This window comes from Helianthus annuus, chromosome 4 (assembly GCF_002127325.2).
Source record: "Helianthus annuus cultivar XRQ/B chromosome 4, HanXRQr2.0-SUNRISE, whole genome shotgun sequence".
Lineage (NCBI taxonomy): Eukaryota > Viridiplantae > Streptophyta > Magnoliopsida > Asterales > Asteraceae > Helianthus > Helianthus annuus.
Genome location: NC_035436.2, coordinates 185497077 through 185562597, shown reverse-complemented (window position 1 = coordinate 185562597; position 65521 = coordinate 185497077). Strand labels below are relative to the sequence as shown.

At 39.8% G+C, this 65521-nt stretch overlaps 2 protein-coding genes across 3 annotated transcripts; one reads left to right on the top strand and one right to left on the bottom strand.

Annotated features, from left to right (window-relative positions):
• Positions 1-13309: 13309 nt before the first annotated feature.
• Positions 13310-25045, bottom strand: LOC110937502 (vacuolar protein sorting-associated protein 54, chloroplastic). 2 transcript variants are annotated; one of them, XM_022179931.2, is made up of 19 exons: positions 24040-25045; positions 22383-22445; positions 21087-21166; positions 19939-20056; positions 19776-19853; positions 19390-19546; positions 18508-18596; positions 17932-18164; positions 17665-17836; positions 16595-16678; positions 16226-16503; positions 15983-16136; positions 15402-15483; positions 15214-15286; positions 14980-15141; positions 14756-14823; positions 14578-14658; positions 13838-14059; positions 13310-13515 (listed from the first exon to the last, which is right to left on the bottom strand). In XM_022179931.2, the coding sequence occupies exons 1-14, from the start codon at positions 24829-24831 to the stop codon at positions 15270-15272; spliced, it is 2397 nt and encodes a 798-aa protein (XP_022035623.1). In that variant the 5' UTR covers positions 24832-25045; the 3' UTR covers positions 13310-13515; positions 13838-14059; positions 14578-14658; positions 14756-14823; positions 14980-15141; positions 15214-15269. The 2 variants fall into 2 exon arrangements, with proteins under 2 accessions (XP_022035623.1, XP_022035622.1); XM_022179930.2 differs by having other exon boundaries at positions 15214-15293; positions 24040-25042.
• Positions 24900-37491, top strand: LOC110934019 (protein FAR1-RELATED SEQUENCE 5-like). Its single transcript, XM_022177215.1, has 7 exons — positions 24900-25011; positions 25864-25929; positions 26032-26245; positions 26340-26837; positions 26930-27188; positions 27409-27693; positions 36868-37491. Exons 1-7 carry the CDS (start codon positions 24900-24902, stop codon positions 37489-37491), a joined length of 2058 nt encoding a protein of 685 aa, XP_022032907.1.
• The last annotated feature ends 28030 nt before the right edge of the window (positions 37492-65521 follow it).

Here is a 65521-nt window from a genome sequence, read left to right as displayed (position 1 = left end):
TAAAGATGGATTCAAGGTAAACCCGGAGAAAGTCCAGGCGATCGAGCGCATGCCATCGCCTTCATCGATGAAGGATATGCAACGGCTAGCCGGCAGGCTAGCGGCACTCAACAGATTCTTAGCCAACCACGCAGCTAAGTCTTATCCGTTCATCAGGACCCTGCGGAGCTGTTCAAAGAAAGAACAATTCCAGTGGACCGCAGAGGCTGAACAGGCCTTCCGGGAAATGAAGGAGTGTTTGATACAACTCCCAACTTTAACCGCACCACGCAAGGATGAGCCACTCATACTATACCTATCCGTCGCGGACAATGCGGTGGGTGCGGTATTAATAGTGGAACGAAAGGGGGTTCAAACACCCATCTACTACATCAGCAAGATGCTCAACGACCCAGAGACGAGGTACTCAATAATGGAGAAATTGGTGCTAGCATTAGTGCACGCTTCAAGACGGTTGCGACGCTACTTCGTAAACCACGTCATCACAGTGCTAACCAATTACAGGATCGGCCCGATCCTCTCCAAACCCGACATCTCTGGGAGATTAGCGAAATGGGCAATCGAGCTGTGCGCGCACACGATACATTATAAGCCGCGCCCCGCGATTAAAGGCAAGATCTTAGCTGATTTCGCCGCCGAAGTACCGGTGAATCGCATCCAAGAATGCGAAGAAGCACAAACTCCTGCACCAACGCCACCCTCCTCAGAGACATGGGCACTCTTCACAGATGGTGCCTCCAACGACGAAGGGGCGGGTGCAGGTCTGCGACTCGTCAGCCCTGACGGCCAAGAACTTACATATGCAATCCGCCTCGAATTCAAAAGCACAAACAACGAGGCAGAATATGAGGCTCTGTTAGCGGGGCTACGTTTAGCAGTCAAAATCGGCGTGCAACATCTGGAAGCCCACGTCGACTCTTTGTTAGTTGCAGGCCAAGTACGCGGCGACTATGCCGCAAAGGGGGATATCATGATCCTCTACCTCGAGCAAGTCCTGCAACTAAAATCCAAATTCGCTTCGTTCAATATTCGCCATATTAATCGAAGCGAAAACAAGTCCGCAGATGCACTATCAAAACTTGCATCTACCAGCTTCCAACACTTGGCAAAGGAGATACGCATCGAAATCCTGCAAAATCCTTCGGTACCCCTGCGCCAAGTCAACGTCATTCAATACGGTTCAACATCATGGATGACACCTATTATCGAAATCTACAATCAGGTGTGACTCCCGAAAGCAAATCAGAAGCACGCAAACTACAATACAAAGCGTGCCATTATCAAATGGGAGACGGTATCTTATACCGCAAATCATACCTCGGGCCACTACTACGATGCGTCAACCCCCAGGATGCCACATACCTCATTCGAGAGATACACGAGGGCATATGTGGCATACACGCTGGACCACGCATGGTAGTGGCCAAAATCATGAATGCCGGGTATTACTGGCCCGGCATGCACCTGGACGCCGTCAAAGAGTTGCGCAAGTGCATCGACTGTCAACGTCATGCTCCAAAAACCTTGCGGCCAAAAAACAACTTAGTCCCCGTCACAACCGCATGGCCCTTTCAGAAATGGGCAATTGACGTTGTGGGACCTTTCCCTGACGCTCCAGGTGCGGTTAAATTTATCATAGTGGCGGTTGATTACTTCACCAAATGGGTAGAAGCAAAACCACTCGCCTCAACCACTGCTATGATAACAAGAAAGTTCATTTGGGAACACATCATCTGCCGTTTCGGATTACCAATGTGCATTGTCACCGATAACGGCACCAACTTCGCTGCCGACGAATTTCAAAAATGGCTAGAGGAACTACATATTGAGCACATATTCTCATCAGTCGCACACCCGCAAGGGAACGGCCAAGTCGAGAGTATCAATAAAAGCCTAGTCGAAGGGATCAAGGCACGGTTGGGAACGGCCAGGCGTGGCTGGGTCGATGAACTCCCAAGTATCTTATGGGCTCACCGTACAAGCCCAAAAACAAGCAATGGGGAAACACCCTTCAGCCTAGTCTACGGTTCAGAAGCGGTGATCCCCGCAGAAGTAGGTCTCCCCTCTCCTAGAATGTTGGCTATTGAAAAACTAGACAACAACATGGAACGCAGGATCGATTTGGACCTCTTGGAAGAAAGGCGCGAAAACGCTGCCATCAATGAGGCCAAATATAAATCTAAACTTGAAAAGTACTACAACGCGCGCGTCCGCGTTTGTACTTTCAACCCAGGAGACTACGTCCTACGCGACAATGAGGCATCTAATGCCGAGCGCCCAGGCAAACTCGCCCTCAAGTGGGAAGGACCCTACCTCATCAAAGAGGTCTTAGGGAAAGGCGCGTACAGATTGCAAACACTAGAAGGCGAACCTATCGCACGCACATGGAATGCACAACAGCTTCGACGCTGTTATATGTAAGCCATGTTCTTACATTTCTCTATGTAACCTATCGGGCCGCAGGCCATTTGCAAATAAATAAATACGCAATTCTATACATTATTGTTTGTTATTACTATTACAAATGCGTGTTCCACTTTGCGGTATCCCAAAAACAGATTGGCAAAATCTTCATTCGAGATACCCATACAAAGTGGTAACCACACACAAATATTGTAATAGGCCAACAAAAGGCAAAAAGACTTGCATGTTCATCCGGCCGGATAAACAAGTTTTGTCACACACTTGACACAATTCCTGAGCCCAAAAAGGCAAACAATGGAATTGACGCGGACTCATACGACAAAGGTATGGAGTACACTTGACCCCATTCACAAATGGGTAGAGTTCCGGTAATATAAGCTTTTACAAAGCTTAAGCAATTCTAAAACTCTCACACGGTAAATAACAGAATTGATGCATACCCATACAACAAAAGTATGGAGTATACTTGACCTCGTTCATAAATGGGTAAAGTTACGCATACATACGTTCAGACATGCAAGAATTAAAAACACTTGTACAAAATGAACAAAGAAACTTTATATTCAAAAAATTCAAGTATCCACATGATGCTTAGTGAATTTACATAAAGTTCCTATTCTATACAAGAGGAATACAAAAAGGAGGCACACTCGCCAACCTAAACCCTATTTTGTACCGCTGGTCCCCGCATCTCCTCCGGCACCACCAGCGGGTTCTTCCTCTTCCACATCCGGATAAAGCATCCGCAAGCGGTCAACATAGTCCGCAACCTCCAAACAATCGTCCAGCTCCCCTACACAGGCAAGGGGCGTGTCATAAAAGGAGGCTACGGCCGCTTTCAGACGACCTTCGGTATCCACATCACGGAACCCGGATGCCTGATCAGTATAACCGCCTGCGGATAATACATTGATATGCCCAATGCAGCGGTTGTAACCAGCCTTGAAGCCAGCATCGCGCGCACGTTCCTTAACCAGATCCAAACCAGATGCGGTCTCAGGGGCATTCATTATAGCCTCAACAATCTGCAATAAAGGGATCATAAGTCTTGGATACTAACCCAAGCAAATGCAAAGACAACGGATACTTACACGCGCGATGCCGTGAGTCCGCAACCACTCACGGTCAGCTTCCAGCTGGTTAAAAGAGGACACCAAGGGATCCTTGGCCTCAGCAGCAGCGTCAGCCCGTTTCTCCGCAACAGACACGCGGGCAGTAAGGTCTGCAACCGCGACCTCCCGAGTCTGAACCTCAGCCTGTTACAAAAACAGCAAACAGTTCACTCGATAAATATTTTCAAAACAATAAAGGAAATATACAACAGAGGTAAAGAAATATACCTGCAGGCTGGCAACAACTTTGTCCAAACGAATGCGCTCCGCATTCGCCTCTTCAAGAGCCTTAGAAGCACGGCTCTCCTTCTCTGCGGCCTCTTCAAGGGCCTTTAAGGAACGAGCCCCGGCTTCTTTGGCCTCTCCAAGCGCCTTCAGGGCGTCGGCCTTCGCCTGCAGCGCTTTAACAGAAATGGCCTCAGCCGCAGCCTTCTCCTGGCTCAAGGTAGCGTTCGCTGCCTTGGCATTTGTCAGCTCCTGCCGAGCATGAAACAGAATGTCATTCTGCTTAGCCCACGATGCATTCCACTTCTTGCGCTCATTGGACATTTTTTCATTCCAACTCTTGCGCTCATCAGCAAGAAGTTTAGCAAGGGTACGCACCTGTTTCAGCTGGGCAGCGGCAGCCCATTCAGAAGTCTGTTTCTGCTGCTCAAAAGCAGCCTTGTCTTTCTCGAGCTGCTCCGCACCCGCACGAGCAGCCTCAACCAACTTCTCCGCCTCGGCCCGCATGCGAGCAGTTTCTTCCTCGCGGCGGCCCAGCACCTTATAATCTTCCAAAATGGCATTTGCCACAATGGAAGTCCCTACCAGCATTGATGAAAGCCGGTTAATACGCAGCTCTCGGGGCGCGGCACGGGCACGCTCGACTTCAAAAGGGGTGCCTAGACCACCCAGAATCTCCTTGCATGCCGACGGGTCATTGGAAATATCATCCCCCTGCATAACAGTCCAGGGGGGTCGGTGATACACAGTACTACGACCCTGGGTATAGGTGCGGTAGTAGTACTCCAACTCAGACTCCCCAGGCTGAATTGGAGGCCCATCGTACCCCGCACCACCGGCAGACGAGCTGGTACCCTTATCAACAGGAGACTTCTGCGGCTCAGCATCCTGCTGCCGCACCTCAGCATCAGACTTCTGCTTACCGGCATCTGAAAACCTCAAGTTCAATCCATCACCCTCATCAGGAGAGATCAGATTGTCCGAGGAATCCACAGTGTCAAAAATCCGGTCAGCAGTCGTCTCCACCGTCTTCTCCAAGGGGGGCTCGCGAACCGGCCCAACAAAAGGGGCCGTAGGCTACTTGGGCGCGACCGTCTCCTTCGATACACCCGCACCCGCAGCAGCGGTATGCGGAGGAGACGCAGGGAAGTCGAAGAAAGAATACCCCGCATCTCGGGATTCTGCAATACAAAGAGCATTTAATGAGTTTCCAACCCATTGTACATACAAAACAAGGAAAAGGGATATACTTACCAGCAGCAACTGCAGGTTTCTTCTGCACCGGAGCAACTCTCTCTTGTTCTGCAGTCTCCGCCTTTTCGGTTCACCACCACCAGCAGCTTTCTGCTCTGGCCCCCTTTTCTCTCCAACAACGGGGGGAACCACAGCAGTTCCACCCGCAGCCGCACCACTACCTATAACACCCAAACCCTCAAAGGTGTCAGATACTACGACGTAATCGGTATATCCCCGAGAACAAGATTGATAGGTACCTGCGGCTTCAAAAACTGAAGAAGGGGCAGCTGAGCCTTCAACACTCCCCTTGCCACGACCCCGCACGGTCTTCTTTACCGTTTTCTTCTCCACAGTCTTTTTGGGGACGCGTTTCTCAAACTTCCCCAAATCCGCAAGGACACCTGGATTCACACAGTCAACAGAACCAGTCAAAAAGATAAACTGAAAAAACTAATGCCACGTAAGACGTACCTCTTGCGTCTCCCGGAACCGGGGCATCCAGCACCGCTTTCGACGGCACGCGGAAGTTCTTCAGAATTTCAAGGTTGAAACCTTTCTTCAGCTCAACCGCAATCAGTTCAACCTGGCCCTTGAAATCGGGCTCAAACATCCTCCACAAGCCAACCGCATCCGCTGAGACATGCATGCAGGTTATTACAAAGGCTTAGGAAATAAGGAAAATAACAAAGGGTAACGAGCTTACCACCACCCTGTTCCCGCAACACGGGCCTTTCCTTCCTATCCGGTCTGGAGAGCATCATCCGCAATATCCACAGCTGATCATTATCCAACTTCTTGAGTTCAATAGGCCGCAGCCTAGAGAACCAGTCCACGGTCTTTGCGGAAGCAACAGGAATATCTTCATCAGAAACTCCAACGTTGACATTCCTGAAAGACATGCTAGCATAGACCGCACAGGCTTTCACGTAGAAGAACCTCTTCTTCCAGCCTGTCACACCCTTAGGGGGTGTCATCAACTTCAGACTCCCATGCCTTTGAGTAAACGAGAAAAAACCGGTGTTCACCGTCAACTGGTAGAACCGCCGGAAATTCTCCACTGTAATGGGCAGGCCATGGGCACGGAATGTGTACTCAAAATTCCGAATTCGGAACATTCCGAAAGGACTAAGTTGGGAGATATGGAGGTGATAATACTCCAATACCTCCGCCACAAACACCGTCACCGGCAACCTAAGGTTGCCGTCGTTGAAAAAATCCGCCCATAAGTTTATATAACCGGCCGGAGCATCGGCACCGGTGTCCCCCACTTGTGGGTAAGTAGCATTCCAGTCTTTGGCCATCTGCACAGTGGCCATCAGGGTTTTAAAACCACCCTTGGACCATTTCAACACCGGTAACCCACCACCGGGAACGTCAACGTCATCATCTTCGTCTTCATCAGCCGATACTACCGGCTGTTCAGGGTTTTCACCCTCCACATTGTGTGGACTAGATGGTTCAGCTATCAAGAATATCAAAGAAACAGAAGATGGTGAACAGAAAAACCAAAACCCTCACTGGAACTTCAAGGAATTTCGTCGAAGAAGACAAAGAACAAGTTTCTCTCACCGGCAAATTTTTGAAAATTTCAAACAAGTGAGGGGAAACCACGAACGGTTTCCCCTTATATACCCATCGCAATTAATGCGGAGGGAGAAAACAAATGATCACGTTCAAAAGGGCGAATCGTATGACACCACGTGTCGAGCGCCGTTTCCGCTGACGGTTATCACGCGCGCGTGGCCACCCACGCGCCTGACACAAGAGACGTTTACACTCTTCGCTACAGTGCATTTAATGCCTCGGGCAGTGCAAACGTCCTTTCATTTCAGCACATGCCAGGAAGATCTCACCAACTTCCACCAACTCACACGTGCGTCCAGCCACGTATGCAACAAAAAGCGACTACATTATCCAATTATAAGCGGCATGCGGTTTCTCTGGTATACCGCACCATAACCCATACCGCATGTCGTTTTTTAACATACCCCTAAAAATAGGTAAAAATATATATCTCTACACTATAAGGGGGTATAATACCTATCCGCACTACCCACGAGCACACGTGGAATATGCAGACATGTCACACACGAGCCCGTTCAGGTGTGTCAGATGCTCAGAACCAGCGCTGGCCGTTGGACTGAACCGCATCTCAGACACAGGGGAACCGCATTGCCTTCATTCTCTTCAAGCTTCAAATCCCTCCTGTCCGGTTCACAACCGCAGAGGGTACATGAACACCTTCTTTAACAAAAGGAAGGAAGGGAATGCACGCGAACGCACATCAGCAACCCTGTCTCCTGAACCTTCAAGAGCTACATCCGAGCCACACCCGCTTTGAGCAAATGTGGTAATGCAAAACCACAGACACTCACGAGGAGCTACGGACATAACCATAGCTTCCGCAGAGTGGTTGCTACGGAAGAGCCAAGCTCACTCCACATCACCGAACAATGCTACTGCAAAGCAAACTCGGTATTGGAGCGGGAAGGTAAGTGGCTCCAAAACGAACGCAGAACAGCGCTCTAAATAAACCCTCGTCGAACAACAAGCGTCCGAACAGCGGTAACAAGTCTGCTTATGACTTTGTTAGCCCGACTAGGGGCCGCATAGAATAAACAATGGTGGGCATACCCTTGCCTATGACCATGTTTATTTACCCATAGTACGAATATACATTGTTCGACCAAACATGGCCAACAATGACGCAACGAGGTAACCGCAAAGAACGTGCGGTTACTAGAGAGCTATGACGATAAACACGAAAACCCAACAAAAAAGGGATCGTCGTCTCATAACTCGATGCTGAACGTAGAGCTTGAGCAAAGCACTTGCAAGCATCAACAACTCTTGATCCCAGTATCAAAGATTGGTCCAAAAATTTCTTTTCTTCTTCATGCACCAATTCAACAATTGGTATGAAGAAAAGACCACCTTTAAAGGATGGGAAACCTCCACATACCTTCGAACCACCATCTCAGAGGTTGGTTCGAAGTTTGTGCAGCATTACTAACAAGGTCTCCAAGAGACCTTCGGCACAACAACAGGTGGCAGGCCACCTGGTGACATAAATCGGCTGAGAATCTCGCATCAGACGAAGATTCCTTCACCGATACGGAAGAGGCGTCAGATGACCCTTCCAGACCTCCAGCTTGATTTACATACAGAAAAGACCACACATGGTCTAGGATCTTCTCCAGACTCCAAACTACCTTCCAAACACCATAGTCCAGTACTCCTCCCACACACACCTTGTATGTGGCAGCAACACTAGACTGGGGGGACTTGAAGGGGTATGGTCCCAGATCTCGCGTCAGCATCGACCGCGAGTGACCATTACCCTTATCAAAACCCCCACTAGCTAAACAACCTACTTGTGCCCATGCGGGAATGCGTCGACACAAGAGTTGAATCCAATCTATCTAGTAACAAAGGAGGACTCACATGGGACATGAGAACGGTAGAGTGATGCGACATAGCATCACATCTGGTGTATGAAAACGAAAGTATTCACAGCGATGCGGCATCGCACCGCATCCAGTGAACACTTCTATCAATACAGGAAAGCCTTACCTTAGGCATAGAAGAAGATGAACGTAGCGGTACGGCTGACACCGCACCATACGGACATTTTCGTCACGACAAGGGATGCAGACAAGACGACGATGCGGCTAGCACCGCATCTCGCGTATTCCTTGATCACAAGTAGGAGACGCGGTAACTTCAGATGTTACCGCACGTAGCGATGCGGCTTGCACCGCATCCTATGCACTCAAGCAAGTGGTACTGACACCACAGTGCAAGTGGCACCAATGGCAGTTACCTGTCAGAGCTACGTAAGCAATGGACTGACGTGGCGTAACCTCCATAACCGACGAGCCTGACACACCTGAAAAGGTGCAGCACGTCGTCAGTCCATCCATCATCATCCTCCTTCACTCCTCGGCTATAAATACCAACCCCAAACCAGGTTTGAGGTATCTTCTCACAACTCTCTCACTACTACTACTATCTTACTTTGCTTCCCAAGCAAACTACTGATTCTCACGCCGGAGAGTGGTAACAAGGAGCACCCCCCAACCACATCCTCCTTGTTACGAGTCACGGCTTGTTTCCTTGTGCAGGAGATCAACCACCGGTGATCCAGCCAGCGATCCTCGAGAGGAAGGGATTAACCCTTCTTGACGAGACCAGTGTGTTAACCCTGCCCGGTTAACCATTGTTTCATCAGGCCCCGTTCCAACGACACATGAGTTGCCTATTTTGGTAAGTCCACTTTATTCTTGACCATTTTCGTAAATTCCTCTTTGTTTTTTTTGGGCTGGAATATGTTTTTCTTTCACATTTTCATGACAAGCAAAGGCATCACTTTTTTTTGTTAGAATATGTTTTTTTTCACGCTTTCTTGACTGAACCTTAAGAAAATAATCCCTTTTTTTGCTAGAATATGTTTTTTTTTTCACAATGTCATGACAGAACCCTTAGAAATTATAAAATTATTTGTGTACATTTTGATTTTGAATATTTTTTGAAATTGCTTATTTTGGTAAAAAGTTTGTGAATGATATTTATTTCTAAAAGTAGTGAGTAAAATATTTATCCTAATATTTTTAAATTAGAGTCTAACAAAAAATTTAGTGTGAAAAACAAGTTTCACAGGAATGGAGATGGTATCTTCATGTCAAATTGGAATTGGAGAAACGGTCTTAATACCTTCCTAGAGATCTCGGAATTAAATTGGATTAGCAGGGATATGGACTCATTAAGCTTAAAGATCAGGACGATAGATGGGCGTGGATGGGTTCGGAAGAATATTCGGTTGGATGGTTAGATGAATTTTAAAAAGAGGGACGGATCACAGTGGCAATTTTGTGATGAAGTGATGCAAATGGATTCCTATAAAATGTAATATTCACGCATCGAGAGCTGAAATGGAGAGAATTCCCATAGGAATGGCACTTAGAGGAAGGAATATCGAGAGTGAAGACGTAACTTGTCCTTTATGAAGATCCAATGATGAAACGAGTAATCATCTTTTCACCACTTGTGTTGTGGCAAGCTGGATTCTACATCATATTTCTTGTTGGTGCAAAGTTGCGCCGTTTGTTGTCTATTCAGTCAAAGAGTTATTGGATCTTCACAACCATATCGGATTGCGTGGTTTGACGAAAGAGATATTTCACGGGATTGATATGGTAAGTTGTTGGAGCATCTGGTGCACCAGAAATGGAATTAAACTTTCTAACAGTCAAGTTCGGGTGGAAGATATCATTAGTGAAATTAAATCGGTTGGGTTTTTGTGGATTAGTAGTAGATTAAAAGCTAGATCCATTTCTTAGACCGAGTGGTGTAATTTTGTGATTATGTAGCTTGTTTGTTTGTCTGCCCCGTTTTGTAGGTTAGTGTTTTTCTATTGAAGTTTTCTTTAAAAATATATATTTATTACGGTGCTTTTTCTTTATTTTAACCTTTTTTTTATTTTTAGTATTATTTTTAAACCCTTATATTTGATTATCTTATCTAGGGTGAGGTTCGGCTATAAAGTCTAAATTTCCTAAAAAGTATAAAAGTCATAAAATACTGTAATTTCAACCATAAAACACACCTAAAACCCACAAATAACAAAGTGCATATTACTAAAATACCATATTTAAAAACTGATATTCCATAAAAACTTCAAACACTATCGTAGAACTGTGAATATAAAACACAACATGCTAATCAACATAAAACTCCATAATGTTTGTCATTCTATGATCAGAGACTTATCATCCAAAACACAACACAAAACCCACAAATATAATGTTTTAGTAATCTTCATTATATTATTTATGTGTTTTTTGTGTGTTTTATGTTGACATTATGATGTTTTATGAATTTTTATACTTTTTAGGAAATTTGGACTTTGTAGTCAACCCCTACCCATCTTATCTAAATGTTAAGTAATTTTATTATTAGTTAATTTTGTATTATTTATTATTAACTTTTAAATTTATTCTATGAGTTACTTTTAGAAAAATAGGTAATAAAAACGTGTAGAGGGAAATAAAATAAACTATGAACATCAATTATATATATTGTACATTAAACATATAAACTACAACAAAGGAAAACAAATATCAAGAATTTTTCGTTTGATATAAAAGTTCAAAAACAAGTGAAACTCTTTATGAAAAACATAATTCTAATTGAACATATTTGGTAAGTGGTGACGAAAAAGTGAAAAAGGTTGGACGGAATTCATCTTCACCGTCCTTAAGCCACATAAGCACCAAATTACCTTTTACCATTCCATCTTTTTCACCCTCTAACCAATGGAATTATGGAATGCATTGTCAAACCCTTTTTAGTGCATGTTTGGCTTAGCTTATTTTCAACTTATTGAAAAGGACTTTTGGGAAAAAAAAGTCAGGATTTCCTGACTTTTGGAAACTTCAAAGGACTTTTGCCTTTTAAAAGGCCTTCAAAAGGAAAGCCAAACACTTTGGAAAAGTCCTTTTTCCTTTCAAAAGTCCTTTTTTTCTCAAAAAAAGGAACCCCAAACATGCCCTTAATTTTTTAAATCTTTCTATACTAATAAACAAAAATTCTTTTTGGATACGTGTGATTCTCTGGTAATTTTTCACCCTTATTTATTATTTATCTCTTTTATTAAATAATAATAATAATAATAATAATAATAATAATAATAAACATCAATTTAACTAAATCTATTTCTTTTGTTTTAATAATAAATTGATTTCTTTTTTAACTCTAAAGTTTCAACCTTTGACAATTTAAGTCTAAAGTTTCACTTCTAATTTTAAAAGTTTTTATCTTTTACAATTTAACCAATTTAATTCTTTTTTTTACTTTCAACCCAAAGCTTTTCATCTTTTACAATTTAATCTCAACACTTTTTTTACTTTCAACTTTAGTCTCTTATATACTTTTCGTTTTTCATAAGTTCTCTTTTTAACGTGTCGTTCTAAATTTCCGAGTTAACACGCCACAACATGCGTGTGGGTTCAACGTTTTTTCATCTATTTTTTTCCTGTTTGACATGTCCGACGCAGCGCGTCTATTTTTCCCTGTTTGATAGGTCTGTCGCAACATGCGAGTCCGAGATCGACTTAGTTATTTTTTTCTCGGTTTTACACACAGACTCGTGGTCATGTGAGAAACATTTGCCTTTCATCTAACATGATATATAACTATTGAATCCCCCGCCGTATTACGGCTGGTGATAATTCTAGTAATTAATATAGATAATCATTTTGTAAGAAGTGTAAGGAGGAAGTTTTCAACATAAACAAATGACTCAAGCTTTCCATTTTTTGTTTGACAGATGTTGACACCCTAACTATCCACTATACCAACGCATAACATTTTTTAAACGGCCGTATACCCTCTACATAGACGCATACCATCACATTAGCTCCATACGGCCATATATTGTACCATATACCTAATACATGCGTATAGAGTAGTACCATACAAGGTTCTATACAGGGTACACCAACAAATCATGTACCTTTATATACCGTATAAAATCATATCAATACGAGGGTTAATAAGTAACATACATGGTATATGTAGTTATGGGTAAAGTTCTTGTACAAATAATCTTAACATACTAAACATACAAATTGAAGGAAAACTCAAAAAGACAAGGTGGCATTTTTGTAATTATCAATAACTATCAAAGTTACTCTACAAATATACCTAAAAAAACCTAACCACTCCCCCCACCCCCAAAAAAAACCTAAACCCCCCACCCCCCCCCACCCCCCAAAAACCTAAAAAAAACCTACCCCCCCCCACCCCCCAAAAACCTAAAAAAACCTAACCCCCCACCGAAGCTAAAATGCTAAAAACTAAACCCCCCAAAAAACCTAAAAAAATCTAAAAAAATAAAAAAAAAACACACAAATTATTTTATTTTATTTTTTTTAACATTTTTTATTAAAAAATCGCTACTTTTAGTAGCAGCAAAAAAAAAAAAAAAAAAAAGTTTTTTTTGCTGCTACTAAAAGTAGCGATTTTTTTTTTTGCTAACGAAAAGTAGCGATTTTTTTTTTTACTAAAAATTTTTTTTTTTTTTTTTTTTTTGCTAACGAAATGTAGCGATTTTTTAATAAAAAATGTTAAAAAAAAAAATTTGTGTTTTTTTAGGTATTTTTGGTTGTAACTTTGATAGTTGGTGGTAATTACAAAAATGCCACCTTGTCTTTTTTGGTTTTCCTTCAATTTGTATGTTTAGTATGTTAAGATTATTTGTATTTGATCTTTTGCCATGTAGTTATTTGGTCTCATAAATTTAAGGACACAAATTTGAAAACTGAAATGTATTGGAAGCTTTGAAATCCATACAAAAGATTGTAGCCAATGCAAAATCACTACCTGGGCTGGGCTGGCCTCTTGAGAAAACAAAAACACCAGAAAAAATCAAACTGTTACATCTATACCATTAAATTTTACATCCCGTAGTAATCTGTCTCCTCACAAAATTTGTATTGAAAATTGCAAGATCAACCACCTGGTATGCCAACAAAATATTAGAAATTTAGAATCGCAATGGCATCATGTTTTATCTCTAATGAGTGAAATAACAGAAAAGGTTAGCTTAAAACAAAACAAATCAAACAGGTCGAAATTTTCCCGAATTATATTTTTAAATTTGTAGCGCCATGCATGGCCCACTAATTATATTATATATATAATAATAAGTAAGCTAAATTAGGCGTTACCACCCGCAACAAATTCTGTCCCATTTTAACCTGAATGGATTTTGACCCAACTCACCCGTTTTGTTACTTTTATGGTAAAGAAAAATAATATACGTTTAAGAACATTCTTACCTAAAATCATTTGCATAGTAATGGTGGTTCTCTTATATGTTCACTCGGTCTTTGTGAATGTGTACTGAAATAAGCTATCGAATACGCTATTGATCCGGTTCAGCAGATATTCTTTGGACTAAGGACTCAAGTCGTGGAGCAACGGGAGTCCCAGGCTCGTTTAACTTGGCAGAAGGCAGCGATTTAATGCATCCAAGAATATGCTCAATATCACGATTAAGCCTGCCACAAATATTGACATCAAATAGATGTGGAATAAGATATTAAACAAACCAAATATATAAAATAGCTATTCGCATTCAACCAAAAGGTATAAAGGTAGTAAAATAAGATGGGTCAAAGTCAAACTTCTTGGGTTGGTATTCGTTGACCCGCCAACTCCTTTTTGTAAATATTTTCAAATTTATAAAGGTCTAACGTATCAAAATGCACTCAAAATTTATATCATATAACAATAATCTACTTTTTTGATGAAACAGTTTAAAAGGGTGTAAGCATTTAAAATTTACTTAGTACGACTTTCAGCCTGTATGACCTACTTCATATTTAAATCCAACCTCTTTGACTTGCTGGGCTATAAAACTACTCAAATAGACTTGTATTAAGATAAATCATAAAAAGATAAAAGATGTCACCTCTAAACTTAATGACATTATTTTAAGATAACCTACTAAAAACAGGTGATAAAAAATAAAAAAATGCTTCTACACAGAAAACATCATGAACAAAATTTTAAGAACCTGGCTTTGGCTTGTGGAATGCTAATATCCACATGTGAAAATGCGTCAGAGATTTGTATGTCAAAGATGATGGTCACTTCTCTACAAGAGAGATACAACAGATGTAATTAAAATTATAAATGAAAATCCATTGGCACCAGAAATCTTATTTGACTTATTATTATGTCAAAAGGCTCACTTGAATATTTCTTGAACATCTGCCTCATGCAAAGTCCGAGAAAGCACACGTTGAAGATATCCAACTTCCTGAAAAAAAATGACAAAATCCGTTTAATAAAAAAATACAAATACATGCATAATAAGACCATAGGTCCATAACTATATCTAGCAACTGAAGCATGTATTAAATGGTAATGACTAATAAGGGAGCTAACAAACATAAATTTACAGCTAACTAACTACCTTCGTGAGTGATCTAGCAAACTGACTAGGTTGTACATCTGTTTCATCTACTCGGCTCCATGTTTCAATAATTTGTGGCAATCCACGAAGATGAACCAACAACCTTTCCCTCATTATTTGCACCAGTTTTGTATGTATTTCATCTCGATGCACTTTATAATCCTAATCCATTATAAACGAAAAGGTAAGTAAAATAGCTTGTGTTCATGTCAGGCGCATGACCATAAACAGTACCTGTGATACTCGTTCGATTTCTGATGACAGCAATCCTTTTCGCGCCTCCGGTACCTTCAGGAAAAGAATCCTCCTGATTTCTTAGATACATACAAATGATCAAGTTACTATAAAAGTTTAAGAAAGGATAATCCCACTTAATAATAATACTTTTTCTGCAAAATAACAGCTTTAAATTATGCACCTACCAGGGATAATAGCATGCACAAAGCTGACAACCTGACTTGTCAGGGCCAAATGTTTGGATGTAATGGACTTTAAACCAGAGACCTGCAGTGCCAATTAAACAGGATTAAACTTAAAGACCTAACAAATGAAATGATGGTACTACACTTTTCATTACACGTAAGTAGTGTATTAAAGAATTGAGTAAAATACCATTTTCGTCCCTGAGGTTTTGCCACTTTTGCGACTTTCGTCCAAAGGTTCGTTTTTCCGCATCTGAATCCAAAAGGCTTGAAATCTTGCCATTTTCATCCGACATATCCATTTTTTAACTTAAGTCAAAGGTATTTCCGTATAAAGAAGGTTTATTTTAACTAAAAAATGTCTAAAATGATGAAAATACCTGACTTAACGTTAAAAAAATGGATGAAGCTATCGAGTCGGATGAAAATGGCAAGATTTTAAACCTTTTGGATCCAAATGCGAAAAAACAAACCTTTGGATGAAAGTCGCAAAAGTGGTCAAACCTCCGGGACAAAAATAGACATTTTACTCTAAAAGAATTTTATGATTTACCAATATGCCACTGTAACAATAAAGTTACCTGCATGGCACCAGCACCAAGGACAAGCTGACAAGCCCTTGTGTTGAAAAATTTCAGCATTTCAAGCACACGGTGAATAACCTCAGAAGAAAGTGATGGCAAAACAGTATTCATTTCAATGTACTCTGATAACATCTTCAGCAAGATTAAGCCACTGACAAACAAGATTGTAGTTATTACGGTAATCTAAAGCCAAATTCATACAAGTGCATATCAACAGGAACACATTAGAAGATTACTAACCAGTTTACCATGTGGTAGTCAACACCTCTAAAGGAAATTAAATGAATAGAAGATTTTCCATGTGCATCCTTTGTTTTACTGTTGTTCTCTGTGATTCCATCAACAGACTGAGATGGCTGTTCTTCACTGCTGGCAACCATTTCGTTATAGCTATTAGCAATGCTTTTAGAATTGTCATCCTCTAAGCTAAAAAGTGAATCTACAATCGCCTGGAATTCAACAGGAACATCAACTTCAACCCATGTTTCTTGATCAAGCACTGCTTTCAGTTTTGTCATCTACAACAGTATTAAAACAAGTTGTTCATAATCAATGAACCGTACATATCAGCAAGTTAACGGTTAACCAATCGCAAAAACCGTAAACTACCCTAGATTCATGCTGGAAATCAACAAAAGCTTTGGTTTGAGACTGTAATGTTCCACGAATGCTATATCCCAACCTTCCACCAATCTGTTCATGTTATAGCATAAATTCACACCATAAGCACATTCTATTAAAATGAAAAAGTAGAGTAAAATGCCATTTTCGTCCTTGAGGTTTGGTCAGTTTTGCGACTTTCGTCCAAAGGCTTGTTTTTCCGCATCTGGATCTAAAAGGTTTGAAATCTTGCCATTTTCATCCGGCTCGTTAACTCCATCCATTTTTCTCCGTTAAGTCAGGGGTATTTTCGTCTTTTTCACTTTATGTGCATTATGCTAAATGGTTGTACACATAATTGTTAAAAGCCATCGCCTCTTGCGCCTAGGCCCAATTTCCTAGCGAGGCGAGGCAATTGCGCCTTAAGTCAAGGCAATTGCGCTTTAATTCTCCAAGTGATGGCTCATGCGCAGGTTCCGGCGAGATTCCTAGATTCTTGAGAGTTTTCGGCCAAATTCTCTAAATTCTTGCAAGATTCTAGCTAGATTTCTACTTTTATCTAACAAAACTACTTTTCTACACTAATAAACTAGCATTTTATAACTTTTGGTACTAAATAGACGATATTAAATATTATATAATAGATTTAGTTTATTTTATTTGAAGAATAGTATTAATTTTCTATCATAAAAAAATATTTTATGTTTTTTTTGTTGTACGCTTTTTTTTCTCAGGCCCTCGCTTTTTTTGCGCCTTGCGCCTAGGCCCCAGGCGAGGCCTATGTGCCTTGAGTGCGCTTAACGCTTTTAATAACTATGGTTGTACATAAAGTGAAAAAGAGCGAATGGCCCTTTAAGTTAACAAAAAAGATGAAAATACCCCGGACTTAACGAAGAAAAATGAATGGAGTTAACGAGCCGGATGAAAATGGCAAGATTTTAAACCTTTTGGATCCAGATGCGAAAAAACAAACCTTTGAACGAAAGTCGCAAAACTGGCCAAACCTCAAGGACGAAAATGGCATTTTACTCGAAAATGTATTTCAATTGGCAAAGTTGAACTATAACTAATAACTGTACCTTCTCTGTAGCTGTTACAAATTCCTGCGACACGTTATATATGTTTAAAAAATCAGTTAGCCTCAGCCTTGGATGGAGAATAGCACGAACACCAAGCAGCTTTGCCCATCTTCCATGCGCTGCATCACACGCAGCAAACACTGCTTCTGTGTTTTCTCTCAATACATCAGCTCTGTTAAAGAAAACACATAGCAATGTTAAACCGAGTGGGGCAGGTAACGGGTCAGAGTGTATTTGGTTTGGTTGGGTTGAATGGAAATAGATCACCTGAAATTTTTTGACAGATTTGATGTAGTAGTGGCAGGAGAAACCTTGATAACGTTTTTCTGAGATGAAATAGGAAATGATCCGGATTGGGTATCAGCCACTGAATCCATTTCTGCAGTCAAAGCACCGTGAGCAATTGCAGCAGCAACTGAATCAGCAGCATAGTGACCGTCAAGATTCGACATTATCCACTCAATGGCTTTTTTAACTTCAGCAGCTCGATGTAAGTGTGCCTGCATTCACTAGTGGAAAATAAATCAAGTTACATTTTATTGATACACTAATTTAGATCTGAATATATTGAAATTAAATAAAAATCTCAAAATCACAAACTTTAAAACATAATTAAAAAACTTGATTCCTTTAAGAATGAAACTGAAAAAGATTTAATAATGATTCCTGTTGTCTTAATATAATTTCTACTATGTGCTTCTGTACAATCTTATAATTTTATGTCATCATCATCACCGCAAGAGCTAAGTTTAACTAGTTGCATAGTTTAACTTTAAGAACTCCAAACTATTACTAAATAAAAGTACAGGCACACACAAAAAAACATTAAGGTATATACATTACCTGTACAATCTTGAAAATAGTCCCAAGAAGTTGAACAAAGCTTTCAGAAGACATGCTTCTTAACTTACTTGCGAGTGATGAACCTCCACCTGCACCAACACGTAATAACTAATATTTAATCAAATATCATGGTTTCCTTATTTTGCTATTTATGTTTTAAGTAAAAAGTTATGCTTCATATACTTGCATGAGCAATTCTCCTTTATTTGTACACATGTAGAGAAATAGCGTTTCAAAAACTTGATTTCAAATCTTGTATTTTTTAAGGGATATTGGCCTCTAATAATCCCTACTAGACGCCGTTGACCATTGGCAGTCCCACCTTTTTTTATTCTCCCTGACAGTCCCACCTTTCAACTATTTTTCCTCCACTGGTCCTCAGTTAAAAAACTTAACGGAGTTAAGTTTTTTTTTTCCAAATTACAAACTGACGTTTTAGAGCTTTTGATCAAAACGAGGATATGAGTCGAATGGTGTAAAACTTACCTTGAAATTGCGCTCCAAAAGACGAAAACGATGCTTCAATTCGGGTGTTTAAACTTCCAATTAACAGAAATCAAGTCGTTTGGAGCACCGTTTCGAGGTAAGTTTTACATCAACAGACTCGTATCCTTGTTCTGATCAAAAGCCCTAAAACTTCAGTTTGTAATTCGGAAAAAAACTTAACTCCGTTAAGTTTTTTTAACTGAGGACCGGTGGAGGAAAAATAATTGAAAGGTGGGACTGGCAGGGGGAATAAAAAAAGGTGGGACTGGCAGGGGGAATAAAAAAAGGTGGGACTGCCAGTGACCAATGACGTCTAGTAGGGATTATTAAAGGCCAATATCCCTTTTTTTAATACATGAAAGGAACAAACTTTGAACAAAAAGAATTTAGCCACACCATCTGCATCAACAATTCGATCGCCTGGCTTAAAATCAGAGTCCAAAGGTCTGGCAAGAAGAACTGGAAGCAGCTCTGCAACAACTGACTTGATAACAGTTTTCATATTAGATGTAACTGTATCACGATATACTCTCAGCACAGTTGGAAGTTTTGCCTGAAATCACCAAGATTACATGAAACAATCCCAATGTCATAGAAACTATAAAATAACAATTTGATATTACTACGCTAGAATGATGATTGGAATTGATTCAAGAAATTAAACCCTAACTTGCTCAGCTATTCTCTGGAGTTTGTTAATCATTATTCAATACGTAAAGTGTAATTGCCATCATTATTTTACATTTATCTGAAATATACTAAATATATAAAAAGGTACTCACAGTTCTAAGTAAGCCTATAATTAGAGGTAAAAGTCGGTCATGGAAACTAGAGGTATCTTCTTCTTGTTGCAAGTATACCTGTGTCACATAAATAATAATATTAGTCTCACATTTGCACCACATAACCAGTAAAAAACATAACTATCATAAAAATTATCTATACTTCATTATCTTCTCCATTTCCTGGTGACGCTATCCTTGCTTTTGCTTTAGATAATATTTCCGCATCTTTATCTCCAGCATCATTAATAGACACACGCAAAAACTCTGCTGAAAGAATGCTACAAGTATAAACAGTACTAGTCACAACAGAGAAAGTTAAGTTCATCAATATGGCTAATTTCAAACAAAAACTAATAATTATGGTATAGATTATTAAGGTAGTAATTCATAGGAAGCTTTGTTGTCAAAGACGCAAGGCGCAGGCGAGGCGCATCGGCCTCGCCCGGAGCCTAGGCGCAAGGTGCAAAAAAAGCGTGGGCTTTTTTAAGAAAAGCGCATAGAGAAAAAAATATAAAAAATATGTTATGCTTTAAAAATAAATAAGATTCCACATAAAATTAAAAAAACTATTATATATGCCATTTAAGATCATGTAGCTAATAGTTAGTATCAAAAGTTTAGGACTTATATGTTGTAAGTTTTGGGTGTGTGAATAAAAGTCTCAAAAGGTGGTAAATTCTTTGTCCCACATTGGTGTGGGAACAAAGTGAGTGATTGTTTATAAGGTAAAGCCTTTACTACTCCATTGTAGCTTTATGACATGTTTTACCACAAGTCCTACCCGCGCGCAGGGGGTGCAAAAATGAGTTTCTGAGCTTGAATTTGGTTGAACTCGTGCGTGCCCGCACCTGCGGACACGAATGCAGCTCCGAAAACCCCGGGCCCGCGTGAGCCAGTTTTTGTACGCACTCAGCTTCGTGTTTTAATGGTCATTTGTTCTGTTTTATCTTTTTTCCTGCGCCTCATCAACGTTTTTTGCGCTTAGGCGCGCGCTTTTTGCGCCTCAGAACCGTTTTTTCAAAAAAATAGCCCATTTTTGCGCCTAGGCTACCACCAGGCGCTGTTAGTGCGCCTCGCTGCGCCTAGGCGCGCGCTTTTTGCGCTTTTGACAACATAGATAGGAAGAGCTACCGTATTGCATACGTAACTGTAAACATGCCTCAAAACATATAGTTACAATTCTCAACATGGGATATTGTTAAACCAAGCTAAAGGATACAGATGTGAATTATAAAATATCTCAAACAATGCACAGCACCTCATATACGAACAAAAACATAGATACAGATAATTGATATATACACTAACCTATTTACAGAATCTATGGCAGCAGCTACGTGATCCTCGAGGTGACGAAAACAATGTAGCCCAGTCAGTTGATCGGCATCCTATAATCAAAGAGGATTAGATATATAATATATATAATGAATCTAAAATCAATGTATGCCCGTCAGTTAATCGCTATCCTATAACTAACATGGAAGAACCCCAGTTTATTCACAATAGTAATTTGGCATGTTGTTAACCAGTTGATTAAATGCTAGTGGCTACAAACTATAGTAGGTTAGTAGTAGAAATTATATCCACAGAGACCTATAATGGTTTTTGCCTTATGTTCATAACTAGTAGAATGTAATTTTGTAATTTGCTGGTATAAAAGTAATAAAACTATAAGTGCTTGTTTAAAGCAATGATGACATTTTCGGTGTAGTGAATAATTTATAATTTACTTGTAGCCACCTACTTGTGTGGTACACGTAGAGCTTTAGTAACATAACATACGTAACACCTAAGCAAATAATACTATGAATCAACATATGAGTGCTTTAACGCTGTATTAAAACGCATACCCCTTCTAGTGATAAGAACACCATTAGCTTTACGAAGCATATTATGTCCATGCTGTCCACCACTCCACCCAAAATAGTAATAACAAATAACTCGTCTACTCTATGCCTGTTATTATGTGTCATTCTTAACCAAACATACTTGTGTAGTGTGTACTGACTACTGATTAGCTGAAATATGTTTCCACATTAGGTGTTCGCATATAATGTGCATATATGTTTGGGCCCTCCGGGGGCAAAAGTGAAATTGCACTAAATTTAACGTTATTTTACTAATTTCGTGAAAATAATGTTAAAAGAGGAGAACGGTTAATGCATCATGTGGTGGCGTTGATAGCCGAAAGACAAAGGATTACATGCACTAATTGGCCTTTGTCCCGATTGCTAAGTGTTATGTGCCTTATGTCCAAGGCTTGATGGAAAACTACTATCGAGCCGTGGGGGTCTCATTGGAAGCAACCTCTCTATTGCTACGGGGTAGAGGTAAGGGTGTCTACGTCTTACCCTCCTCAGACCCTACCTTAGCTTTGCTATTGGTGGGATTTACTGAGTATGATGATGATGATGACATTTTAATTTAAGCATAATTTATTTTTTCTTCATGTAATATCGTTAAACAAGTATAACAGTTCATCTTGATTGTTGCAGCATATGCCAAGTCATAACACAAACATTGCAGTATTGCACCCATTCTGAGTAATCAACTATTGCTAAAAATAAGGATGTGGTAGTGTAAGACAGTATTGTATTCATGTACCAGAAAATTCTTCAAATCATCAGTGACGTCTAAGGCTCCAGCACAATCAGCAGATGCGACAAGCTATAGAACAAAGCAACAAGAGGATTAAAGTCATTTCATGGACTTGATCATCATAATTTTTTTTTTTTGATGAATGATAAAATAAAGGCAAGAAAGGCATTAATTTAACTGTGTATCATAATTGATTCCACTTGATTTAAGTTGCCACCAAACCAATTATCCTTAATGTCAACAACTACTGACCTAGATAAACAACATATAGACAAACTACAGGAAGATAATCACATAAAGTCCCCCTCTAACGTGTAGGATAATCCAAACCCCTAAAACAAAGCTAACACACATATGTATGGTGTACTCTCCCTTAAAAGTCTTTAACCTTAATCCTACATCTCCACGAACTCCTATCGTGGATCATGACCTGGATAAAAGCCTCTTCATATAATCAGTTGTCACCAAAACAACTGTCTACCCTTGGTTTAAAAAAGGCGACCTGAGGTGACCCAAGGCACAGGCCTCAGCACCTCAGCCTACACAAGGCGTGAGTTTTACAAATAGCGCACCTGAGGCACATTTTTTGGCAAAAAGTTGACCCTGAGGCGCGCGCCTCATGTATTTCCAGCATTTTTGTGCAGCAGATTGTTGTACAGCATGGTTTTCAGGTTGTACATGTATGTAAATTCAATATTTAACCATATATAAAGCTTATTTGTGTCTAAATATCGGGTAAATGAGGCTAGAATCTTATAGGAAATATATTTAAAAAAATATATATATAATCTGTGCCTTGGGTACGAAAAGCGGAGCGCTTTCGAGCTTGACGCTTCAAGCCTCGATTTTAGACCTTATCTTTTGTGTGCTCCTCTTTTTTTTTAAACCAAGCGTGTACCATAATAGCATGAACAGAATCTCAAAAAATTGAAGGCTAAAGCATGACTTTTGTTGAAGCTGTAACTTTAAACCAAACTTCAAGAATTGTGGAAAATGTTCTGGATGAAATCGGTAAGTTATATTGGTTGCCATGCAAGCCAAACCATATATATACTAACACATCTACATTCTAAACTTTTCACATGACTAGTCTATTTAATGTAGGTCTCATTTTCGTTTTCCAGCATCTTTCTATGGTCTATCTTCCGATTTCTCCACATTCTTAAGCATTAAGTGAATCAGAAAATCAGTTGTTAAAAGTGAGGGATAGGTAGATAAGACTATAGTTATCTCAATAATCAGTTCTCTTATAATAACCTTTCCAAAACATATCATTCTGACTACAAATAATCAAAAACGATAACATAATCACTTTTACCTACACACTTAATATTCACTAGCTGAGTTCTGTACATGTCGTCCCTCATTTAAGTTAAAGTATATTAAAGCAACCTTGCTGCTTGTTCTTTCTCGTTTCTTGATCAGATAATCAGAGCATCATTGAAGCAAATTGGCAGCCACAAGCCAATGATGCTTCGGTTCTCTTGGGTTTCCTAGTTCTTGTTAACATACATTTCTACTATAATCTAGATAGTTTTCCAGGCATAACAACTCATAGTTTAGCATAAGTATGAATGCAGGATACCATAAATCATTAACTAACTTCAAAAACTAAAACAGCTGTCAAATACTTGTTGATAATGATAACAATGTGGTTCCATACCAACTTAAGAGCAGCAAGAGACTGGTTAACATATAATATAAGCCTAAGCTTCTCCTGCAATGCCAGCAAATTACTCCTAGTAAGATTCAGATCCTGAACTTGCCGAGCCGAATCCACCAAATCCACATCCAAAAGCCGAATCGTCTCCTTCAACTCCCGGATCCTACCACACCCTTCCACAATCTTCAAACTCAAATCCTCCAACTGACTCTGCGCCTCGAAAAACGAATTCGACCGCAATGAAATCTCCTTAACCAAATGCACCTCCACCACATCCAAATACTGCGACAACTTCTCCTGCAACACTGCATTCTCCGCAACGGTAGAAAACGTGGATGCAGCCCTAAAAGTCGCTCCATCTTCAAGCGCAAAATCCTCCTTAAAATACAAGGCCGGAACTTCTCGCAAACACGCCACCAGAGCTTCCCCTGCCCTCTCATGACTATTAATCGCATCCTCATCCCTGTTCTCCTTGTTCGAATGGTTCCTAATATCTTCGAAACGGTTATAATGATCGGAAATTGAAGATACATACCGTGTGAAATCAGATCTGGTGATTTCAAACCCTAGGGTTTTGTTAACAGGAGGAGCGAATTCAGGAATTTGTACGGCGGCAGTTGATGATGACCACCAGCCGGACCAGGATCCATCGGAGAGATGTGGATTGTTGAGGATTGAAGATAAGCTTTGAGTGCTTGCATCTGAGAGTGATTTGGATAACAACGATGAAGTGGATGAATTGTGGCGGTTTGCAGTGGAGTTTGTTGATCGGAGGGGAGGCTTTGGATCCATGATTTTCAGGATTTGATCAGCATTGATGGATCTTGATCGAGATTGATAGATTGATCAGATGGATTTTGATGTATATTCAGTTGCATACGGTTGAAGAAGTTGAAATTGAATGGAAACTAGAAACCCTAGGAGATGAATGTAGATCGGAAGTGGGGGCCGAAGAAGCTGTGTTTATAGTTTGTACACTCTGGTTTCATGATCGGACTTGTTTGTTTCTTGGAAATTTTTAGAATAATATTATTTTTTCTTTTTACTATTATTCTGGGAGGGAAAAGATCAAATAGGAAGTTAATTTTCGCTAGGAAGAATAGGAAGCAATCTCAGCCGTTCATCATCTTTTTTTTAATTTTTGCACGCGTGGGCTTTTTCGTCTTTTTACATCATCATATCTTCGTGCTAATTTATAGATTCTGTTACTTCTTTTCTTAGTTCATCACTCTCATAACATAATTGAAGATTCAATAACCCTAAATCGCCATCGATCGCAAATTCATCTCTTTTCAAACATTAATCTTCTTTCGTTTGTCAATTCGATAACTTCAATGTCTTCGTCAGACTCTGCTGGTATGTTTAGCTTCAATTTGAGTAATTTTTTGTTATTTTGTCCAAATTTCATTGTTTTACGTTTTATAATTCGTTTTTCTATAATTAATATTTGATTTTTCATAAGTTTAATTGTTATTGTTGTATAATTTAACATAATTTGTTTGTTTTGCTTCTTCATCATTTATTGCGTTTTAGTGAATAGTTGCGTTTTATGTTATTACTTAAATTATATTCATACAAACTTTTAGTTTAAGATTTATGTAATAATAAAGCTATAACTGTTATTGTTGTACAATTCTTGTTTGTTCATCATTAGATGCGTTTTACTGAATGTATTGCGTTTTATGCTTTTATCCATAATAGTTGATATACAAACCTTAAATGTCTGTATTTCTAAATTATTATTAACATATTTTGAGATTTAACAGTAAACACATTACTATATATGTTGTATTGCTTTTTATGATTTTTTGTTAAGTGTTTCAGATCACATGATGCGTTTTACTGAACGTATTGCTTTTTATGCTTTTTATGCTTTTATAAACTTTAAAGGTTTGTATTTTTTAAATTTTTATTAATATATTTTTAGGTTTATTTCTAGAAACATTATTCTCTAAGAGATATTGTGTTTTATAGTTTTTTAAATTGGTTCAGATATTATTTCTAAGTGGGAGGAACGTCTATGTACAAAGAGTGGAAGAAAGTTTTTCAAACCTAAAGTCAGTGGATCTATTACACCTGCTGTTGGAATGTTTTTTAAGTCATTTGATGAGGCTTTTGCATTTTATCAGAGATATGCACTTGCTGCAGGTTTTTCTGCAAGAAAAAATACTTCTTGGAAAAATGTTGGTGGTTTAGTGACAATAAGGTATATTGTCTGTTCAAGAGAAGGATTTCATGTTAGCAAAAAAATAGATTCTGGTTCAGTTGAGAATAGTAAAAAAGATTGTTAGACGTAATAGAGGTTCAAAAAGAGTTGGATGCAATGCTCATGTGAAACTAATATTAGAGAACAATATGTTTAAAATCTACTACTTTGAAGAAGAACATAACCATATCTTTGTTGAAGATGAAGATATTCATTTCTTGCCGGCTGCCAGAAGTATCGATTATGTGAAAGAAAGTTTTATATCTGGATTGTCTGCAATCAATATTGGACCTGTTAAAGCATTCAATATTATGAAAACAATGTATGGTGGTTTTGGTGAAGCTGGTGCTAGTAAAGTTGATTGTAAGAATTATAGAAGGGATTTGAATTTTTACATCGGAGAGTATGATGCTGAAATGGTAGTTATGCGTCTTATTAGGAAGAAAGAATGTTGTCCTGGCTTCACATGTGATTATGTTATTGGTGAAGATAGAAGATTGAAAGGGCTTTTCTGGGCTGATGAGCAATCAAAAAAAAATTATACAGTGTTTGGTGACATATTTGGTTTTGATGCTACTTATAAATTAAACAAGTAAGTTTTTTTGATTTATTGCGTTATATATTCTATTGCGTTATATATGTTGTTCTAATTTTTTAATGCTTTTTTAATTTGTTTTTATTAAGGTATGATTTGGTTTTTGTACCATTTACTGGTATTGATAATCATTTTAGGAATGTCACATTTGGTGGTGCATTACTTGGTTCGGAGACTGCAGATTCTTATAGATGGCTTTTAAGGTGCTTTCTTAATACTTTTGGAAGTGAGCCTAAAGTTGTTGTTACTGATCAAGATGCTGCAATGAAGAGAGCTATTAAGGATGTACTTTCAAGAAGTAGGCATAGGTTATGTATGTGGCATATATGGGAGAAATTGAAGACAAAGGTATTTACTGCTTTTTATGATATAACAAACTGGAATTATATATTGTTTTTATTATTGCGTTTTATGTATTATACAATAAGATCCCCTAACATTTTTATCATCAATAGAATTACAAAACAATTGCGTTTTACCATTAATGCATTCTGTTTTATCATTTTCAATATATTGGTTTTTAAATTATTGCGTTTTATGTTTAATAATTTTATAACTTTTTATTCAGGTTGGTCCTGTTTTGTCAGCAAACACTGATTTTAATACAAGAATGACTCATGTTGTATGGAATGATACTATTATTCCAGAAGATTTTGAAACTGAGTGGCATTCAATAATGTCTACTTTTGGATTGGAAAATCATGAGTGGTTAAAAGATATGTACGATCTTCGATTTGATTGGATTCCTGCTTATTACCAAGGAGAGGATTTGGCTGGACTTATGCGTACTACGTCAAGATGTGAAAGCGAGAATTACTTCTTTGGTCAGATTTGCAATCCAAGATGTACACTTGTTGAATTTTTTACTCATTTTGAGACTGCAATGGATATTCAAAGGCATGATATAACAACCCTCGGTAAAACAGACATCCTCATAATATTTCCGACGCCCTAATATATCTTTAAATATATCAATATGTCATTATATGTACCCCGTATGTAAAAACCGAACCCCGAAAATAGATTATATTATATAATATAAATAAAAACAATAAATTTTAAGTTGAGGCGGGCCGCGTAGGGCCTCACCTCAAGTCCATGCGGGCCGCGCGAGTAGGATAACCAGATATCGTCAAACCATAAGCCCAAGCGGGCCGCGTACCTATTCAGTTTAGTTGATGCGGGCCGCGAGCGACCCAATTTGTGGCGTGACCCGGTGCGGCCACGTGTCATCATCGTGGCGAGTCTAGTAGATGAGCCGGACAAGCTAGTCCGTTGACTAGCATTGACGCAGGCCGCGTAGATCCGGCCCAAACTTCACGCGGGCCGCGAGGAAGTCCAATTACAGCCCTATATAAGAAGGCAACGGGCTTTCGGTTTTCGTCGCTCACAACTTTCTTTCTTTCTAAATTTCTGAAGTAGTATACACTATAGCCGGGTATTATACCCCCTAAAATAGCGAGGTTCTGCTACGATGTAAGTATTATAACCCCTGGAGACGTATTAGATACGCTGCCCGATTGATCTAGGGTTCCGTAACGGCTGTCGTGGTTCTGCCCGACGTAGTCGTTGGAATGCCGTCTCGGGGAGGGTATTACTAATGTTAAAATGGGTTATTATACTAACACACGTGCATTTGTGTAATTTATAGATTATCTCCAGGAAACCCTTACGAAAAACCTAAAACAGCAATGTGAGTGATCCTTCTTTTTATGTACTCATTTTTGTGAGTAATCTCCTTTTTGTTAACTGTTTTTACAAAACCTTAAATACCTTTCCATGCAAATGACAGTTATTGAGTATTTGTAAAGAATACAATTATAGTGGGTATGTTGGGGTTTTGTATACAAAATTGGTTACTGGCGTGGTAACATCCCATAAGTTGAGTATGACCGTACCACTGATGTTAATTGTGATGTCTTGGATACAAATGTAATTGCGGATGTGCCCTCAATACTGCAAATTGGTTTTTACTTAAACTTGATTAAACTGGGATTCACTCACCAGTATTTCCCACTGACAAAATGTTTTTAAAACGCGTTTCAGGTAACAAAATGTGAAAGCCAAATAGAAGCCAGCTGGACAGCACTGAAGGCTTGGAAAAGTGGCAATAAAGTTACCTAAGAATAAAATGGATGTTTTTATTAAATAAATAAGATTTATTCCTATGAAACGTGTGTATTGAAAACTTGGGTTTTTACCCATATGTTTAATGTTATAAACATGGTGGTTTACTCTGATTAAAATATTTCCTAACTACGGTCCTGATGAAAATTTCCGCTGCCAAATTGAATAAATAAATGTGATACCACCGAAACTGGCTCACGGCCGCCCGTTCCCGGGAGATAGGGATCGGGGGTTGTGACAGAAGGTGGTATCAGAGCTATGCCACTGATTCAGCCACAGGAGTGTTCTGCTGACACCAAAAATTCAAAGTGTTAGGAAATAAATTATGGAAATACGTGTATAATTGTATTTCTTGCTATGTGTTATCTGACTATTTGTTAGTTTACAGTATGAGTGACCAAGGACCTTCTGACGCCTATCGTCAACTGTCTGGTTCGCCTAGGAGCGAAGGCACCTCCTCTTCTCAGCATGCCCTCTCAGGGTATTCTGCTGACACAGAAGAAGGGATCTTTGTGTTTAAGGCTCAGTCTGAAGAGCCATTTCCTCAGAAAAAGAGGGGATGGTTCAGTAGGGGAGCGCACGAGCGTAGGAAAAGAATGAAAAAGTTGCAGGAACAGCGAGTGTTAGCCGCAGCAAAAAGAGAAACTGATGCTTATAATCAGGATATGCTCAATAGGGGTATCGCTAATATCCATATTTTAGCAACCACTGCTGCTGACCCAAACCTGGAACAAATGCTAGCACCTCAACCACAAAATCCTGATCAACCCATGGAAATAGAAAACCAGATAGAAATGCCTGATTTTAACCCGGAGGAGATACCTAGGGTACCTGCACCTGATCCTCTAGACCCAAACAACTACGACCCCTGGTGGGACGATGTTAGGGACTACGTGCAACAAAACCCAATTCAGGAAAATGTGCCAATACCCAACTTAGGAGCTTACCCAGGGTTAGATCCTCAAGATCCCTACAACATTAGTGACGCATATGTTAGGGAAATTTTAGAAAATCCATACCCGTACCAAGCCCCTATGCCTCCGTATCAGGAACCCGTACCTCAATTTCCAAACCCAATCCTAGAACCTGCACCCCCAATGAGTGCAGAAAATGTCCAAGAACTTAGGACTTTCGGGGAGGAAATTTTAGAAAGCAGTGATAGAATGCGACAGGTGGGAGAACGCCTCGTATGGAAATACGATGAGCGTAATATGGATTTTTGGATGAATCCATATCAGTGAACGTAATGACAGTACGGTAATAGTAATAATAATAAAATAATATATGTGTGTATGTGTTTAAAAAAAAAAAAAACTACTGATGCATACTATTAGTATTGTAGCTTTACATTTCAGTCGGTACTGTAATTTTTATTTCTGTACTGGTGTGTATTGATGCATACTATATAAAAAGAGTAAATGTCGCAATGCTCGACGTTTTTGGTTAAACGTGTATGTCATGTGATTGGCTATATATAAATATTATTTGTGATATTAATATTTGGTAAATGTCTAAAATTCAGATGGCCGACGCGGGAAATCAAGAAAATCTGAATAACGATAACCAGAGTAACATTAACGTGGTTAATGAGAATTCGGACAATAATAACAACGGAAACCAAATGGATAATAGTGCCGTTCAGCATATTGTGGCACAAGGAATTATAGATGCAATGCCATTTATTATTCAAACAGTTCAGGAAGCGAATAATAAAAGTAAGCATAGCAGTAAGCGACCAACTGAACCAGAAAACAGCGTGAACAATGGACCCATACTTCAAGCGCCCGTTCCCAAAAGAAGAAGAACCATGCCACATGGTTGTTCTTACAAGGAATTCTGGTCCTGCAAACCAATAGAATTCTCGGGCAATGAAGGACCCATTGCAGCTTTACGCTGGATAGAGAAAACTGAGGCAGTTCTGAAAATAAGCAAGTGTGCTGAAGAAGATAAAATAATGTTTGCTTCAAATCTGTTTAAAAATGCAGCCTTAGAATGGTGGAACACTATCCTCCAATCCAGAGGAAGTGATAGGATTTATAATATGGAATGGGAAGAATTCAAGAACATGGTAGAAAGGAAATTCTGCCCTCCCAATGAAAAAGAACAGATAGCAAATAAGTTTCTGAATCTAAGAATGACCGGGGTAGATAGTAAGGGTTACACTACCACATTCTTTGAATATGCTAGGATAGTACCTACCCTTGCATCACCTGAACCAGTGTTAATCTCCCGTTACATCTGGGGATTAATTGGAGAGATTAGACATGTAGTCAAGGCAGCTAGACCCCAAACCATAGAGGAAGCTGTAGAACTAGCCAATACCTTGACAGATGAGTTAATCCGTACTAGAGAAGAAGACCAGAGGAGAAACCTAACCCAAAGGCTTACTCAAGAATTCCGTTCTGGGAATTCCAATCGTAGGAATGTAGGTTCTACCTCTGCACCCTACTGCAAAGCCTGCAGAAAGAAGCATTCTGGAAGATGCCCTACTTATTGTAATTTTTGCAAGGCCCCAGGACACAAGGAAGAGAATTGCAAGAAGAAATCCAGTAATGGAATGTGTTTCAATTGTGGAGAAAAAGGTCACATTAGGACAAACTGTCCGAAATTGGCTCCAGCTGCAACCAACAAAAATCCTAAAAATGCCAGAGCATTCGTGCTAACTACAGAGGAAGCCAGGATGATTCCAGACGTAATTGCTGGTACGTTTTTAGTTAATGATATTTTTGCTAAAGTATTATTTGACTCTGGTGCAAACCAAAGTTTTATTAATACTTCGTTTTGCAAACTCCTAAATCAATCATTAACTAAACTACCACAAGAATGTCTAGTGGAAACCGCAAATGGAGAAACTGTTAAGATTTCTGAAATCTTGCAGGGAGCAAGAATAGAAATTTTTAATCAAAAATTTATTGCAAACCTTTACCCAATGAATCTGGTTGGATTTGATGTAGTATTAGGAATGGATTGGTTAATAGCCAATAAAGCCAGTATTTTATGTGATCAAAAGACAATTCAGATAAAATCACCAAGAGGTGAAAAGATCACAATTAAAGGAGATAAACCTTTTAGATCCACTAAATTCATCTCTGTGATGAAAACTGCAAGTTGTATAAGAAAAGGATCTATAGTGTATTTGATTTCAATAATCACTAACACTAAAGGAAAAGAAGTAAAAGATATCCCAGTAGTGTCCCAATTTTCAGATATCTTTCCAGAAGAATTGCCAGGATTACCACCAGACAGGGAAGTCGAATTCAGAATTCACCTATTACCAGGAACAGCACCAATTGCTAAAGCACCTTACCGTTTAGCACCCGCAGAAATGCAAGAACTGAAGAAACAACTAGACGAGTTGTTGGAGAAAGGATTCATACAGCCAAGTTCATCGCCATGGGGAGCACCAATATTATTTGTCAAAAAGAAGGACGGATCAATGCGTATGTGCATTGACTACCGTGAATTGAACAAAATCACGATTAAGAATCGATACCCATTACCGAGGATCGATGATTTGTTTGATCAACTTCAAGGAGCTCGATTTTTCTCTAAAATCGATTTGAGATCAGGATATCATCAATTAAAGGTACAGGAAGAGGATATTCCTAAAACCGCATTCAGAACAAGGTATGGTCATTATGAATTTACTGTCATGCCATTTGGTTTAACCAATGCCCCAGCCGCATTTATGGACATGATGAACCGAATATGTAAGCCATATTTGGATAAATTCATAATTGTCTTCATAGATGATATTCTAATTTACTCTAAAAGTAAGGAAGAGCATGCAAAGCACTTGCACTTACTTTTAAGTTTATTGAGAAAAGAGAAGCTTTATGCTAAGTTTTCAAAGTGTGAGTTTTGGTTAGAACAAGTGCAATTTCTCGGACATTTAGTTAACCATGAAGGAATTCATGTAGATCCAACAAAAATCGAGGCAATTACCAAATGGAAAACCCCAGAGTCACCAACTGAAGTTAGAAGTTTCTTAGGATTGGCCGGTTATTATAGAAGATTTACTCGAGATTTTTCTAGAATAGCCATTCCTTTAACTAAGTTAACTTGTAAATCTGTTAAGTTTGAATGGGGACCAAAACAAGAAGAAGCCTTTAGAATCCTTAAGCAAAGATTAACCCATGCACCGATACTAGCATTACCAGAAGGAACTGAAGACTTTGTAGTCTTTTGTGACGCTTCTAAATTAGGTTATGGATGCGTATTGATGCAACGCCAAAAGGTTATAGCTTATGCATCTAGACAGCTTAAGAGTCATGAAGGAAATTATTCGACCCATGATTTGGAATTAGGAGCCATAATTTTTGCCCTTAAGATTTGGAGACATTATCTTTATGGTAGTAAGTTTACCATATTCACAGATCATAAGAGTTTAAGATATGTCTTCGGGCAAAAAGAGTTGAATATGAGACAGAGACGCTGGATGGAATTACTTAGTGATTATGATTGTGATATCCAGTATCATGCAGGAAAAGCAAATGTGGTGGCTGATGCTTTAAGTCGAAAATATCACGAAAAGCCAAAAAGGGTACGTTCTCTTAAATTAAATCTACAAGTAGATTTAAACAGTCAAATTAGAAAAGCACAAGAATCAGTAATCAAGGAGGATACTGAAAAATTAAAAGGAATGATTAAGGAATTAGAACAAGGAACAGATGGAATTTGGAGGTTCCATCAAAAGAGAATGTGGATACCTAAATTAGGAAAATTACGTCATCGTATATTAGAAGAAGCCCATAAGTCTAAATATACGATGCATCCAGGAAATGATAAAATGTACCAGGATTTAAGGAAAAATTTCTGGTGGATAGGAATGAAAAAGGATGTAGCAGCTTATGTTTCTAAATGTTTAACTTGCTCACAAGTTAAAGCTGAACATCAGAAACCCTCAGGTTTGTTACAACAATTAGAAATACCAGTTTGGAAATGGGAATTGATAACAATGGATTTTGTTACCAAATTGCCTAAAACAAGGAAAGGAAATGATACAATCTGGGTGATTGTAGATAGATTAACCAAGTCAGCTCATTTCTTACCAATGAAGGAAACCTTTAGTATGGAACAATTAGCCAAATTGTATGTAAATGAAATTGTTTCATTACATGGCATTCCTTTATCAATTGTTTCTGATAGAGATAGCCGTTTTACCTCTCATTTTTGGTCAAGTTTCCAAAAAGCAATGGGAACCAGGTTAAATCTAAGCACAGCTTATCATCCTCAAACGGACGGACAAAGCGAAAGGACAATTCAGACAATGGAGGACATGCTTAGAGCTTGTGTAATTGATTTTGGAGGTAACTGGGACGAACACTTACCTTTAATAGAATTTTCTTATAATAACAGTTATCACACAAGTATCAATGCTGCACCATTCGAAGCACTTTATGGACGAAAGTGCAGAACCCCAGTCTGTTGGGCAGAAATTGGGGAAAAACAATTATCTGGACCTGAGATAGTACAAGAAACAACTGATAAAATCATTCAAGTCAAGGAACGACTAAAAACAGCACGTGATCGACAAAAGAGTTACGCTGATAACAGACGCAAACCATTAGAATTCCAAGTGGGAGATAAAGTGTTATTGAAAGTCTCTCCCTGGAAAGGAGTGGTAAGATTCATCAAGAGAGGAAAGCTAAGTCCCAGGTATATTGGACCTTTCAAAATTCTTGAAAGAATAGGACCGGTAGCCTATCAGCCGCAACTGCCAGAGGAAATGGCAGGAATACATGATGTATTTCATGTATCTAATCTCAAAAAGTGTTTAGCCGATGAATCACTCGTAGTACCTCTTAAGGATATAGAAGTTAATGAACAACTCAAGTTTGTGGAGAAGCCTCTGCAAATTGAAGATAGGAAAATTAAGAATCTCAAACATAAAAGACTAGTTCTGGTCAAAGTGAAATGGAATTCCAAAAGAGGACCTGAGTACACGTGGGAGCTTGAATCCGAAATGCAAAAGAAATATCCACACTTGTTCCAGTAGATCTCGAGGACGAGCTCTAAAACAAGGTGGGGAGGATATAACAACCCTCGGTAAAACAGACATCCTCATAATATTTCCGACGCCCTAATATATCTTTAAATATATCAATATGTCATTATATGTACCCCGTATGTAAAAACCGAACCCCGAAAATAGATTATATTATATAATATAAATAAAAACAATAAATTTTAAGTTGAGGCGGGCCGCGTAGGGCCTCACCTCAAGTCCATGCGGGCCGCGCGAGTAGGATAACCAGATATCGTCAAACCATAAGCCCAAGCGGGCCGCGTACCTATTCAGTTTAGTTGATGCGGGCCGCGAGCGACCCAATTTGTGGCGTGACCCGGTGCGGCCACGTGTCATCATCGTGGCGAGTCTAGTAGATGAGCCGGACAAGCTAGTCCGTTGACTAGCATTGACGCGGGCCGCGTAGATCCGGCCCAAACTTCACGCGGGCCGCGAGGAAGTCCAATTACAGCCCTATATAAGAAGGCAACGGGCTTTCGGTTTTCGTCGCTCACAACTTTCTTTCTTTCTAAATTTCTGAAGTAGTATACACTATAGCCGGGTATTATACCCCCTAAAATAGCGAGGTTCTGCTACGATGTAAGTATTATAACCCCTGGAGACGTATTAGATACGCTGCCCGATTGATCTAGGGTTCCGTAACGGCTGTCGTGGTTCTGCCCGACGTAGTCGTTGGAATGCCGTCTCGGGGAGGGTATTACTAATGTTAAAATGGGTTATTATACTAACACACGTGCATTTGTGTAATTTATAGATTATCTCCAGGAAACCCTTACGAAAAACCTAAAACAGCAATGTGAGTGATCCTTCTTTTTATGTACTCATTTTTGTGAGTAATCTCCTTTTTGTTAACTGTTTTTACAAAACCTTAAATACCTTTCCATGCAAATGACAGTTATTGAGTATTTGTAAAGAATACAATTATAGTGGGTATGTTGGGGTTTTGTATACAAAATTGGTTACTGGCGTGGTAACATCCCATAAGTTGAGTATGACCGTACCACTGATGTTAATTGTGATGTCTTGGATACAAATGTAATTGCGGATGTGCCCTCAATACTGCAAATTGGTTTTTACTTAAACTTGATTAAACTGGGATTCACTCACCAGTATTTCCCACTGACAAAATGTTTTTAAAACGCGTTTCAGGTAACAAAATGTGAAAGCCAAATAGAAGCCAGCTGGACAGCACTGAAGGCTTGGAAAAGTGGCAATAAAGTTACCTAAGAATAAAATGGATGTTTTTATTAAATAAATAAGATTTATTCCTATGAAACGTGTGTATTGAAAACTTGGGTTTTTACCCATATGTTTAATGTTATAAACATGGTGGTTTACTCTGATTAAAATATTTCCTAACTACGGTCCTGATGAAAATTTCCGCTGCCAAATTGAATAAATAAATGTGATACCACCGAAACTGGCTCACGGCCGCCCGTTCCCGGGAGATAGGGATCGGGGGTTGTGACACATGAGCATAGGAGGAATGATCATGATACAAGGTATATTCAGTGTAAACCCTGGAGTGACTTTGTATTGGAGAAACAAGCATCAGAAATATATACCCAAACAATTTTTAAGGATATTCAGATTGAAATTGATGCTGCCATTACAAAGTGTATGTCAAAGTCTGTTGATACTGTGGGTGATGTTCAATATTTTGAAATAAAGGATTTCAGGCAGTCATGCACATCTTTTTTCAAGGTATTTTTTAAATTTATATTGTTTAAATATCTATTGCGTTTTATTTTTCATCTTTTATTGCGTTTTATCATTATATTATCATATGGTTCTATATGTATTATATTTACTATTCATTGCGTTTTATATTACATTTCACTAATTTTATATAACTTTTTAATCTTTTTACAGGTGGAATACAGCAAACAAGAAGATGGTTTAAGTATAAGTTGTTCTTGCAAACGGTTTGAACAATTTGGTATATTGTGCCGCCATATATTTTACGTATTACGGTATGAAGATATAAGTGAGTTTCCTAGAAGATATGTTCATAGAAGATGGATGAGAGATGTTGTTTCTGTTGGATCAAATCATTCCAATATTCGGTTTGATGAAATTGGTAGGAATAGTGCAATTGATAAAGTTTATAGAGAAATTGTTGTTGCAAATGAGTATGTGGTTAATAGGCTGGTTGGCGATTTAGATGAACTGCGTCGTTACAGGGATCATATTAAAAGTTATATTGATAAAGCAGATGAGGTTATGGTTGCTGTGCCGCCTCCTAGTCGCAAAGAAAGATTTGCTGATATTGGAGGGAACTTAGAAAAATCGGATTCTATGATTCGTGTCCCGATAAAAATAAGGACCAAAGGATGCGGTGTTCAAAAAAGGTTCAAGTCTAATCGTGAGATTGCAATTCAGAAATCATCAAAGATCCAGAAATTGTGTCGTGTATGTGGTGGAAAAGGACATAACAGTCGCACATGTAAAGATAAGGTTTCTGCTAATGCTATAGGTTCTAGCAATGGAATGTAATTATGTATACAAATTCTGTCAATATTAGATATCAATAAGTAAAAAAAAAAAAATTTTTCATTGCGTTTTATGATATATGGATTTCATCTCTTTTTGTTACTACGTTTTGACATATCCTTCATAAATATCAGATTGTTATGGTTAATTAAGTTTTATGATAACAACAATATATTTTTATTGCGTTTTATACATAGAACAATTACTTTAACTGGATTTTTTTGATTATTGCGTTTTATTGTAACACAGATCAAATTAAACAAGAAATGCAAGTGGATATCATAAAGATTGCGTTTTATACATAGAACAATATATTTTAAATTATATTTTTTTGATTATTTCTTTTTATTGTAACATAGATCATATATCAAATTAAACAAGAAATGATGAGAACATTAATCTTCCATCAGGGATATCCAAATCACATATCAGCTTTTTTTGGTTATTCCGTTTTATAATTATCACACAGATCATACATAAAATTAAACAAGAAATGCAGTTGGATATAATAAACATTGCGTTATATAGATGATGATAGTTTTTAAACAAACATGATGTTTTCAAACTACAAAATTAAAGAAAAATTACAAGCATAATCAGCTTCATGGATCAAAGTTTGTTTCTTCTTCAGATGAGAACCCTAAGCTTCCATCAGGGATTTCCTCATCACTTTCAGATTCAACCCAAAGTTCAACCTGAGAGACCACTGCGTTTTGGAGCTTCTCTGCAAATTTGCTACCAGAGTTGTTGATGATTGGTATTTCAGATAACTGCTTCAAAAAGTTTAGATCCTCACTGTTAGATATGTCCTTTGGGTCATACATCTCCACTTCACCATCGTCCCAAGTGACTGAAACTTTGAATGTTTCCTTAATGAACTCCCAAGATGTAACCTGGGTATCTTTAGTTTCAGTTTGATTCGGATTACCATATCTCTTGTTCAGAATTCTGAACAGTGCGGCTGTTTGACTTGTGTAACAAGAAGGTGGTATACCTATTGTTAGGGCTGGATTTTTGTGATACATGATCCTTATATGTGATCCTAACCAGTGATCCTTGTTTCTTTAGCAGATAGTGATCCTCAGCAGGACTTCAGGATCAGGATCATGGACCATCCCAGGATCCTCATGCTAACAGTTACCTTCATTGAATTAAATGTTATTTTGCAGGAACATCTAGCAGGATCCGCTCTTAGCATCACAATCAAAGGACGCGTCTTTACAATTATAGCATGTGCTTAATCGGAGATGGACGTTGCAAAGGATATGGAAACTTGGCATGATTTAAGGGCGACAATTTAGGCTAGATTTGCTTTTATTTCTAAAGGGGTAATGAGCTGATTATTAGTCTTTTTACCTAAAATAGGTCACCTACACTTGTATATATAAACACTCTTCCCCATTCGGAAGAACACACAACACAATTCTCACACGCTTAGACACACATTACGATAGTGATCCTTGTACTCAGCTCATTATCATCCTGTAGGTCCCTCTTCGGAGGATGACGAACCTAAACCTTGTTATACAAACCCACTAGCGAGTGCGGAATCCAAGCTAGCAAGCAAACCGGGTTGAGACAAGCATAAACACAAACACACAAGGATTCACCGATTAACACCACTGTATTAATACGAATGAAGGTTCCGGTTACAAGCACAATGTTTACAAATCTAACTTGCAAACTCTCTAGTGTGTGTGTGTGTGTTTGATAGAATGCTCTCAAGCTCTCTCTATGTGTGCATCTATCTCACAAGCCTCTCAAGTCTCTTGTCTTGTCTTGTCTAACTTAACACAACACACTACATGGGTATTTATACCCACACACAGCAGGTCTGGTCAAAGGATTAGACAGACTGTCCGAAGGACTATCTGTCGACCACAATTTCCATCGAAGGATCCATATGTACTTCGAAGGATAGCATATCCTTCGAAGTCCATCAGTATCCTTCGTGGTTTATCTTTCGAGCCAATCGAAGGATAGACATAATCCTTCGATTGCTCATCCTTCGACTCAGACACTTCACATAATATATTTCTAACTGTTGCGCCAGGTCAAACCAGAAGGACGGTTGACTTGGTCAACTTACAGGACTGACTAGGACATCGTTTACATATAGACCGAATACAGACAAAGTACAGACATAAGTGCATCAACAAACTCCCCCTTGGCTGTAGCTTTGTCTTTATTCTCTATAGTTGTAGACTCGTCTCGAACTTCTATGGTCTTTGGTCTTCGAGTTCTCGTTCCGTGAGTCGTGTCCACAAATATGTATCAACAAACTCCCCCTTGGACACTACTCACAAGATTCGCCTTTGATGTCTTCAATGTCGGAGGATCTTGAAAGTCTTCACATCTTGAGAGCAGAGAGTGTATCAACAAACTACCCGTATCATATAGGAAGTGTGTTGACAAACTCCCCCTTAACATAAGCTCCCCCTTGAGTTATGCTCGTGAAATACTTTAACTTTATGAAGTGAGATCCTTGTGGTGTTGATGATGGCCAGCGGCAACTCGATCATCTTCATCAGTTGAGTGCCTTCACGTCGTGTCTTCATTCCGAAGCTTGTCATCGACCATGTTCTCCTAGCCTTTAGAATCTGCACATGCAAGAAATCTAAACGCGTAATGAGAACAACTGCTTGGAATATAGTTAGTCATAAACAAATGACACACATATGACCATGTCACAATCAAACACCGTCCGACAGTTTGAAAGTTTACTAAACTTGTCAATTTTAGATTTCAACTTTCAAAACATGCAAATTTCGACCGTTTATGAAGATTTAGTCATTTCGGTTTTCGTTCAGGTTTCAGGCAACAAAGACTCGAGTTCCAACATCGTACGATCGAAAATAAAATAGAAATAAAATCCTTTTGGCTTTTAAAAAGATTAAATTAAAACACACCTAAAATCTTTTTGGGATTTTTGACTTTTCTAAATGTAAAGACAGAAAGCGATAAATAAATATATACATACATTCTTTTTGCGAGTTTCGAGGGTAAGAGAATCATATCAGTGTACGGTCATGCCAAAACACTCTTGTTGTTCAGTTAGTTAACATTAAGATAAGCATCCTATAACAATTATCGGTATTGTTGTCCACTTAAGCTCAACTTATCAGATGTAATCATGTTTAGGAGATACATTAAGGTATGATTTAAAACTTACCGACCGGTGTTCATCCACATCACGACACATTCCCGTATCAAGGTATGCACGAGGGTTCATCTTACCGGTGAGTATACCGATTATCATCTGTTTGACCGTATATTGATGTGAGATTCTCACTTATTTTGATTTGAAAACAAGCCCTTTGTGATAGAATCACTTATTGATGAGGAACTTGATTTTCGATGCATGAGGGCACAGGAGCAAGTCCGTGAACAGGTCAGTACTTCCGTACAGCAGAGAGACGAACTTGACTCCCGGATAAATGTGATATTTTATCACTTATTTGATATGGACATGTGATTGTTTATCACTTATTGAGGTCGAATGCAGTATGTAATATGCACACGTATGTATAGTATCATGGAAGATCTTGACTTGCGTCCCCGTTATTTTTCGGTAAAAGATACAACCATGATACCCAGATGATAAGCAGCATAAAGACCGAATATCTCAGAACCTCGGCAATCTCTCAAACGAAATTTCGGTACTAAGACCATATGCCAATGAATGGTTCCCACCTGGTCTTCAGTCGGTTTAAGATTTATATCACCCTGCACACTTTAAAATGATTGTGAGCCTACCGATACATCTTATATAGAGCTGCTTATCGTTTTTCATTTAAGGTTTAAAGAGATTTGGATAGACCACTGATGTACTATCATTTTCTCTTTTGCTCGCCAGGAAACTCATTTTTGATTTTCTATTGTTTTTGTGTTTTTGAAATTTTTCGATGTTTTTTGGATTTTCATATTTTTGGATTTTTGGATTTACTCCCCCTAAAATCAATAAACTAAGAGAAATTTAAAACACAAAGATATTTACAAAAATGATTTTCCGATGTTGGTTTTACTCTTGCTTGACCTTAATGCCGGTTACCCAAATTAAGTTTTTATCAGAAAAGATTTATCTAATTTTGGGAAAATCAGTTGGCACATCGGTAAGCGGTGCGGACCATAACAACATTGACGAGTTTCATAAAGAAACAATCACGTGTGAGGTGATATTCGAGATCAACGTGTCAGGCCAAAGAGTGTTGTACAAGACGATATAATTCATATAGCAGCCTAAAAATCAACAAGTATAGGAGAGAATAGAAATTTAAAAACCGTATACTGCAACTGCTTCGTGCATTGCAAGGAATCTGATCACTCTCCCAAACTGGACATCCACTGGATGTGGACTTCAAGGTCGATTTAGAAGCTACTGAAAAATTTCTTCACAGCAACACAATCAAAAACCTTTGGTTCCGGCTGGTCTTCCACATTGCACCAGCGAAAGGTCTTTGTCTTTCTCTTTCAGAAGCGGTGTGCGGATGTTCAATCTACACCACGACATCTGCACATCATTCATTGTATTCTTTCCTGAGAACCTGATTAAAAACCATAGCAACCAAATTTTGGCGCGTTCTTCATTTGGTCGAATTTTGCAACTTCATTCAGCCACATTCTTTCATCAGACATTTTTGTCTTCTTTTCTTTTTCCTTTCCTCTCTCTCCATCAATGGCAACAACATTCTCCTAGACATGCCAATATTTCGGAGCCTTATGTCGCCAATCTTGTGCATGGACACTCCACTATCAACAATCCTGAAACTATTAATAGTTCCTCCTGGAACATCCTGCACACTCATTCAGAGATTAGTTGGAGAGGGGGACCCAAGCCTTCACAGACTTGGGTCGTCCGTCATCATCGAGAATTGTAACATCTATTTCCCGATGATTCGGAATTGATGTAGCTCCCCCTGAAACAGTCACCGGTTTTGGTATCCAAATTTGTTTCTGTTTTTCATGTTTAACATCCGATTTAACAGATTTTGTTTGGATGACCTCCGGTTTTAAAACTTTTTCAACTTCTTTTCTTTGTTTCTTTTTCTGTTTCTTTTCTCGTTGTTTAACAAAACGAGGGTCCTGTTTTGGTGAAACAGATCTTTTATGGTAACTGTTACCATGGGGGGCATCAACTTTTGACTTTCTCTTGGTGAGATATGGACAATTCTTAATGATGTGTCCATACTCGCAGCATTCAAAGCATGATCTCCGCTCAACAAACCTCGGAGTATCATAACTGTAATAGGTGGATGATGAACTTCGTGATCTTGAGGTACTTGGTCCTACATCACAACCGTTTGTGTGTTGTGTATAGTTGTTTTGACTGTTTCTTTTCAAAATTTTACTTTGTTTAACAAAATCCTTATTGGATTTGCCTTTGAAAGTATCAATTTTATCAGTCCCTCTTGATTTCACGAAGTTTATCTTCCGATCCTTTTTCTTGCTTTCGCCCTGTTTGCCTTTTCTATTCTCTTGGGCGACATGATTTTGTTCACGGGGATCATCAACCTTTGCTTTCAACTTATGAAGATATGGACAATTTCGAATTATATGTCCAATTGTACCACATTCAAAACACATTCTCCGCTCTACAAACCTCGGAGAAACGTGTTGATGACCTGACTGAGAACCAGAGACTGAACTTTGTGGTTTAGATGTGCTAGGACCTAAGTCACATCCATTTGTGTGTTGGGTATAATTGTTCTCATCATTTCTCTTTAAAATTCTAACTTGTTTTATGAATTCAATGTTAGATTTATTTTGAAATGTTTCCAGTTTGTCCGTACCCTTTGATACAACAAAGTTCATTTTCTGTTCTCCTTTCTTGACAGGAGCTCTCTTGTTTTGCACCCTAGGAACCTTAGGTTGCTCAACCCTAGATTGTAGAATTTTGGGTTGTGCAGCCTTAGGTTGAGGAGCTTTAGGCCGTTCAACCTTAGGTTGTTGAACCCTTGGTTGTTCAGTTTTAAGCTGCTGAGCCTTTGGTGCTTGAGCATTCTTGCTTTGAGCTCTCTTTTCCTGTACCTGCCCCTTACCTTTTCCAGAATTCACTTGTTGTTTTCGCTCAGTTGACAGTTTTTGATTTCCGTATTGTTTTCTAATTACTTCACACGGAACGGGTTCACATTGAGTAACAGTGATTTTGTTACCTTTGTTTCCCAAAAACTTGTCAGTTCTTCCTTCAAAAATTTTCTCAATTAACTCTTGATTTACGTTTTTGATTGGAAAATCTTTGTCAGAATAGATTTTACTGTCTCCCTTGAGCGTATATAACAAGTTATTCTTTTCAATGCTAGGTACATTGGGCTTCATTGCCTTTGGTGTTTCAATCTTACTTGGTTTCACCGGGGGATCACACAAGATGTGATTCTCAATTGGAATTTCAGGTGCAACCAAGTTAGATTGTGGTTTCTCATTTTCTTCAGATTCATCGTCTGAAGAATCAGCATCCTCAATGATCGGAGGACTCTGTTCCTTAACAGACGATGAAGTTTCCACCTTTTCAGACTCAGACTGCCCTGAGGATGATGCACCTGCTTTGAACCCAAGGCCTACTGCAAAATCATCAAGATTGAGTTGCACTGTAGGTTCAAACCGGGGCATCTCCTCGTGATCAGGCATCTTGGAATAGTTGTGATTCATTGGAGGAGGACATGTTTTGAATCCTACCCCAGTGAATTTCTCATCCTTCTTCTTCTTTTGCACATCAATAATGTGATCCAAAACATAGCGGGAATTGGAATAACTTTCCAATTTCTGCTTGATTGTTTCACATTCACACTTTGCTGTGGCCAGCTCAACCATCTGTTTCTCAATTGTGTCAATTAAGTTGTTATTAGCATATTGTTTTCTTAAAACAGCCTTTTGAAGTTCAGAAACATCATGCTTAAGTGACTTAATTGTTTCTTTAAACTCCTTTTCATTTTTGGTTAAAAAGAAGTTAGCTTCAGATGCTTTAGCAAGATCCACAATCAATTGTTGATTGTGTTGCAGTGTAATTTCAAGCTTACTTTCCCTTTCTGCATACTCTTTACATTTAGCACATTCAACATTAGCAGAAATAGAATCAGGTTTAGAATCACATACCTGACTGGAATCACTCTCAGGTGTTGACTTTTCTGCATCAGAATTAATAACCTCCCTTGATGATTCACATTTAGATCCATCCTCGCTTGAACTTGAAGTTGTATCACCCTCAACTGAAGTTGAAACATCTTCATCTGAACTTCCGTCATGTTCAGAACTGTCATCATTTCCCGAGGATTCACCATTGCTTGCATCTTTGACAATTTCTGCATACAACGCCGATTTTGTCTGACTACTGCTCTTTGAATCAAGAGATGATAGTTCTACAGTAGAACGATGGTGTTGTGAACCAACTGGGGGTAATGGATTTCCAGACAAGTCTGTGGTTGGAGCCGGCTTTACAGGAGCTTGTATTGGATTGCCAAACCAATCTGTTGTTCTTTTTGGTTCACTTTGCCTTTGATTGGTAACAGATGCCCACTGATTTGCAGATATCATGGCAGTTGAACGTGGGGTAATAGCCTGCATCCAAGCATTCTTGAAATCTTGATCAGATTGAGAAGTAGATGATTGCGTATTAGATGAATACGGATTCAAAGACCATGCGGATGGATCCCATTGACCGTTTATTCCCATTTCTGCAGTAATTCGAGATGGTGTGGGAGATTCGGCCCTTGATGGAAATACAATTTGTACACGTGTAAAATTTGTACACGTGTATTTTCACTGTCGAAGGATCAACGTTCGAGCACAGATCTTTCGGTCGAAAGATGATTTACAGATCAGTTTCTATCTTTCACAGATTTGATCTTTCGAAGTTTTGTTGAGAAGTGATCTTTCTAGACAAAACAAATAATCTATCGAAAACAATAATTTATTTGCTTATTAGGGCGGTGCTTTGGACAAGATCACAAACAAAAGTCAACTAAATTAATTTGTTTTCTTGGCAGTGCTTTTAATGAATAAAACATCCTTTTGTTTTTGATCTGAGAGTGGGCGGTGGAATGGTTGATGACAATTGGTCAATTTAGGAGGTGCCTAGGGCGGTGATCACACACAAACAAACAACAATTTTATTGGACAAGTTTGGCGGCATAAAGGATCTTGTTTGAGGGTGCCATGTGCCGAGAACCAGACAACAAAACAACAAAAGTATTGGTCAAATGGGGCGGCACACCACAGTGACTTTTGAATGTTTATCTAAAAATGGGCTGGTTGATGATTATTAGACAGTTGGCGGCGCCTTGTGCTATGAACCAACACAAACAGTCAAGCTAATTGGACACTTGGGGCGGTGACCAATAAACAACAAATACTCCTCTTTTTTTTATTTATTTGATCCCACAAACAACATGTTTATTGCCTTGTCTTGGGCGGTGCACCATAATCGGTGGTCAATTTGGGCGGTGCACAACAATCAATGACACATCTTTCAATAAAGATGATTGATGTGACCTTTCAACAGTTGGTTGACCCTTCGAGATTGTTTAACTTGATCTTTCGAAAGACAAAAGTGACCTTTCGAGAATTTAGTTTGATCTTTCGACAGTTTCGATGATCTTTCGAATAATAAAATGTGACCCTTCGAATTTCAGCCTGATCTTTCGAAATATGAAGATATCTTTCGAAATATGAAGATATCTTTCGAAATATGAAGATATCAAGAACTTTATGAACACATCAAGAACACGGAGACTGGGTTTTCCAGATCTGACGAAAAAAAACAACCCAAAATTTGAACAAAAACCCGGTTTTAAACAAGGAAAAGAGCCACGGCTCTGATACCACTTGTAGGTCCCTCTTCGGAGGATGACGAACCTAAACCTTGTTATACAAACCCACTAGCGAGTGCGGAATCCAAGCTAGCAAGCAAACCGGGTTGAGACAAGCATAAACACAAACACACAAGGATTCACCGATTAACACCACTGTATTAATACGAATGAAGGTTCCGGTTACAAGCACAATGTTTACAAATCTAACTTGCAAACTCTCTAGTGTGTGTGTGTGTGTTTGATAGAATGCTCTCAAGCTCTCTCTATGTGTGCATCTATCTCACAAGCCTCTCAAGTCTCTTGTCTTGTCTTGTCTAACTTAACACAACACACTACATGGGTATTTATACCCACACACAGCAGGTCTGGTCAAAGGATTAGACAGACTGTCCGAAGGACTATCTGTCGACCACAATTTCCATCGAAGGATCCATATGTACTTCGAAGGATAGCATATCCTTCGAAGTCCATCAGTATCCTTCGTGGTTTATCTTTCGAGCCAATCGAAGGATAGACATAATCCTTCGATTGCTCATCCTTCGACTCAGACACTTCACATAATATATTTCTAACTGTTGCGCCAGGTCAAACCAGAAGGACGGTTGACTTGGTCAACTTACAGGACTGACTAGGACATCGTTTACATATAGACCGAATACAGACAAAGTACAGACATAAGTGCATCAACAAACTCCCCCTTGGCTGTAGCTTTGTCTTTATTCTCTATAGTTGTAGACTCGTCTCGAACTTCTATGGTCTTTGGTCTTCGAGTTCTCGTTCCGTGAGTCGTGTCCACAAATATGTATCAACACATCCGAAGTTGTAACCATATTTTGATATATTGAAGTTGGTGATCGGTAGTTGCCATCACCCGAGGTTTTTTATGCCGGAGATCATACATTGATCAAGGGCTTTTTCCTCGTATAAATCATTGTGTCTTTGCATATTTCATACTGAAGTGATCCTTTACTTTTTCAATAAACCAAGCATCATACCCCGTTTACATAGAGTTTGGTTGCATTATCCTTGTGTGATTTTTGACCAAAACAGTTTGGCGCCCACCGTGGGGCAATTGGTGCTTCATTCATAAGAAAACTTTCTGTTCGAAATCATTTCAAAGAGTTACATGGCTTCGTCATTGAAGAATACATCCACAGCGATGTCGGTAGTCAATTCATCTACTGGCATTCCACCTTTGCCTCCACCACCAGCTGGATCTCAGAAAAATGCTGAGAAGAGACCAACTTCTATATCCTCTAAACCATCATCTTCTGCTCTAACTTCTTCTGTTCCCAGTACTAGTGATATATTTACTTTGATTTTGCAGATGAGGGATCGTATGCAGCAGCAAGATGAAACTAATGACATGATCCTCAGAGAAATCGGAGATCTCAAAAGGCAAAAGAAAACGGCAGAGGATCATTCCCCACTAATGCCCAAATCTTTGAATTTTGATACTCCAATGATTACTTCTCAGCCAACAGAGGTCCCAGACATACAATATATGGGTGGATCAAGAGGAGTGCATTTCAGCCCAGCAACAATGACTCAGGCATCAGGATCATATTATCAACCGGCGGGATCCTACGCCCAGCATTCGGGATCCTTCATGAGCTTAGGATCCTCCTTTGTCCCTGGATCATCCTAGGTTCAAGGATCCTCCTTCGTTCTGGGATCATCCCAGGTTCAAGGATCATCCTTTGTTCCAGGATCATCCCAGGTTCAAGAATCCTCCTTCGTTCCGGGATCGTCTCAGATACCAGGATCCTTCCAGATGCCAGGATCCCTAAAAAGTTTGCAAACAGGAAGTCTAGATGTCCATCAAGGGGACTTCATTCCAATGCAGACCATTGCTCCCACTGGTCCCTCCGTTATCCCAGAATCCCAGCAATATGGATTCACACCCAATGTTCCTAACTTGAACCCGATGGGAGGTAACACCTTAAATAATTATCCTACCACTAACCATGGATTCGTGCAGGATACAGGTATCAATCATGCTATGGCCAGGGAGTTACAGAAGCTAAAGGATATGATATCAAGTGTTCCAGGGATAGTCAAGCCTATCCCGGAGATTGCAGATGGGTGCCATAAGGTATCTCGTTTTGCACCACCAATTTGTGATGCAGAGGTACCCAAAAGGTTCCATATCCCTACTATGAAGCTGTATGATGGTACAACGGATCCTGAGGAGCACATAGCACAATACAGGGAGAGGATGGAGATCAATCCAATCCCAGAAAAGTTAAAGGAAGCATGCTTATGTAAAGGATTTGGATCCACCCTTACTGGATCAGCTCTTAAATGGCTGCTAAGTCTTCCCCCTTACTCTATCACTTCATTTGCTAATTGTGTTAATTTATTCAATAACCAATTCTCTTGTAGTAGAAAATTTAAAAGATTAACTAGTGATTTATATAGGGTAACTCAAAGTCATAATGAATCATTAAGGGATTATAGAACTAAATTTAGTAAAGAATCCTTGGACATTCCCAACTTGGATATGGCTACGGCTGTTGAAGCCTTCAAAATGGGACTGCTTAAGGATTCATTGTTCTATGATGATCTTGTTATGACACCATGCAGGAATCTAGATGAAGTAAGAACTCGGGCACTCAGGTTCATCCGGCTAAAGGATGACAAGAGGATCCAGGAGAGACAAGTAGGATCCTCAAAACAGGAGAAGCAAGGATCCTCCTTCAAGAACAATAAATTCAAATCCTACCATAGAAATGACAACCAGAATGTGCATGCTGTTGACCAAGAAGAGGATGATGAAGATTATCCTCCAATCTCCGAATATTGTTTTTCCGTTGATAATCATGAACTAATCCTTGCAATGCAGAATCTAGGAGAAAAAGCTAGGTGGCCCAGGAAGAATGATAAACCATCCGGGACTAAAGACAAGTCAAAATGGTGTGCATACCATGAGGATTTTGGGCATCTAACTGAAGAATGCATAACTTTAAGAAAAGAAATTGGATATCTGTTAAGCAAGGGGCATCTAAAAGAATTGTTGGGAAGAAAAAAGCAAAGGACTCAGGATCCTGAAAGGATCCCTGAAAAGGCTCCAGCCCCTCCGGCGAATGCACAAGTGATCAACTTTATTTCCGGAGGATCAGACATCTGTGGAACATCCTTCTCGGCGGCCAAAAGGCATGCAAAGGAAGCAAAAATGGATAATGGAGAAAGACCTATTCGAACATCAAGTGTCTCGGAAGGAAAGACGATAACGTTTGATGAGGATGATCGCATTAACATCCAGGATCCTCATCATGATAGTTGTTAGGGCTGGATTTTTACAATACATGATCCTCACATGTGATCCTAACCAGTGATCCTTGTTTCTTTGGCAGATAGTGATCCTCAGCAGAGTTCCAGGATCAGGATCACGGACCATCATAGGATCCTCATGCTAACAGTTGCTTTCGTTGAATTTAATGTTGTTTTGCAGGACATCTAGCAGGATCCGCTCTTAAGCATCACAATTAAAGGACACGTCTTTACAACTATGGCATGTGCTTAATCGGAGATAGACGTTGTGAAGGATATGGAAACTTGGCATGATTTAAGGGCGATAATTTAGGCTAGATTTACTTTTATTTCTAAAGGGGTAATAAGCTGATTATTAGTCTTTTTACCTAAAATAGGTCACCTACACTTGTATATATAACACTCTTCCTCATTCGGAAGAAGACACAACACAACTCTCACACGCTTAGACACTCGAAACTATAGTGATCCTTGTACTCAGCTCATTATCATCCAAAGTTGTAACTATTTTTCTTATATTGAAGTTTGGTGATCGGTAGTTGCCATCACCCGAGGTTTTTTATGCCGGAGATCATACATTGATCAAGGGCTTTTTCCTCGTATAAATCATTGTGTCTTTGCATATTTCACATTGAAGTGATCCTTTACTTTTTCTACAAACCAAACATCATACCCCATTTACATAAAGTTTGGTTGCATTATCCTTGTGTGATTTTTGACCAAAACAGTTTGGCGCCCACCGTGGGGCAATTGGTGCTTCATTCATAAGAAAACCTTTTGTTCGAAATCATTTCAAAGAATTACATGGCTTCATCATTGAAAAACATGTCCACGGCAATGTCTGCAGTCACCTCCTCTCAGAACACTCTGCCTCCTCCGCCGACAGGATCCCAGAAGAATGCTGAGAAGAGACAAACTCCTACTAATTCTAAAACTCCATCTCCTTCTGCTATGAATTCTTATATTCCTAGTACTAGTGACGTATTTACTTTGATTTTGCAGATGAAGGATCGTTTGCAGCGGCAGGATGAAACTAATGAAAGGATCCTCAGGGAAATTGGAGATCTCAAGAGACAAAAGAAAACGGCAGAGGATCATTCCCCACTGATGCCCAAATCCTTGAGCTTTGATACTCCAATGATTACTTCTCAGCCATCGGGAATTCCAGACGTGCAAATTATGGGAGAATCAAGAGGATTGCACCTCGGATCGACAGCAATGACTCAGGCATCAGGCTCACACTTTCAGCCGGCAGGATCCTATCCCCAGCATATGGGATCCTTCATGAATTCGGGAGCCTATCCGGGAGCACAGCAGTTTCAAGGATCCTACTTTATTCCAGGATCATCCCAGGGTCAAGGATCCTCCTTCGTTCCAGGATCATCCCAAATACCAGGATCCTTCCAGATGCCAGGATCCCTAAAAAGTTTGCAAACAGGAAGTCTAGATGTCCATCAAGGGGACTTCATTCCAATGCAGACCATTGCTTCCACTGGTCCCTCCGTTATCCCAGAATCCCAGCAATATGGATTCACTAACTTGAACTCAATGGGAGGTAACACTTTAAATAATCATCTTACTACTAACCATGGATTCATGCAGGATACAGGTGTCAATCATGCTATGGCCAGGGAATTGCAGAAACTAAAAGATATGATCTCAAGTGTTCCAGGGGTAGTCAAGCCTATCCCAGAGATTGCAGATGGAAGCCATAAGGTATCTCGCTTTGCACCGCCAATTTGTGATGCAGAGGTACCCAAAAGGTTCCATATCCCTACTATGAAGCTGTATGATGGTACAACGGATCCTGAGGAGCACATAGCACAATACAGGGAAAGGATGGAGATCAATCCAATCCCGGAAAAGCTAAAGGAAGCATGCCTATGTAAAGGATTTGGATCTACTCTTACTGGATTAGCTCTTAAATGGCTGCTAAGTCTTCCCCCTTACTCTATTACTTCATTTGCTAATTTAGTTAATTTATTCAATAACCAATTCTCTTGTAGTAGAAAATTTGAAAGATTAACCAGTGATTTATATAGGGTAACTCAAAGTCATAATGAATCATTAAGGGATTATATAACTAAATTTAGTAAAGAATCCTTGGACATTCCCAACTTGGATATGGCTACGGCTGTTGAAGCCTTCAAAATGGGACTGCTTAAGGATTCATTATTCTATGATGATCTTGTTATGACACCATGCAGGAACCTAGATGAAGTAAGAACTCGGGCACTTAGGTTCATCCGGCTAGAGGATGACAAGAGGATCCAGGAGAGACAAGTAGGATCCTCAAAACAGGAGAAGCAAGGATCCTCCTTCAAGAGCAATAAGTTCAAATCCTACCATAGAAACGACAACCAGAATGTGCATGCTGTTGACCAAGAAGAGGATGATGAAGATTATCCTCCAATCTCAGAATATTGTTTTTCCGTTGATAATCATGAGCTAATCCTTGCAATGCAGAATCTAGGAGAAAAAGCTAGGTGGCCCAGGAAGAATGATAAACCATCCGGGACTAAAGACAAATCAAAATGGTGTGCATACCATGAAGATTTCGGGCATCTAACTGAAGAATGCATAGCTTTAAGAAAAGAGATTGGATATCTGTTAAGCAAGGGGCACCTAAAAGAATTATTGGGAAGAAAAAAGCAAAGGACTCAGGATCCTGAAAGGATCCCTGAGAAGGCTCCAGCACCTCCGGCAAATGCACAAGTGATCAACTTTATTTCCGGAGGATCAGACATCTGTGGTACATCCTTCTCGGCGGCCAAAAGGCATGCAAAGGAGTCAAAAATGGATAATGGAGAAAGGCCTATTAGAACATCAAGTGTCTCAGAAGGGAAGATGATAACGTTTGATGAGGATGATCGCATTAACATTCAGGATCCTCATCATGATAGTTTAGTTATTACTCTCTTTATCTCTAACAATTTTGTCCGCAGGATCCTTATCGATGGAGGAAGCTCAGTGAACATTATCCAGCTTGATGTTCTGAAGAAAATGGGTATCCCAGAATCAGACATCACACCAAGATCCTCCGTGCTTGTAGGATTCAGTGGAGAAACGAAGAAAACTCTGGGGGACATCAAACTCCCAATCTACGTGGAAGGATTACATAATTATCAGAAATTTTGTGTTATTGACTGTTTGTCTTGTTGCAATGTTATCCTTGGCAGACCTTGGATACATGATATGAAAGCAGTCCCATCCACCTACCATCAATGTGTGAAGCTCCCTAGCCCATGGGGAATAATCAAGATCGACAGTGATCAGCAGGAGGCTAAGGATTGTTATACCTCATCCATGAAGCCAACCTTGAAGCCAAGGGAGCAATAGCAATTACAGTATCCTCCGAGGAATGTCTTGGAGGCAAGGGAACAAGATGTGGACGAAATCCTCTTGGATCCTAGTGATCCTGAATCAAAAATCTATATCGGATCAGGGATCCTTGGCAAGATGAAAGAAGACTTAATATCCTTCCTCAAAAGAAGAAAATCTACCTTCGCTTGGAAACATGAAGATATGACAGGTATATCTAAGGATATTATTACTCACAAACTTGGCATTGACAGGTCTATCAAACCAATCCATCAAAAAAGGAGAAAGTTTGCACCAGAAAGGAATGCCATTATCCAAGAAGAAGTAGAAAGACTACTTCGAGCAGGTATGATCAGAGAGGTAAAGTATCCAAAATGGTTAGCCAATGTGGTCGTTGTCCAAAAGAAAAATGGAAAGTGGAGGGTATGTGTCGACTTCACCGATCTAAATAAGGCATGTCCCAAGGATCCTTTCCCATTACCCCACATTGACTCCATGGTGGATGCAACAGCGGGGCATGAACTGTTGACCTTTATGGATGCATCATCTGGATTCCAACAAATTCAGATGGAACCATCTGACCAAGAGGATACAGCCTTTATGACCCCAACAGGTTTGTATTGTTATATTGCCATGCCTTTTGGACTAAGGAATGCAGGTGCAACATATCAAAGGCTGGTAAATATGATGTTCAAAGATCAAATTGGACAAACTATGGAAGTATACATAGATGATATGGTAGTCAAATCAAAGAAAGCTGAGGATCACCTAAGGGATTTGGAAGAAGCAATTGATATCCTTGATAATTATAACATGAAGCTTAATCCTTCAAAATGCCACTTTGGCGTTAAGGCAGGTAAATTCCTAGGATATATGGTAACTCAGAGGGGCATTGAAGCAAGTCCGGAGCAAATTAAAGCACTAGTGAACATCAAGTCCCCTGCCAATGCTAAGGATGTGCAAAGGCTAACAGGCAGGATAGCAGCTCTGAACAGGTTCATATCAAAATCCTCAGAAAAATGTAAAGAATTTTACGATATCCTAAGGAAGAACAAGAAGTTTGAATGGATTGAGAAACATGAGAATGCTTTACAAGCCCTTAAAGAATATATGTCCTCAGCACCAGCATTAACAAAGCCCGAAAAAGGAGATGTGTTATCCTTATATTTGGCGGTATCCTCAACCGCTGTAAGTGCTGTCCTTGTTAAGGATCATGAAGGTACACAATATCCTATCTACTATGTAAGTAAGAGTTTACTTGATGCCGAATCCAGGTACTCACACCTCGAAAAACTTATTCTTGCATTAATCATGCCATCAACTAAGTTAAGGCATTATTTTGAAACCCATACTATTGTTGTTAGAACTAACTTTCCAATCCAGAATGTCCTCAGGAAACCAGAGATGTCAGGAAGAATGGCTAAGTGGGCAGTAAAGCTTAGTGCCCATGATATAAGATATGAGCTAAGAACAGCCATTAAATCCCAAGCATTAGCTGACTTTATGGCTGATTTCAGTAGTGATCTACAAAAAGAAGCAGAATTGGAAGTCCAGCAGCTGGATGAGACCAAGGATCCTTGGATACTACACACTGATGGATCCTCAAATGTCAAGGGCACAGGGCTCGGGATACTACTAAAATCGCCACAGGGGGACAGAATACCCCACTCCATAGCCTGTGAGTTCCAAGCAACTAACAATGAGGCTGAATATGAAGCCTTAATTGCTGGCTTACAAATTGCTAAGGATATGGGGGTAAAGTATCTTAAAGTATATGTAGACTCATTATTGATCACCAATCACTTTAATGGATCCTATGCTGTTAAAGGTGAAAAACTAACCAAATATTTAGAGATAGTCAAGGAATTGGCACTCTCTTTTGTCTCTTTCAGCTTAACACAGGTACCAAGGGAGGATAACACGGAAGCTGATGCATTGGCCAACTTAGGATCATCCTTAAAGATTCCAGAAGATATAAGTATCCCTATCATCCATATCCTGGCTCCTGCTATTGAAAATCAGGTAGCCATGGAAATAGAAGAGGATACTGCAGTAATCCCTAGTGAGGAAGCTCAATCTTATGCAGGATCATGGATCTCACCAATCATAAGATACTTGCAATACAGGGAGATTCCGATAGGAGAAAATCCTAGAGCCTTCAGGATTAAGGTATCTCAATTCACAATCTTAAATAATGTGGAAAAGTATTTATGCTTGCCATGACTGACTACTTCTCTAAGTGGATAGAAGCTGAAGCTTTTGCTCAAGTCAGAGAAAAAGAAGTTATATCCTTTATCAAAAGAAACATTATAACTAGATTTGGCATTCCCTCTGAAATTTTGGGGAATCAAGATGATAACATCAACACCAGTTCATCCACAAGCCAATGGCCAAGCAGAATCATCCAACAAGATCATCATCAACAATCTGAAGAAGAAGCTAGGATCCAAGAAGGGAAAATGGGCAGAGGAGTTACCTTATGTGCTATGGGCTGATAGAACAACTCCCAAGAATGCCACTGGTCAAACACCTTTTTCTTTAGTATTTGGGGCAGAAGCAGTGATCCCAACAGAGATGGTGATCCCAACTGCTAGAACAAGTGCTCGTGATCCTGAAGAGAATGCTACAATCCTGGCTCAGGATTTGGATACTATTGAGGAAATCAGGGATCTGGCTAGGATAAGGATGGCAAGCTACCAACAAAGAATGGCTGGTGCTTACAACAAAAATGTTAGGATAAGGAAGTTTCAAGTCGGAGATATGGTGTTGAGAAAAGCATTCCAAAACACTATTAATCCTGCTGACGGGAAGTTAGCACCAAAGTGGGAAGGCCCTTACTTGATTGAAGCTGAAGCAGGAAAGGGGGCATACAGATTGCTAACCATGGAAGGAAACTTGTTACCAAGAGCCTGGAATGCTGTTCACTTAAAGAGATACTTTATGTGAACATGATCCTTCAAGCATGTGATCCTTTTATTGAAGTATCCTCGAAGGATCCCGGTGATGTCAGTGATCCTTAATCTGGTAATGTCCTTATCTTAAAACATTTACATTTCCTTACTTTTTACCAAAGGATAAGGATCCTGTATCCTTCATCCTCTTCTCACGAACCATTTGAGTTATGATAGTTCAGGTATCTACAGCATATCGTCAAAGATCTTCAAAAGCAACGCAGATCCTTGGGCTTGTCCCCAGTTATCCTTGGGATTATCCCCAGTTTCCGCCAGCAACGCACGATGATCCTGATATAGTTCACGTCTTTGGGACCAGTACCCACTTCCGGGGCTGACAACCTCATCGTACTGGCTATACCCAGGATCCTACGTATAATGGTAGACGTACCATACATCCGTTCATAAGGTTTCTAACATTTTCACGTTAGCTAAGGTTTTGACATTTTCATGTCACTAAGTTTGGATAGTCGCCAGTAAGGGCCATACTCCAGTTTACATACGATCCTTTGGGCTTGTCCCCGGTTATCCTTTGGGCTTGTCCCCAGTTATCCTTTGGGCTTGTCCCCAGTGATCCTTTGGGATCATCCCCAGTTATCCTTTGGGCATGTCCCCAGCTACTAATTTATCTTTTACATTGGCTTAGTCCCAAGATATGTTCCATTTTTCAGGTTCTCGAAGTTAAACAAATAAGGATCCTTAATCCTTATCATCCATTAAAAATTTCACTTATGGTTATCTTGATTAAAGGTTAGGATCCTAACTTGGATCCTCAGGTATGATCCTTGACTATTTTGATTATACTAAACAACCCCTACACTTTGACAACTAAAACTATGATCCTTGAAAATTTTTAATGATAGGATATTTGATCTAGGATCATATCCTAAATTTATTAAACATGGTTTGCTCAACTCTTGTTACTCTAACAAATATGTTTCTAAAAACTGGGAAATAAGAAGATAAATAAAGGATAACAACACGAGATAAGCCAGAAAGATTAGAGTTATATTATTAACAAAAGGATCTTAAACCCTTTCAAAAAGTTGTCAAAATTGCCAACCCACATTTCTACCAGCAAAACGTGGCCCGTCCACATGGGTTGGCAAAGGGTGTCCATTGTCTATGCGGTCTTAGCAGGTGCAGGAAATTAAAGGCGGCAGGATCACAAAGGCTTCATCCCCCAAACAGAGGATCCCTCCACCTTTTGTAATCCTACCTATTGTCCAAAGGATCCATGATCCTTAACCCTAAAAACTATTGTTCAAGTTACAAACCATAATTGTTTCAAACATCAACAACCACAAACAAACCACTACCAAACTCAAAAAATTGGGCTCCGGCCTAGTCTCGAAATATCCATCATCGCCCAATCCAGCAGCTCACACCTTTGCTGCTCCATCACCACCAGCTTCTCCACCCTGATCCTTGTCAGCATCACCGCCCTCCAGCATTGGGATCTCCTCTGCTTCGTCCTCATCCTCCAGCTCTGCCAATCTTGCCTTCCAACCCTCCACGTCCCATGAGCTTTTGTCAAAGGCAGGATCCTGAGCCTCCGCAGCCATTTGTAGTTGTATCTTGTACATAGCAGTTGCGGCAGAGACCTTGGCATCCTGGATGATCTCCTGCTTCTCGCCATCCATGTCAATCAGCCTTTGAGCAGCCTCATCCTTTGTAGCCCGGAGTTCCTTCTCAAGATCGGCTATCTTGAGATCCTTTAACACGCCCATTTGTTGGAGGTCGGCGATTTGGCTTTCCTGATCCTCGACATGGCCAAGGTAGGTCTCAATCTCAGCAAGTTTCTGCAAAAGAGAAAAAAAGGTAAGTTCAGGATCAGGTGATCCTCAAAGAAGCAGGATATACAGGCAGAATACACAAGCAGGATACTCGAGAAGGATAACCAACAGGGGCAATGATCCTTACCTCATTGACATAGTCGAGAAACCGTTGGCGGATCAGGGGAAATCCTTGGAGATCCTCAGAAGTCTTTCTCTTCTTCCCCTTACCCCTAACAGGTGCTTTAGGGGCCGAAGCAGAGGGATTGGCAACAGAAGTCTTCTTTCTTGAAGACTTGACATTGGCAAGTTCATCAATCCCGAACTTGGAGGCAGACTTGGCAGACTTAGCAGGTTTCCCAGCGCCTACACAATCAAAACAAGATAAGTTCCCTTACTAACTAAACAGTCTTACATATAACTTACTTTTTAATAAGGATACTTACTTGACATAGTGGCAGATGCGGAGGATACTTCTTGTGAATCTTGGACGGTGACTTGAAAACTTCTGATTTCAGGATCAAGCTTCTTGAAAGCCAAGACCCTCTCTCTGGCAGCAGGGGTTAACTTGAGATGAGCAATGGAGATAGCTGCACAATAAACAAAAAACAAAGAAAGACATTAGTGATCCTCATCATAAGAGACAAGTCTGATGGTGATCCTTCCAGGATCCTCTATCCTACCATGGGTGGCCCACTACTTGGGCAGATCCTTCCCATTAGGGAGGGTACCCCTCCTCACAAAGAAGAAACGACGCTTCCAGTTTGTATCATTTTTGGTAACCTTTAAAACAGGGTGATCCTCCCCGACCTTCCGTTTCAGCAAGTATCGATGAGAACCAAACGTGGTAAGATCATAAAGCCCGGCCAGCTCTGCCATCCCTAAATCAATCCCCTCCTGCTCGATGATCCTCTCGAAGGTATACAAGACCCCCCAGATCATCGGCATAGCTTGGATATAAGATATGCCGGTCAAAGAAAAGAAAGATTGGGTGAAGGCCGGAAAAGGATACGAATATCCTATGGTAAACGGAGTTGCAGGAAAGACCACCCAGGTGTCTGAAACAAAGTCACTCAAAGCAGTGGATGTGAAGGATTTGAAAACAGCATCCGCCGGAAAGCAATGACGAATCCTATCTACATGAGCATCGGTAAAGCAGCATCTCTCCGTAGGAGAGTCCTTAATGATCCCTTGGCTTTTCAGGGGACTACTCTTCTCGTGATCCTTATGGGGAGAATTTCGGAGCAACATACTTGTGGCGAAACAAAAACAGAGCAAGAGCAGAAAAAACAGAGCAGGAAAAGGAAGAAAGAAAGAGAATACCTGATCAATCTTCGGTGGAGATTATAAAGGGAGTATATCCTGAATTTAAATGCAAATCGATCCTTACCCTATCTCCTATTTATAATCATGATTTGCAGGGATGTCACTTCAGTGACGTAATGATCGCAACGGCTAGTCCGGTTATAACGGCTAGTTACCCGAGTTGTCCGTTGAAGATAAGATCAGAACAAAATATAACTCATTTATTTACAAAATCACTCCTTATATTTTGGGGGCAATTGTTAGGGCTGGATTTTTACAATACATGATCCTCACATGTGATCCTAACCAGTGATCCTTGTTTCTTTGGCAGATAGTGATCCTCAGCAGAGTTCCAGGATCAGGATCACGGACCATCATAGGATCCTCATGCTAACAGTTGCTTTCGTTGAATTTAATGTTGTTTTGCAGGACATCTAGCAGGATCCGCTCTTAAGCATCACAATTAAAGGACACGTCTTTACAACTATGGCATGTGCTTAATCGGAGATAGACGTTGTGAAGGATATGGAAACTTGGCATGATTTAAGGGCGATAATTTAGGCTAGATTTACTTTTATTTCTAAAGGGGTAATGAGCTGATTATTAGTCTTTTTACCTAAAATAGGTCACCTACACTTGTATATATAACACTCTTCCTCATTCGGAAGAAGACACAACACAACTCTCACACGCTTAGACAATCGAAACTATAGTGATCCTTGTACTCAGCTCATTATCATCCAAAGTTGTAACTATTTTTCTTATATTGAAGTTTGGTGATCGGTAGTTGCCATCACCCGAGGTTTTTTATGCCGGAGATCATACATTGATCAAGGGCTTTTTCCTCGTATAAATCATTGTGTCTTTGCATATTTCACATTGAAGTGATCCTTTACTTTTTCTACAAACCAAGCATCATACCCCATTTACATAAAGTTTGGTTGCATTATCCTTGTGTGATTTTTGACCAAAACAATAGTTTAGTTATTACTCTCTTCATTTCTAACCATTTTGTCCGCAGGATCATTATCGACGGAGGAAGCTCAGTAAACATTATCCAGCTTGATGTTCTAAAGAAAATGGGTATCCCAGAATCAGACATCACACCAAGATCCTCCGTGCTCGTGGGATTCAGTGGAGAAACGAAGAAAACTCTGGGGGACATTAAACTCCCAATCTACGTGGAAGGATTACATAATTATCAAAAATTTTGTGTCATTGACTGTTTATCTTGTTGTAATGTTATCCTTGGCAGGCCCTGGATACATGATATGAAAGCAGTCCCATCTACCTACCATCAATGTGTGAAACTCCCTAGCCCATGGGGGATAATCAAGATCGACAGTGACCAGCAAGAGGCTAAGGATTGCTATACCTCATCCATGAAACCAACCTCGAAGCCAAGGGAGCAATAGCAATTACAGTATCCTCCAAGGAGTGTCTTGGAGGCAAGGGAACAGGATGTGGACGAAATCCTTTTGGATCCTAGTGATCCTGAATCAAAAATCTATATCGGATCAGGGATCCTTGGCGAGTTGAAAGAAGACATAATATCCTTCCTCAAAAGAAGAAAATCTACCTTTGCATGGAAACATGAAGATATGACAGGTATATCTAAGGATATTATCACTCATAAACTTGGCATTGACAGGTCTATCAAACCAATCCATCAAAAAAGGAGGAAGTTTGCACCAGAAAGGAATGCCATTATCCAAGAAGAAGTAGAGAGACTACTTCGAGCAGGTATGATCAGAGAGGTAAAATATCCAAAATGGTTAGCCAATGTGGTTGTTGTCCAAAAGAAAAACGGAAAGTGGAGGGTATGTGTCGATTTCACTGATCTGAATAAGGCATGTCCCAAGGATCCTTTCCCACTACCCCACATTGACTCCATGGTGGATGCAACGGCGGGGCATGAACTGTTGACCTTTATGGATGCATCATCTGGATTCCAACAAATTCAGATGGAACCATCTGACCAAGAGGATACAACCTTTATGACCCCAACCGGTTTATATTGTTATATTGCCATGCCTTTTGGACTAAGAAATGCAGGTGCAACATATCAAAGGCTGGTGAATATGATGTTCAAAGATCAAATAGGACAAACTATGGAAGTATACATAGATGATATGGTAGTCAAGTCAAAGAAAGCTGAGGATCACCTAAGGGACTTGGAGGAAGCATTTGCAAGGGAGGAGAACACAGAAGCTGATGCATTGGCCAACCTAGGATCATCCTTGAAGATTCCAGAAGATATAAGTATCCCTATCATCCATATCCTGGCTCCTGCTATTGAAAATCAGGTGGCCATGGAAATAGAAGAGGATACTGCAGTTATCCCTAGTGAAGAAGCTCAATCTTATTCAGGATCATGGATCTCACCAATCATGAGATACTTGCAATACGGGGAGATTCCGATGGGAGAAAATCCTAGAGCTTTCAGGATTAAGGTATCTCAATTCACAATTTTGAAAAATGTATTATATAAGCGATCTCTTGCAGGACCATATTTAAGATGTATCGAGGATCCTGAAATTGAAGAAGTGTTGAGAGACTACCATGAGGGAGATTGTGGAAACCACACTGGGGGCAGAGCATTATTCTCAAGGATCCTTAGAACAGGATACTACTGGCCAACTATGAAAAGGGATGCTGTAGAATATGCTAAGAAGTGTGATCCTTGTCAAAGACACAGCAATATCCTCCATCAGCCAGCTGAATTTTTACACCCAATACCATCTTCTTGGCCATTCATGAGATGGGGAATGGATATAGTTGGCAAGCTTCCTAAAGCACCTGGTGGAAAAGTATTTATGCTTGCCATGACCGACTACTTCTCCAAATGGATAGAAGCTGAAGCCTTTGCTCAAGTCAGAGAAAAGGAAGTTATATCCTTTATTAAAAGAAACATTATAACTAGATTTGGCATTCCCTCTGAAATTGTATGTGATAATGGTTCCCAATTCATTGGGAGCAGAACCACTAACTTTTGTGACAGTTGGGGAATTAAGATGATAACATCAACACCAGTCCATCCACAAGCCAATGGTCAAGCAGAATCATCCAACAACATCGCCATCAACAATCTGAAGAAGAAGCTAGGATCCAAGAAGGGGAAGTGGGCAGAGGAATTGCCTTATGTGCTGTGGGCTGATAGGACAACTCCCAAGAATACCACGGGTCAGACACCTTTCTCTTTAGTATTTGGGGCTGAAGCAGTGATCCCAACAGAAATGGTAGTTCCAACTGCTAGAACAAGTACTCGTGATCCTGAAGAGAATGCTGCAATCTTAGCTCATGACTTGGATACTATTGAGGAAATAAGGGATTTGGCTAGGATAAGGATGACAAGCTACGAACAAAGAATGGCTGGTGCTTACAATAAAAATGTCAGGATAAGGAAGTTCCAAGTCGGGGATATGGTGTTGAGAAAAGCATTCCAAAACACCATCAATCCTGCTGACGGAAAATTGGCACCAAAATGGGAAGGCCCTTACTTGATTGAAGCCGAAGCAGGAAAGGGGGCATACAGATTGCTAACCATGGAAGGAAATTTGTTACCAAGAGCCTGGAATGCTATTCACTTAAAGAAGTATTTCATGTGAACAGGATCCTTCAAGCATATGATCCTTACGTCGGAAGCATCCTCGAAGGATCCCGGCGACATCAGTGATCCTTCACTCTGGTAAAATCCTTATCTCAAAACTTTTCCATTTTCTTATTTTTACCTAAGGATAAGGATCACGTATCCTTCATCCTTCTCTCACGAGAATTCGAGTTATGATAGTCCAGGTATCTTCAGCATATCGTTAAAGATCTTCAAAAGCACCACAGATCCTTGGGTTCAACCCCAGTTATCCTTGGGCTTGTCCCCAGTTTTCGCCAGTAGCGCACGATGATCCTGGTATAGTTCACGTCTTTGGGACCAGTACCCACTTTCGGGGCTGACAACCTCATCGTACTGGCTATACCTAGGATCCTACGTATAATGGTAGACGTACCATACATCCGTTCCTAAGGTTTCTAACGTTTTCACGTTAGCTAAGGTTTTGGCATTTTCATGTCACTAAGATTGGATAGTCGCCAGTAAGGGCCATACTCTAGTTTACATACGATCCTTGGGCTTGTCCCCAGTTATCCTTCGGGCTTGTCCCCAGTGATCCTTTGGGCTTGTCCCCAGTTATCCTTTGGGATCATCCCCAGTTATCCTTTGGGCTTGTCCCCAGTTACTAACTTATCTTTTATATTGGCTTAGTCCCAAGTTATATTCCATTTTTCAGGTTTTCAAAGTGAAACAAATAAGGATCCTTAATCCTTATTATCCATTAAAATCTCATCTACGGTTATCTTGATTAAAGGTTAGGATCCTAACTTGGATCCTCAGGTATGATCCTTGACTATTTTGATTATGCTCATTATTCTGAACAACCCTTACACTTTGACAACTAAACCTATGATCCTTGAAATAAATTGCTTTGAAAAATATTCAATAATAGGATATTTGATCTAGGATCATATCCTAAATTTATTAAACCAGATTTGCTCAACTTCTGTTATTCTAACAAATATATTTCTAAAACAATTGGAAAATAAGAGGATAAAAAAAGGATAACAAAACGAGATAAGCCAGAAAGATTAAGGTTATTTTATTAACAAAAGGATCTTAAACCCTTTCAAAAAAGTTGTCAAAATTGCCAACCCACGTTTCTACCAGCAAAACGTGGCCCGTCCACATGGGTTGGCAAAGGGTGTCCATTGTCTATGCGGTCTTAGCAGGTGCGGGAAATTAAAGGCGGCAGGATCACAAAGGCTTCATCCCCCAAACAGAGGATCCCTCCACCATTTGCGATCCTACCTATTATCCAAAGGATCCAGGATCCTTAACCCTAAAAACTATTGTTCAAAGTTACAAACCATCATTGTTTGAAAACATCACAACCACAAAAACCACTACCAAGTTCAAAAAAAATTGGGCTCCGGCCTAGTCTCGAAATATCCATCATCGCCCAATCCTGCAGCTCAAACCTTTGCTGCTCCATCTCCACCCTGATCCTTGCCAACCTCACCACCTTCCAGCATTGGGATCTCCTCAGCTTCGTCCTCGTCCTCCAGCTCTGCCAATCTTACCTTCCAACCCTCCACGTCCCATGAGCTTTTATCAAAGGCAGGATCCTGAGCCTCCGCAGCCATCTGCAGTTGTATCTTATACATAGCTATTGCGGCAGAAACCTTGGCATCCTGGGTGATCTCATGCTTCTCACCATCCATCTTAACCAGCATTTGAGCAGCTTCATCCTTTGTAGCCCGGAGTTCCTTCTCAAGATCAGCTATCTTGAGATCCTTCAACACGCCCATTTGTTGGAGGTCGGCGATTTGGCGATCCTGATCCTCGACGTGGCCAAGGTAGGTTTCTATTTCAGCAAGTTTCTGCAGAAAGGGAAAAAGGTAAGTTCAGGACCAGGTGATCCTCGAAGAAGCAGGATATACAGGCAGGATATTAAAGCAGGATATTCAAGCAGGATAACCAACAGGGGCAATGATCCTTACTTCATTAACATAATCAAGAAACTGCTGGCGGAGCAGGGGAAATCCTTGAAGATCCTTAGAAGCCTTTCTCTTTTTCCCCTTACCCCTAATAGGAGCTTTAGGGGCTGAAGCAGAGGGACTAGCAGCAAGGGTCTTCTTCCTTGTGGACTTGACATTGGCAAGCTCGTCAATACCAAACTTGGAGGTAGACTTGACAGATTTCCCAGCGCCTACACAATCAAAACAAGATAAGTACCCTAACTAATTTAAAATCTTACATAGAACTGCTTTTTAAATAAAGATACTTACTTGACATAGTGGCAGATACGGAGGATACTTCCTGTGAATCCTGGGTAGCAACTTGAAAACTTCTGGTCTCAGGATCAAGCTTTTTGAAGGCTAGAACTCTCTCTCTTGCAGCAGGAGTTAACGTGAGATGAGCAATAGATATGGCTGCACAAAAGACAGAATATTAGTAATCCTCGCCTTAAGGAACAAGTCTGATAGTGATCCTTCCAGGATCCTCCATCCTGCCATGAGTAGCCCACTCCTTGGGCAGATCCTCCCCATTAGGGATGGTATCCCTCCTAACAAAGAAGAATCGCCGCTTCCAGTTCGTATCATTTTTGGTAACCTTAAGAACAGGGTGATCCTCCCCAGCTTTCCATTTCAATAAACATCGACAGGATCCAAACGTTGTGAGATCATACATCTCATCCAGCTCCGCCATTCCTAAATCAATCCCTTCTTGCCCAATGATCCTTTCCAGGGTATACAAAACCCTCCAGATCATTGGCATGGCTTGAATATAAGACATGCCGGTCAGAGAAAAGAAAGATTGGGTGAAAGTTGGAAAAGGATATGAATATCCTATGGTGAACGGAGTTACAGGAAAGGCCACCCATGTGTCAGAGATAAAATCGCTTAAAGCGGTGGAAGTGAATGACTTGAAGATAGCATCCGCCGGAAAACAGTGACGGATCCTATCGACGTGAGCATCGGTGAAGCAGCATCTCTCAGTAGGAGAGTCTTTAATGATCCCTTGGCCTTTCAAGGGGCTGTTCTTCTTGTGATC

Coding starts and splice junctions, on each gene's coding strand:
- LOC110937502 (XM_022179930.2), bottom strand. CDS start 24,831: ATGGATCCAAAGCCTCCCCTCCGATCAACAAACTCCACTGCAAACCGC. Junction 17,837..17,931: donor AATCTGTCAAAAAATTTCAG/GTGATCTATTTC, acceptor TTTCTTTAACAG/AGCTGATGTATTGAGAGAAA. Junction 16,679..17,664: donor TTGTAACAGCTACAGAGAAG/GTACAGTTATTA, acceptor TAACATGAACAG/ATTGGTGGAAGGTTGGGATA.
- LOC110934019 (XM_022177215.1), top strand. CDS start 24,900: ATGTATATTCAGTTGCATACGGTTGAAGAAGTTGAAATTGAATGGAAA. Junction 27,189..27,408: donor GGGAGAAATTGAAGACAAAG/GTATTTACTGCT, acceptor CTTTTTATTCAG/GTTGGTCCTGTTTTGTCAGC. Junction 27,694..36,867: donor GCAATCCAAGATGTACACTT/GTTGAATTTTTT, acceptor ATCTTTTTACAG/GTGGAATACAGCAAACAAGA.